Below are 72,089 nucleotides of genomic sequence, written 5' to 3'. Positions count from 1 at the left end.
TTCTGCCACACTCTCTATTCCCAGACCACTTCCCTTTAAACAGCTGAAATTTAAAAATAAGCCCAGGATTCTGATGGGCCTCCATCCCATTATGCCAACTGGGCCAGCTGTATGAGCAGCTCTAGAAAACCTAATCCAGTAGAACCTGACATCTTCCCTGGCCCCAGGGACAGACTCAGAGAGTGCTTCAGGGCTCCCACTGGATTTGAACACACACACACACACCTTCCTGCGGGGTTCATAATGGTGTCTGGTTGTTGGACCCTGGCCTACTGTTCTTCCTCTAGCCTGAGGACAATGCTGCCATATGCAGAAGAGCAGGGCTGCCAGGACCAGAGAAAGGAGCAAGGGCCGTAATCACACCCAACCCTCAAGCCAGGCCCTGGCTTTGTATGTTACCCAGCACAAACATCCCCAGGGACTGTAAGTCTCAAAAGGCAGTCCAACAAAAACAAAAAGTGTCCATCTGATTTCCCAAATGACACCTGGCTTCCCTGCTGATGGAGATCATAACTGGACACAAGGGGCCACTTCTGCTCATCTCACTGATACCGCTAGTTATTAGTGAAGAGTTCTGCTCCCTCACATGTTGAAGTTTGCACATTAGAGAAGCACACTAAAGGAAGGGGACCAGAGCTGGTATCCTGGTATCCCAAGAAACAAGGTGTTCTGCTTTTTAAAATATGTCCTAGGCTTCCTTTGTTCTCTTGCTCCCTTCCTCTTTTCTCTTTCCTTTCTGTGTATGTGACTAGGCCCAGTAATAGACCCAGGGATGCTCAGTGGGATGGCAAAAAAGATGGAAAACAGGTGGGCTGAAGGGGGAAGGGCAGAATGGAACAGCTCAAGGCACATTAATTAACAACCTTGTAACTCCTTATCGACAGAGGCAGTTCCTGGGACAGGTTACTTTAGCAACAGTTTGGAGCAGGAGCAGGTTATTCATAAGGGTGGAGGAAGGGCTCTGAAGGAATTAACATTTCAATCCCTGAGAGGATAGTCTTCAGCTTCTGGGCCTCACTCAAATTGGCCTCCTAGATCTGACCTGACTTGATTTACATATATATACTGACTGTCTAATTCTGGCCTCATCATTTGACTATAAAGATGATAAGGAGGGGGAGGGTGGAAGAGAAGATAAAACAGGAGGGTCACAGGTTCAAAGCCAGCCTCAACAATGTAGTGAGGCCCTGTCTCTAAATAAAATATAAAAAGGGCTGGGAATGTGGTTCAGTGTTTAAGGGCCCTGGGTTCAACCCTCAGGACCAGAAAAAAAAATGTGTGGAAGCTGACACCTGCTCACTGACACTAGACAAGTGCTCTGCCCCACCAGCCCAGGAAATGCTCCATTTTAAAAGATCAAATGCTGTAAGTGCTGAGAGCCATAGCCAAGTAGGAATTACGCATGGCAATTTCCTTGTCAGCCTACACAATGTTGCTTAGAGGGAGGACTCTCCATTGTGGAAATGGGCTTGCCTTGGACCCAGGTCATTTGCAGTGACATTGCATGAATGTTTGAGAGTTTTGGTTGAAAGGTGACCCTGCTCAAGGACCAGGATGGATCCGGGTTTAGGGTGGATCCTGCTGGGAATTGGGCGTATCCTGCTGCCTCAGGCGCCAGCTCCTTGAGTTCCCTGTTGAGTTCTCCCAGAATTCAGAGAGTATTTGGTATGCAGAGCTGGGTGGAGTGTGTGGATTTTCCCAGAACGTGCTTGTAGAGTGCCGGTGACAGTTCGAGAATAAAGAGATGCTGTTTGAATCTACAAGGTGTGTGGTGGCTCGGTTATTTTGTGCCCAGCCAGACTGCGGCAGTAAGGCATCATGGCGGACACCTATAATCCCAGAGGCTGGGGTTGTGGGGTAGGGTGGCACTGAGGCAGGAGGATCACAAGTTCAAAACCAGCTTCCACAAGGGCAAAGCACTAAGCAATTCAGTTGAGACCATGTCTTTAATTAAATACAAAATAGGGCTGGGGATGTGTCTCAGTGGTTGAGTACTGGATTTCAACCCCCAATACTAATCAATCAATCAATCAATAAAAGACATATATCAAACGCTAAATGTATGTTATAATAAACATATGCTAAAACTCAAAATAAAATAAAAATAATAAAAGTATGCTAAAACTCAAAAGGAAACATACCAGGGCATAGCACAGCAGGCTTTGCCAGCCCATTGTGTGGCAGGCCCTGGGGGCAGAGGGAGCAAAACTCAGGCACCAAATGCCACTGCCCAGGCTTCTACCCCACCTGGGGATATCCTCTCTAGACCTCCTGGACATCCTGGCCTGGGCCTTCACTGGAGCCCTCTAGGAGACCTCATGGGGGAGGAACCTTGTTATCTGGCCTTCACCCCAAAATAGATGGGGTCTCACCCACCCATGCCAGGGTCTGGGCTGAACCTAACCCACCCTTTTGCCCAGAGGCAAAACTGCTCCTCATTCAGAGAGCGCCCTACCATTCTGGCTCCAAGCAGCACACTCTCCCCCTCCCAGGATCCCTGATTCTCTGGTGACTCTGAACTTACTTCCTCCATTGTAGAAATATACATCCTCCAGAAAAACACAGAATAAAAAAGAAACGTCTGCCTGGACCTTGTTGTCTCCTCCAGGAACATCCCATAATACATGGCAGGAGTCGTGTCTGGGTCTCTGAGGACCTGGAGCAGGAAAGGATGGCCAACAACTCTCAAAGCCCACACTCTGCCTCAGCCCAGCCTGTTCAGAGACCCAAGGTCTCCCCCAATGCCTTCATCCACAGGGCCTCCAGGCCTAGGTACTTGGCAGAGCACCCCATGGCCTCTCTGGCCCCAGGAATTCTGGTGATTCCTACCCCAGTCCTGCAGCAGGTGGAACTACCTGAAGACTCTTCAAGTGGCTGAGAGGAGAGGCCTCCCTCAGCTGAGGAGCCAAATCCTGCAGCTTCCTGTTTCAGTTTCTATTCCGGTAAACAGAGTCACCACCAGGTATGAGGAAGTGAGGGCTGGGATCCCTATCAGGCTCTGGCTCTGGTGAGGGCCAGGCCATCCTGCCCTCTTTCCCTATCTGTAGTGATGGGCACCGCATGGAAGGCAGACCCTGGTAGTATAATGGATGACAAACCCAGTCCTGGATGTAGAACAGTTTTCACAGAATTAGTGCCTGGCAAAGGGAGAGTTCACACCCCTTTCTAGTTAGCTATCTTGGGTAAAACTGATTAACACAATAGACCCCTACCTTTTGCCTTTTGAATTGTAAATAACTACCCTTAGGAATCTAACTACTACCCTTACAAGTGTAAATGCCCCTGTGCAGGCCCAGGACCAAGGCTAAAGATTTGCCCTTTGATGCTTCTTGTCTGATTCCTGGGGCAGTAGGACTCCAGTATGAAAAGAATCAGCAGCATTTGGTAAAAAGCCCACTTGTCCCTGTTCTCAGGTAGATACCCTTCATTCTCATTCTTTTGGAAAGTGGGTTCCTGGACTGTTCTGACCCCTCACCAAAAATGAAAAGAGAGGCAGAGAGCAGTGGCCTTTCAGGGAGGTCTTGTAGCAGGATGAATGTAGGTTGCCACTTCCCAAAGGGTTAGGAAATAAATGAAGCCTCTCAGGCTGCTGTGTCTGCCCCACCTGCCCTTTACTGGCCACTCTCAGGGACCATCCTGTCTTGTCCCATAAATAATTTTAATTCCAGCCCCACAGCAAGCCTGTGAAGACAGGCTGGCACTGCTCTTCACTCCGACCAGTATTCATTTTCTCCCTCAAACCAGGACCAGCAAGACCTCAACCATAGTTCAACCTGCACTTGCATTCCAGAGGGTTCAAATCTTGTCTCTTCTTGCCACTAGCTGTGAGGCTGTGGGAAAGATATGTAACCTCTCTGTGCTTCACTCTCAGCATCTGTAGGACAGAGATTTATAATAATGTCAGTTTAGCACAATGTTGGGAACATCACTGTTTAGCAGCTTCGCTTTTTTTAAATCTCTGGGACTGCAAACCCTCCCCTCCCAAGGCCCCAGCTGGGGGATGTTCTCCCTGGTACTCAGGGGTAGGGAGCCCTGGCAGGTGGCTCTGCCATTCCACAACTCCATCTTCACAAGGCAAGGAATCTATGCCACTCAGGATCCACAAGTCCCAGATGCTCAGGGTGTCCTTGGGGCTAAAGCAAATCAGTGCTGCCCTCTGGGAGTACTGTGCTCCATAGACTCTAGGACAACAGGATAGGAGCAGGGAGGCACTTGCTCTATTATGGCCATCAGCAGGGAAGGCCCATCTGACAGCTGGTTTCCTCCTGTCCCTCCACTGTCAGCCTGGGCAGGCTGTGGGAACCACTCCCAGGGCATTGCAAACCCACAGAGCCCTCCCCCTCCAGCAGCCTCAGACACCTCCCTGGATATCCTCTGGGATGTCCAGGGCCCTGAAGCTCAGCCAGAGGCTTCTCATCATCAAAGGGGACTAAACTCCAGTTCCCTCAAAGAAAAGAGACTGGAAACTTTAAGCAGAACAGTTGACTACCGCAAAGAACCTCAAAAAACTGCTTAAGGAAAATACCCCCTGGAAAGAGTTCTGTGGGGAAGGGGCCATGCCCCCCCTGAGGCTGCAAGCTGGCCCTGCTCCCATCTGCTTGGAAGGCACAGATGCCCCAACATGCCACTTACCTCATTGCCCCTTGGGACTTGCCTGGTCCTGGTGCTGCAGGAGGCATCTCTTCACACTGGCTACAGAACTAGGAGGCTTCCTCGCAGAAGACTTGTCTCTGGCAGGGGGAATCCCCCAGCCCAGTGTCCCTTCCCCAACAGGTCTGAAAGGAGAAGCAAGAGTCCCCTTGGGCTGGGATTGTGGCTCAGTAGTAGAGTGCTCACCTAGCACAGGCGGGACCTGGATTAGATTCTCAGCACCACTTAAAAATAAAGGCATTGTGTTGGGTCCATCTACAAAAAAGATTTTCTCTCTCTCTCTCTCAAAAAAAAAAGACTCCCCAAGGCAGTAGCTCCAAACTGTGCCTCCTCCTGACATGTGAACACAGCCCCATTTCCATTTCATTTTGAGAGAAAGTGAGATTGCTATAGCTAGAAAGTTCTCTGGTCAATGGAAACCCTGCAGCAGTGTGTCTCCTGTGGCTGCTCATGGCCACTGCCCCATCCAAAGTCCCACTCTTCCCTGGATCCCCTTCCATCCTGAAGCCCCCCTCCTCTGTCTCTGCCATCACCCAGGAAGGCTAAGACTGTGGCTCAAACCACAAGCCAGGCCAGCTTCCAACACAACCACTGAGAACTTGGGGGAGGCTGGCAGGGGACTCAGGTGAACCTGCAGTCAGGGCCAAACCTTGGCCTAATACAGGTGACCAACTGGCAGCCTGCAGAGCTGCTTGGAAAACAAGCCTGGAGCTAGGTGCCACTTCCTGCCCAAGTGCCTTAGTATCTCACCTTGCTCCCTGAGAGAGGGGGCAAGACAGATTTCCCATAAGTAGCCCTAAGCATAGATGAGAGTTAGGTGAGTCTTACAGGGACAGCTTTACAGCATTAGAGAGGTGCTAGTGGCCATGGTCACCTCTGACTGAGCAGTATCTCCTGCAGAGGTCACCCTTTGCTGGGCAGCCCAACGCTAATAGGCTGGAGTCAGGGTTTCCAATAACTGGGGACAGTGCCATCTATGGAGGCCCACTCCTCTCCTTAACCAGGTGGCATCCAAATAGGGAAAGGGTCACAGCCATTGCAGGCCAAGCTGAAGATGGCAGGCCTTGGCTCTGGCCTAACCCGTGAATTCCAGGGCACACCCACCCATCCACCACCCTGTTCTGCTGGTCCTGCATCAAAAAAAATGCAGAAGCAGTGGCCACAGCAGTGGTCCCTCACCAGCTGAAGGTACCCACTGCATGCAGACTTCCCCTGCTGCAGCCCCTGACTCTTTCTCAAGGTCTGCACTGAAGGGCCAATTCTTCCAGGATGTGGAGGGTGCAGGTACAGACATGTGATTCCTAGGGTGCAGAGAAGAGGTAGAACAGGCAAGATGGGAGGAAGGAGGTCAGGTCACCAGCTCTGCCACACTGTTCACCTGCCCTTAACTGGGCAGCAGCCCTTGGAAAGATTGTGTAGGTGTAGAAAGTAAGGATCAGAGAGATGAGTTCACCCACTCATGGGATAAGCTGGAGACCCTGGCCTCAGGAACAACCCTGGCAGCCCTCCACCCACCACCCCAGACGTTCACTCTCTTGAAGTCCAAGGTGAAAGTGCAGTCATGCACAAGTACATGCTTGGAACAGCACCTGGTTGTGTACACTGTACCACTGTGCTGTCCCTGGCCTCAGCCACAAGCATCCCCCAGGGGTGACTGGTCCAAACTGAGATATTCTGGGCCTACAAACTTCACAAATTCACACTGGGTCTGCCATCCAACTACTTGGGAGGTTCAGGCAGGAGGATCCAAGGTTGAGGCCAGCCTCGGCAACTTAGCCAGACTTTGTCTCAAAATCTCAAAAAAATTAATACAAAGGGCTGGGATGTGGCTCAGTGCCCCTGGGTTCAATTCCTGGTACCACCCAAAAAATTCCCCCCTATAACAAAACAAAATGGATTTTAGGGCAAAGCAATTTAATGCATAATCCGTGACCTGTTCAACAGAGAACTCACTGAGGACATTATAAAAATGATACAGACATTAAAAACCATTTATTCTAACCCTATCATCAAAGTAATTCATAGCAAATGACACATAAAAATGCAGGTCATAGAGCACCATGAATGGAGCATGTGAATCCAGGAGTGTGCCCACACACTGACAGATGTGTGTATCCCAGGGAGCAGGAAGTTTTGGGGTGGTCACCAGAGTGGATGGGAACTGGAGTAGTGGTTTCCTACATTTTTTTAAAACCATAGGTGTTTAATATTTTTACAAAAATGCCAAAGCTATTACTTCAATTAAAAAACAAAACAAAACAAAAACAGAATTCTTTTGAAACAGACTTGAAATCATTTGGCTCTCCTTGGTGTTCTCCCCAGCCACAGCATGGATGCCGCATCAAGATCTGACATCTCTGAGACTACTCCCTGGCTGGAGCTTAGCATACACCTGGGCAGGTGCTGGGTACAGCACACCTCACCCACCCAGCTGTGAAAGCCTGTTCCTTTCTCTGTCATTTGGTCTGTCAATCTGGTAGGCTCTTGCCAAGGCATGCCCAGGGAACAGGAATAAATTTTTTCCAGTTTTCCCAAGGAACACTAGAATCCCACCTGGGCCTCCCATGGGCTCCCTCTTCTTCTGGGGTCACTTTGCAGTCCATTCTCTGCTCCATTGGGCCAGTATGTCTATAAGACAGCTTCTGGTATCAAATCACAGTGACAGGGACCTTCTGGGAGTACTTTAAATGCCAGACACCCAGTGAGGGCCTGATCAAGCCCTTAGCAGGACTCTCTTTTGTTCTGGGATGTGGTCTTTACAGCTTTTGTAGGGCTCAGTCCTTGGGTCTTGCTGCAGTTATTTCTTGGCCAAAGATACAGGTTTTTCAAGCTCTAAAAAAGCAGAAGTAAGGGTGGTTCACTTTATAGAATTAAGGCTATTGCCTACTCCCTAACTTTGTGTCAGACGTTGATCCCAAAGAGACTTCAAAGTGTGATAGAAAAGAGGATCAGCAAACTAGCTAAGTCAAATGCTGCACCCCCCTGCCTCCTCCAGGACAGAGAAGTACTGGAACACCTTTAGATCAGCAGCTAGTAGGGCACAGAGCACTGGTAGCTGGGGACAGAAAAACTCTAGTCTAGGGCAATGGCCCTCTTTACACTTTGGGTGGACAGCCAGGCTGGACAAGCCTGAGTGTCTGGAGAGGTCATTTCACCTCCACATAGGTAGGTCAAGGAAGGGCAGCCTATCCAGGGGGCTGCTGCCAGGGGAGGAATCTCTACATGAACAGTCTCCAAAGAGCACCAGGAGGAGTGTTCTGCAAACATGACCCAGAATGTTACAGCTACAAGCAAGGGTCTGGATCCAGATGTCCTCAGCACTGAGCACAACCTGACTGCAGAAGTGTATCAGTACTGACAGCACAGGAAGTGGCCCCTAGAGGACAGGCAGAAGGTGAAGGTCAGGCAGTCTGTAAAGAACCCATGTCAGAGGCTGGGGGTCAGGCCATGCCTACCATGAAGACCAGGGCAGTGCCCTGCCTGTGAAAGTCCTACAGGAGGTCTCTGAGCCCCAGCATCATGGTTGCAGATATGGATGTACTTTAAGACAGCTCAGCACCATGGGGATCCTGGGGGGCAGGCCACTCTGTCACAGTCAGTGAGGATGTCAGGGTGGCAGGGCCCACATGTCCCTGGCTACCAGGGAGAGCCATGCTTGGGGTACTATGGTCCTTGTTGAAGTATAGTCAGTGTGGTACAGAGCTTGTAGCCCATTGGGGACCCTCTGTGTGTCAGCCTCTTTAATGTACAAGCAGGCGACCATCTCCCTGATGGCTTGGGCTTGGCCTCTGGTCCTAAAAGCCAGGGTAGAGCAATAGAGGGCCATGGAACAGAGGGAAGCAGGGGCTCATAGTGACCTTAGCACACCCACATACCTTCCTAGGCCTGTTCAATATTGCCTCCAACAGGGCTTCCATGGCAGGGAAGCACAGACCACTGGCCAAATGCAGACAGGAACGGGGGCCCTCTGACAACTGGGAAGGCAGAAGGAAGAGTTTCAGTCCTGGAGGCAGGTTGGACAGAGCCTCTGCCAGGCCTGGCCTGTCCCAAGCTGGAAGCCCAAGTCAAGTCAAGTGAGCTGGAGGAACAGCAGGGGTGCTGGCAGGAAGCCAGACACTGTGGAGACTGCTGCAGTGCACAACAAACTTTAGCTCTGACCAAAGCCACCCCGTGAACTCAGACAGACATCAGGACAGCTGGGCCAAGGAGTCCCACTATTGAGTGCCCATTCTGGCCGGCACCTGGCTCTTGGGCCTGACTATGGAGTGCAGGAGGATGAGTGATAATACCAGAGTCCCAGCCTGGACACTGTACTAGAACTCCCAGAAGCACAGCAGGAACATGATGCAGAGCTGTAGCAAGTCCAGCCCTGAAAGAGAACTCTGCTGAGAGTCAACCCTGCTCCCAGACACTGCACTACCACCTGAGCCCTATGCACCCTACATTCAGCAGGATGGCCTTCTGGTCCTCACATGTGAAGTAATGGTGGTCATGGACACAAAGCAGCCCCAGAGGCCTCCGTTCTGAAGCCTCAGGGGCAGCTGCCACAGACCGCAGCTGGTACACAGGTGTTAGACAGAGGTTCAGGCAGGACTCTCCTGCGTCTTCCCTCAAGGGACCTTGGAGAGAGGGGAGCAGCAGAACTGTCAAGGGGACATCAAGAAACCAAGGAGATGGGTGTGTGGGGATCAAAAACACCCAGACTTGCAAATACCCTTCTCTGAGGAGGTGTTCTGAGGGCAAACTTCAGTCCCAGAGTCTCCCCAACATATGAGTCTCTGAAATGTCCACCTCCTTGAGCCTCAGCTTCCCTCAGAAGAGACTAATATTGCACACAGGCATGTCAATGTGTTCCAAGGCTTCTCTAAAGATGAAATGTGCATGAAAGTCCTGGGACATGATAAAATAATCACTACTTTCATTTGGTGACTCCCTGGGGCCATGTGAAGGAAGCAACACAAACTACATAAGTTCTTATACTTCTTTAGGAAGCAAAACAAAATGGATTTGGGGGGATGAGTGGTTAAAGGTGCCCTCAGGGTTTCCAGACAAAGTGATACAGTGTTTTCAGCTTTGGGACCAGCACAAAATTTTTTCTTTTAGCACTTGGGGATTGCACCCTAGGGTCTCATGCAGCCTTGGCAAGGGCTCTCCCACTGAGCTGCACCCCTGCCCTTTCTATTTTGAGAGAGGAACCTGCTAAATTTTCCTGGCTGCTCTCCTACTTGCCATCCTCCTGCCTGAGCCTCCCAAGTGATTGGGATGACAGATATGGCCACCATCATCTGGCTCTTAATGTGCCAGAGTGTCCTGAAGATCTTGGTATCAAACAGGAGGGCCACAGCCATAATGATGACAGTGGCCAGTGCAGCGTTGGAAATGTGGTAGAAGAGTGAGGTCAGGTAATCTAGTGACAGCAGCTCCATCACACCTCGGGAGATCAGGCATCACTCAGGGACCAGGGTCATGGCTGCACCAGGAGGTTGGGAAACAAGCTCTGACAATCTGAACCCATGGGGCCACAGGGAGACAGAGCCATGCACAGCAGCAGACTATGTGCCTGCTAAGCAGGACACCCCTTCAACTGTGGGCTGCCTCACTCCTCCCCATGTTCAATTCAGGGACATAGGAAAATACGGGGGTTCACCAGTCACAAGCCCCCCTGCTGGCATGCCACTTACTGGTCATTCATGGCTGTGCTGCAAGTCAAGAGAGATCTGTTGATCCCTGGAATCCCTGATGAAGGGGAGGCCTCCCTCTGGAAGAGACTGATGTTCCCAAGGTACCTGTGCTGGGGGAGGAAGTGAGACCACTGAGGCCCATTGAAAGCTGCGCTTAAACCACCTGGCTTTCTCTACCAAGTACACACTAGAAAGCCTGAGTGCTCTTGGGGCAAGGTGGGGAGGGGTTGCTTTGTCTTCTACTCCACGCAGGTGCTGGCTGGGCACTGCTTCCCTCAACTTGGCCACTACTCAAGGACAGCCTGTGGGGTCTGGGCTTGGCCCCAAGGCCAACTCCTCAGGGAAGAGCCTCAGTCCTCCTGCATCCACTTTGGGGAATTAAATTAGGCATCACCATGCACAGAGAATCTGCATTTGCTTTGAACTTTCCAGCACTAAGCACAGGGCAGGGAACTCAGATGCCATCCTAAGGGGTAGGCATGAGTCTTATCTCTACCACACTGCAGACTTAGTCACAACTGACCACAGGTAATCAGGAGGCCAGGTAGACTGTGACCCGGAAGAATGAGAAAGGAGTCCAATGTGGGCAAAACATTCAGCTAGGGGAAAGGGGTCCTTTTGCTGGGCCCTCCCTGAAGGAACAGAGAAGGAAGGACATGGTCATTTACTGCCCAAAGCTGCTGATGACTGAGTAGAAGGAGACAAGGGAGCCCAACACACTGGTGAGGCCCGGGGAAAAAGAAGCTTGCAGAAGTGGGAGATGGAAGAGCAAGGCCAGGGAGATACAGGCAGTGACCTGGGCCTGCATCTGACTTCCTGCCTTGGGAAGAAAAATGCAAGTCACTGTCTTCCTGTAGCTTGCCCAGATGATTCCAACTTTTTGCAGGGGAGGAACTAGGGATGGATTCCAGAGCCTCATGCATGCCAGGTAAGGATTCTACCACCAAGCCAGCCCCTGCCCCAGTTATAGCTTTATAAAGTAATTATAGACCCTGCTTGCCATGGGGCTAAATCACCTCCAGAAGGGTGAGGCCAAGGGACACAGTGCCTGGATATGGCTGCTGCCATTCATAGGGCTCCACTAATGTCCTATCAATCCCTCTTCTGCTCTGCTGCTATGGCCCACCAAAGTGAGGGACAAGCTATCTCCCCCAGGTGGCTCTGACTGACCACATGAGACAGCACAGGCCCAGCCTCACTGGGGCTAAGAAGCAAGCATCAGCTCATGTTAGGCCCAAGCATCCCTGCCAACATCCACCCCACCCAGGGCCTTCACAACCACCACAGTCTCCCCTACTCTAAAACCCATGATGCCGAGTACAGCTTCAAGGCCTTCTCTTAGACAGCTCAGGTCTGGCCACTTAGCATCAGGCCCTCCAGGGTACATGGTACAGTGTGTATCCTTAAGAGTGAGGGTCCTAGTTGTCAGAAGCCTTGGCAGAAGTCATGCCCTGACCACCCTCACTCTTAGTTTCTCATCCAGAGCAGAACTTGGTTGCTGCTGATGGGATAGTTCCTCCAAGCTCTGGCTTCCTGTGGGACCTGTGCCAGCCTCTCCCTGTGTACCAGATGGGAACTGTTGGCCTATTTCAGATCAGGAAGCACACATCCCTCCTCAAAACCCTGAGCTTTGTGACCTCCCCTTGTCAGTGCTTTCTGGGCTGCAGCCAGGAACTCTTGTCCCACTGGGAAGGTATTGGGCTACTAGTTATTTGCTGCTGCTGCTGGGGATTGAATGTGTTGTTTATGAGTGATGGATCTGAACAGATTAGAAACCAGTTGGGAGGTCTGTTCGCTGGTGCCTGGGTGGGGGCGTCTGTGGGTTTCCTCTCTCTCAGTACAATACTTTCATTTTACTAATGAACATCAAGAAGCACGTACCATGTATTGAAGAAGAGCTAGAGCCCTGGTTTGAATAATCACAGTGCTTTTGCTGGAACCCAAGTAGCTTTAGTCAGTACAGCAGGGAGACATCAGCATAGTGTTTCAAATCCGAATGTCATATTTGAATCTTGAACTAGTGGGAATGAAGACATGGGCTACAGTCACTCCTACCTCTGCCAGAGGTTTCCTACAGCTTCTAGAGCACAACACAGTGATAGAATTCATTTTCCCCCTTTTTGCTTTCTATGAGACAACACTGACTATTGGCTTTTATTTTATGTACATTTTACAATAAAACCCCAATTATGATATACTTTGAAACAGCTCAAGAGAAAAATATTTAATATTAATTTGATAGTATTTAAGATGGTTGCATTCAGTGAGTATCCAAAATATTCCTTTCCTTTATACAATTGTCATTTTATTTGACCTTCATTTTCTAGCCCACCCGAGACTTTTTAATAATTGTTTTCTTATTCAAAATAAGTATTATCTGCTCACATATCAAAAGATATTTTATAAAGTAAAATCAGAATAAAGACATTTCAAAGCAAAACCTTTCCCATAGGTAGAAAGCTTACTAGTTTCCAGAGTCATAAGTAATGTTAATATGAGTATGTAATTAATTGGATTACCACTGTTTTCTGTAGTAACCTGAGCCTCAGCATTCTCAGCCCCCAAAATAGGAAGAGGGAAAGATTAACACAAGGCAGAGAGCAGCTACATGAGCAAGGAGAGATGTGTAGAGGAATCACTCAGCTTGACATGCTTCTTGATTACACTTAATGATTATCCCCCAGTCTCTTTACATGAAGAAATTGTATGTCTCTAGTAGGTCATAAAGTTTTCTTTTTTAAATTTTTAAATTAGTTAATTTTTTCATTTTCCACATTTTATTGGTGTATTAAAATCATACAAAATGGTGGGATTTGTTGTCTCCTACCCATACATGTACAAAATATAACAATATAAATGGGTCAATATCCCTTCCCAACCTTTCCCCCTGTACCTCCCTTCTCCTACCTGCTGGTCCCTTTCTGCTACTAATTTTCCTTTAATTTTCATTAAAGGAAAAGACATACCAGCCTTTCAACTGCCTTTTCAATTTTTCTCTCTAGCTTCCAAATATGAGAAAAACATATGAAAAACTTCTGAGATTGGTTTATTTCATTTACCATAATGGTTCCATCCATTTTTCCTGCAATTTCATTTTTCTTTATCCATTAATCTATTGAAGTATTCCTATTATGGTTGCATACTTTGGTTGTACCATAAATATGCTATGTATGTATGCATGTACAGCAGTATGATGAATTATGATCCTTTAGGATAAATACAGAGGAGTAGTATAGCTGAATCATATGTTGGTTCCATGCCTAGTCTTTTGAGGACCCTCCGTACTGATTTCCATTCTAGTTGTCCTAATTTATAGTCCCTAAAACAGTGAAAATGTGTTCCATTTTTTTCCACATCCTCTCCAGAATTTCTTATTGTTTGTATTTTTTGGTTTAATAAACATAAAATCATTGATTTTATTGATATTAAGGAATAACATGACATAATAAAGTCATCAAATACAATGTTACATTAACATTTAAATACAATAGAATGGGCTGGGAATATAGCCCAGTTGGTAGAGTGCTTGCCTTGCATGCACAAGGCCCTGGGATGCACAAGCCCTAGGTTCGATCCCATGCACTACACACACACACACTCTCTCACACACACACACACACACACACACACATTGCTAAATGAGATATTTTTCAATGAAAAAAACTCTGAATTTCATTCCTGTGTTCATAAACCCTTGTTAATATTTTCTCCTTGAGACAACCAACAAACTTTGGTATGATACAGTAAGTTGATGTAATTAGTTTCAATTTATGAACAAATTCTTTCAAGAAGTCAGCCATTCAGTGAGATTCATTTAATAAGATTAACAACATTTACTGCATTTTTACATACTTCCATGCGATTCTGTGAAATTTTTCTGAATGCTAAAGCTTCATAATGTAAAGAACAATGATTCCACTAATGCGAAAACTTCATGATGTATAGAACAATGATTCCACATGGCACCATTAGTAATAACTTGCAACAAATTTTTAATTACTCTGCTATATTTTTCAGTTATGCTTTCTATTCCATGTCTTGTAATTCTCATACACTTTTTTCCAGTTTTATTTATGTTGACTAACAATGCACTTTAACAATCCTGTAAAAATATCTAATTCACTTAAATGAGAGAGTAAATTTAAAAAACACAAAAGTAAAATCCTCCATGAAATCATCCTGCCATTCATGTCTGATTAAACTAAAAGCTGCATCAACTGTGCAGCTTCGAATATCAGTGCTTACATCCAGCTGGACTGCAAAATCTACACTAGATCACAACTGCATAACAAGTGTTGATTTTAAATATTTTCCAATAGTATGAATTTGAAGAGATATTGTGTTGTCTCTAGGTATAGTTTTTAATTTATTGGCTGACTTATCATTAAATATTGTACATACCATATTCAGACATGCTGCAAGGATACTCTTTTTTAGCAGCTGTGTGAGCCATTTTCTCTTTTGCCACATGATATGCAACTAAATATGATAAGAGTAAGGCTTTCTTACTAACAGCAGCAGGACAAAGAAGAAATTGTGTTGATAACTTTATATCAAGAGGCTTATCAATAAGTTCAGCATGCTGTGTTTGCAAATGCCTCTTTAATTTGAAGGCTTTAATCTTTCATTTGTAGGAAAATTATTACAAATAACTCATTGAGGCCTATCATTTGCAAAAAAAAATTTCACATTTGATAAAACCATATTTTAAGTGATCTTCATTATAATGTCTTGTACTTTTTTTCTTTTTGGAATGTGGCTCAAATGAAGTTGAATTTGGAAGATCACAGTCAATATTTTGCTCAATGGCATCAAGGTTCACACTTCCAGATGAAGAACATACTTTCTTGTATTTCATTATTCCTCTTTCTTTTAATAAAGATATGATCGATTTTTAACAGCAATTTATTCTAGTTTGATAAAAATTTCATAATTGCTAGTGATTCAGAAACAATAACAACAACAATATCAAAAAGCTAACAAAAGGAAAAAATACATGTCCTAGATAATAACAGCTTTTCAAAAAATGTCCTCAAAGTCTAAAAATGAATCTCAGATTTTACATCCAGTTGAAAGTCATGGTAATATAAAGCCAGACTGCATATTAACCTTGCAGTCATGGACACCAAGTGACACCCATCAGCAAATGACTGAAAGCCAGTCCTTAGTCAATATACATGCTATCCGTCATATCCCTTCTACCAAATACCTTTCTTATATATTGAATTGGATCTCAATATTGCTAGAGATGTGCATAATTTAGGCAAAAGGTCTACACATATTTTATTTTCTTTAAATACCTTCAGTTACTCACAGAATTGATTTCATGACTCTTAACAGGTCACTGTGAAAAACATTGATTAAAAGATATTTTGTGATCTCTTCTGTGTTGGTGGTTGGTGGCTTGAGTGTCTATTTAATGATGAAAGAAACTACCTGATCTGCTAGAAGTTGTTGGCTGATACAGGAACTTCTTGAAATGGTAGAAATATGTCTTAGATTTTCATCCCTGAAACTTTTTGATAGAAAGAGTTCTTGAGAATGCCAGTTATGGTCATATCTGGTGAGGCTTCAATGAGGTTTTCCATGGCTAGCTCAACTGTAAGTTTGGAGCTGATAAAAACTTTCTATGGACATTTCAGGAATGTATTCTTGACCTTGAGCCACCACAACCCGGCCTGGCCCAGTGCCACAGACTTCACATTTCATCCATGAGTGCCAGCTTAGTGAGCCTCCCATTCATTATTGTTTGTATTCTTGATGACTGCCACTCCAACAGGTGTGAGATGAAATCTCAGTGAGTTTTGGTTTGCATTTCCCTAATTGCTAATTATATTGAGCATTTTCAGACATTTTTTGGCCATTTGTATTTCTTCTTTTGAGAAGTGTCTGTTTGATTCATTTGCTTATTATTAATTGGATTATTTGTTTTTCTGTTAAGTTTGTTGAGCTTTTTATATATTCTAGATATTAATCTTGGGTCAGAAGAGTACTTAGAAAAGATTTTTCTCCCATTTTGTGGGTTATCTCTTCACATTCCTAATTGCTTCCTTTGCTGTGCAGAAGCTTTTTAATTTGATGTCATCCAACTTATTAACACTTAGCAGTATTTCCTGAGGTTTAGTGATCCAATACATTCAATGCCTGTACCTAAAAGCTTGGATATTGACCCTAAACTTTTCTTCTAGAAGTTTCATAGTGTCTGGTTGAAATCCAAGGTTTTTGATCCAGATTGAGTTGATTTCTTTGCAGGGTCAGAGATAAGGGTCTAGTTTCTTTCTTTTACTTACAAAGAGTTGTCCCAGCTGAATCTGTGAAAACGGTTGTATTTCTCCAATATATGTTTTCAGCACCATTGTTGAGGATTGGATGACTGTATCTGTATGGATCTGTCTGTCCTTCATTTTATACTATTGTTCTGTGTGTCTATTTTTAGGCCAGAACCAGTGCCTGTTTCACTCATGATCTGCTAGGTACACATGGTGGGTGCTTGCTGGGGCAATATGACAATGCTTGGTGTGATCTCTCTGCTCCCACAACAGCACCTGTAGTGTGGCTGCATCAAGATAGCTCCTGCATTGGTTCACAATGGGCAGTTGAAAGAAACAGAGCCCTTTTTAAACACCAGTTCATGGTGCAGCCTCTGGATCATCTAAGTTCAGGTTGCTTTTCTGATGTCAGGTTTTTTCATACCAAATCTGTCCACTGTGTTCCTCTCTCTGTTCTCTCTCCTTCTGTGGTGAACCAGTGCTTCTACCACTGCCACCACTAGCTGGTCTCCAATGTACTCTTTCTTCTTTGTTCAATTTACCGAATTTCTGACTCTCTAAGACACTGTCCAATATTCTAATTTACTGAAATTCCTATTTTATCCACCTCACTGAGCAGCAGTACTCTTGCTGCTTGAATTCTGAGCCATGGAGCAACTAGGAAATCAATCTTCCTGTAATTCACCATCTTGAATCAATCTCTCTCTCTCTGTCTCTCTCTCTCTCTCTCTCCTAGCACCAAACACAAACTAAGCATGTGTCCTACCTCTGAGCTTTTTCCTCAGCTTAATCAAAGTTTTCTAATCTGATTAAAGGTATACAATAATTTTGACATGTTGGTGCTTTATAACTAGCCTAATCAAAGCTTAATTAAAGAAACCATGAAATGTTATACAACCCAGAACACATTAAAGAAGAGTATATGTTTGAGGTTAAAACCAACATGCACTTTTATTCAGACCCAATGATAATATGTGTGGTACCATCTCATTTGAAGCCTGTAAATTCAAGAAGACGGATAACTTTCCTAAAACTAGAATAGACTATTATAAGGATAATCCTCGAGTTTGTCCAATAGTAGATTATGTCACAGTTTCTCATTGTCTTTCTCTGTGTTGATACCTGAGAAATGACAGATTTTTCAAGGCTATATTAGGCCCATTTTAGATTACTGATATTAATTCTTCACTAACTGAGAGACTCTATTAAGCATGTTGACAGTAATTGAAAATTTTGATTTAAGCCTTTGTATTGCCTCATAGTTTCCATCTGGCCTGGGGGAAGGCCACCTGGGCCTAGTGAAAATCAAGGTCGCTCCATGCTATTTCAGTGGCTTTATAATATACCAGTGAATGTGAGTTGTTGTCAGGTGTCCTTTCCATCTGTATCATATAGCTGTTTATAGCTCTTTTTCCTTACCACAGAAGCAATGAGCAGAAATAGACCCTCTTTTGAGCTGGACTTTAACCAACTGGGTGCTAATGCTGCACAGGAATTATTACCTACATCTTGCTGTCAACGGTTCCACTCAATATAAACCAAAGATGCTTATTTCCCCAAACTGGTAACTGTGTTTTGGAAAAACATAGCAATTATCTTGGGCTTTGTCCTCTTTGAATTTGCTCTGCTTTCAGGCCCATGGAAACTGCATTACAGCAAGATTTACCAATTCTTTCATATTTTCACTAGGTAGGCACCCATAGGGCAGCTACTACATGTGAAAAATAGCTCTGGTGTGTACAGAGCTAAGCTCAGTTAGTACAACATATGAATTGAGCCAGATGCAGTGGGGGTGGTGCACATTTATAATCCCAGTGTTTAGGGAGGTTGAGGCTAGGGGATCACAAGTTCAAGGTCAGCCTCAGCAATGTAGCTAGATTCTCAACTTAGCAGAACATGGTCTCAAAATGAAAAGTAAAAAGGGATAAAAAGAACAGAGGATGCAGCTTAAGAGTCAACTGAAATGGATCAATCCCATATATATGTTTATTTTTATATGTAAATTTATACTGTAAAGGTGAAATTTTTAAGCTGATTCTAAGCCCAGAGCCTGAGTAAAAATGTAAAAGATCAGACATTGTGAAGTTTCTAAACTGCAAGGCTTGGGTTGTAAAGTAAGAGACCATTGATATGTTAAATTCCTCGGCTACCCCGGAGTCTTTGATCTCTGTAGCTGTTAGGACAATACCGGAGCTGCCCCAGTAAACATTCTCACTGACTCCTCTGGTGGTCTGATAACTTGGGACTTTGAGTCGCCTGGCACTAGGCACCACGGGCCCAGAACCAATCAGTTTAAGTATTCCCCCCCACTTAAGTGTAACCAATCACCCCCGTCCAATCTGTTCCCGCCAGTAAATGTGCTAATCTTGACTCAGAGTTGTTGTTCAATTTTCCCGCGTCTCCTGTTGATTTGTTCTGATGTATGCAAAGCCCCCTGCCCTCTCCAAAAGGTGTACTTAAGCTCAGCTTAACCTCTGCTCTGGGACCTGGGCTGCTCTTCCTTTTTGTGCAAGCCGGCCTGGGGACTCAGCGCGCTGAACCGGATCCTAATAAACTCCCTCTTGCACATTGCATAAAGTTAGTCTCTTGGTGGTCTCTTCCTCCGACGCTTCACCGGACCCTTACAACTTCACACACACTTCACACACACCACATATGTACACTCACACCATTCTTTGAATGCTATTGAAGTGTTTTGTGGCTCATTATATGGTCAGTGTATGGACATGTGTCCCTATGTTCTGAGGCTTCAGATCATGGTTCCTGTGCCATGTGGGGTGGCCATGGGGAAACTGGGGTCTGGAGGAAGGCCTCACGCTCCCCTGGGGCTTATCCTCCTGGGCCCTGTTGACCACCCACCACCCACCCCAGCTGCCCCTGGTGATACAGAGGGATCAGGGCCCAGCCCTCTCACTGCCCATCAGCTTAGGCCATACTTGGGAGCCCACAGGTTAGCAGCCATACCACACAACTCAGCATCCTCAGGCTCTAGAGCTGTGGGCTTCCTCCACCCCTCAACCACACAGCCTTTTCTTCTGCTGGCCCAGATGCCAAGGGCTTCAGCCCATGCAAGTTACATGGTATCCTCCATTTTCTCTAGTGAGATGGACTCCAGCTGCTGCTTCCTGGAATGCAGAACAGGGAGGGGGCTATTAATCTTGGGGTGGGGCTCCAGGGTGGGGCTCAGAGACCCTCCTCTCTGAACTCTCCCTCTAGTCCTGACTGTGCCTAGCGACCTGCCCTGAAGCCCAGGAGTAGCTTGGGGTGGTCTGGGCAGGTGGGGGCTCCATGCCCTTAGGAGAACTTGCTCTGGGGGCCTGGCACAGGGAGAAAAGGGAAGAAAGGTGGGGAGTCCAGGAGGGAACTGAGGGGACCCTGGAAGCTAGAACACTACAGGCCCAGGCTGGTCATGGCCACCAGCTGTGTAGGGGACATGGACAGCACCTCAGTGTGCAGCCTAGGTTCAGCAGGCTGTGAACCCTTGGGAGTCCCAGAAGGGGAGCAGGCATTGGGGAAAACCTTTTCTATTCTTGGGGCCCAATAATCTAGAATCTCTGCTGACTGTATTGGGGCATTCACCAGCATCAGAAATAAGAGGAGACAATATAGAAAGAAAAAATGGATTTAATCTCAATTTGGCCAAAATGGAGGAAGAAGCTAATCTGCCTCCACCCTACCATAGAGGCACTACTGTCTTCAGGAATGAAGCCAGGAACACCAGGGAGAAGCTGATCTGCCTCTGCTGTCCCACAGAAGCAGTGCCATCTACGGGAATGAAGCTGGGAGATGCAAATGTGTAGATCCAAGGGACCCTGCTAGTCATTGTGGGGAGATCCATCCAGCCCTGAATTCTCCTAGGCCAGGACTTTGGCCTGGCCAAAGCTCCCATCCTGTTCATGGGACAGTTGCCTTCAGGGAACTGGGATGTTGGCAGGAAATGACAGGGACTGAGAAAAAAAGAAATTTGGAGCTTCTTTGAAATTTTCTGATTTTATTTGTGCCCCATCACATTTCCCTGTATTGTCCATCCTGTAGTCTTGAGGGATGTGGGGCTCTTTATTGAGAAATTGGTGGTGAGATCCCCTTAAGGGCACCGAGAGCCTGAGGGTAAAAAGAGCCAAGTGCAAAGATTCCCACTGGCTTGACCTCATGGAGGACTTGGGAACCCTCTTCCTAAGCCTTGGCAATGTCCACTTTGGGTAGGGTTAGCATGTGCCCATCTTCATTATGACAATCCCCCCCATCTCTGAATAACTTTTTCTGAAGACATCATTGATTGTCCCACCAAGTGGTCTGGGCCCATGTCACTGGGATGGTCTTGTCCCATCTTTTGGTCTGATCTGGTCCCTCATCAGAGGGAAAGTGACAGATTAATAAGAGTCAATATCAAAAGATCCTTTTTTAGGCAAGTTTGAGAAAGAAAACAGACTTAGAAAGAGTGGTTCCCAGGCTAAGCTTTTACCAGAAGTCCTGAAGCACCTGCCTGGGGTCCTCCAGGTGCAGCACCAAGTGGGCTTGCAGTGGAGGTGTGGCCCTGGTCAGCATCTGCCCTCCTGCCCAGCTCCAGACTCCAGGTTCCCTGGCTGCAGTCACTGTCCTGTGCAAGTTCCCAGGGCCCCCTTTCAAAGCATGGGACTCTACTTCTCTCCAGGACTCTGTGAGTATCTACCATGAAGTCACTGGATACACCTCTAAGGATGTGGACTTCACAGCACATGCTTAGACTGACCTCCCATCTCATTCCCCATCCTCCCAAACCTGTGTGCATGGAGAACTTTGGTATCTGAGCCCCCTACACTTCCCTCATTCACCATTGGGGTACATACACCTGAGTGTATTCCCAAAACCCAGACCCTTTCTTCAGTGGTACAGACAGGAGCTCCACATATCCTCTGTCTCATCCTCAAAAATGTGGGTCCTGCACATCTATCTGGGAGTCCATCTGTGATCGGGGGCAGGTTCCCAGAGGACCCAGTAGTGAAGTCAGTGTGACATCATCACAGTGACAAGGTGACCCTGGCTGTTAACTCACACTCAGGGTGGTTGGGAAAACATTCTATGTGCAATTAAGTCCTTTCTTCATTTTGTTACAAAACAGCACACAGTGCTGTGGAAACCTTGGAGAACGTGGAGAAGATCAGAGCAGGAGGAAGCGATGGCCTGCATGGAGGAGCACTCCAGACCTTTACCTCTGAACCACGGTGGTGTCTGAGTTCTGTGAGCAGGGAAATGGAAGCCATCAGAATCAGGGTAGTGTTGCACATTTGGCTGCCACAGCTGATCTGGAAGGCACTTGGTAGGTGCCTCCACTCCACCTGACAAGGGCTGGACGTGGCCATTGCCTTCTCTCCACTTGGCAGGTATGAGCAAGGCCATCATAAAAGAGAGTTGGGGACATCTGTGGTCTGGGTTTTCCAAAGAGCCAATGCTCCCTTTGCATCTGGGAGATGGCATATATTTTTATTTACCTTTCACTACAACCACTTCTTCCGTGCAGGGGCACAAGTGCCTCTCAGGTCAGTGTCATTCCTCCAGCCACATGGGCCAGGTCCTTTTTTCTAGTTCTGGGATGGACTTGTCCCATCTTTTGGTCTGTCCCTTTCATCTATAAACTGGACCCATCATCTCAGGCCTGGTAAGGAGCAAAATCTGCAGTCACATTCCCAGCCAAAGACAAAAACTACCCCAGCGCCCATGGGCTAAAGACTTAGGAGGCTCCTAGAACCTGCCAGAAGTTCACTCCAGATGAGACCTCAGAACTCACCCTGCAGTATGTACCACCCTGAGTGTGGTCACTGGGTTTAAACATCCATATAGCCTGGTGCATGGCCACACCTGCAATGCTAGCTACCAGGAGGCTGAGGCAAGAGGAACGTACATTTGATGCCAGCCTGGATGACTTCCTAAGATCCTGTGTTTAAAAAAAAAATTCTGGAAGAGAACCCCTGGGACCCACACCTAGTACCACAAATCAACAAATACATATATATTCTTTAAACATTCACACACTGATGTAACAAGAGCCAGCATCAGGGCCCAGATGATTCCAGACCTGCCTCTGGAGGAAGCGAGTACACAGCACCACCACACCTGGCCCTGCTGCCTGTCACAGTTATCAGCTGAGCTTGGCTTGGGTGTGTATAGGAAGGGGTTGCCCTGGTCATTATCGTGGAATTTGGCCTTGTCTTCACTTGCCTCAGCTCAGCCCTGGGCTTAGTCTGGGCTTTGGTTTTAGTCTTGAACTGACCCTTGGCCCTGCACCTTACTCTGTTCTATATACACAGGCTCCTGTGTGCTTCTAGATTTAACTTAAATCTAGATATGTCCAAGTATCTGAAAGAGCCCACCAACCCGTGGGTGTCCTTTGGGGACAATTGTTTGGTAGATCACACCTGTCATCTCACTGGAACACCCAGACAGAACAGCCTTAAAGGCAACATGACAGGAGCCAGCCCCTCCTTGACCAGCTCCTGTCTGCAACTTTCCCTGGAGGGTGATGTTAGTACCACACAGAGGATGGGCTTGGAGGCAGATGGGCCTGGGTTATGGAACTTGCTCTGCTTCTTGCTGCTTGGAAAAGTCACATCAAGTCCCTGAGATTCTTTTGTCATTTGGAAACTGGGGAAATCACTGCTCCCTTAGACTGGAGGCAGATGGTCAAGACATCAAGTATGTTGAGCATCCTGCTAGACTCAAGAAAAAAGAAGGTGCTGTCACTACATGAAAGTTGTGCCCTCCACAGTTTTACCAGCAGGATGGAACCAGGAGCTCCTCCTGCCTTCACACCCTCAAGTCAGCACCCTCACTGGGAGCCTCCTCCCCAGCAGCCTGCAGTTACTGTCCCCACACCCCCTACTTGCTCTGTGCTCACATTCTCTCCCTCTTCCTCCCAACTTCCACTACCCAGCTTTCCTTGTAGCCTCCAGAACACCCATAAGCAGGCTCAGTCCCATTGCTTGGGCTGGGTGATTGTGCAGAGGCCAGTCCATCTCCCAGCTCAGGGAGGGCCCAGTCTGGCCAGGAGGGTGATGGTGCCAGCTCTGTGGCCATCCCTGCTTGAGGTTGGCACACAGGCCTGGCCAGGGCACTGCTAGAGATGAAGTTTTGCCAAAGAATGCTTCAGGGCTTCTGGGAGAAAGCCTCAGGGAGTGGCAGGCAGCAGTTCAGGGCTCTGGAGGCACAGGGCAAGTGTCAGAGCTGAGCCCTATGTGGGAAGGAATACTGTCCAGCTTCTAGCAGACAAAGAGATGTTCACCAAAGACCCAGGTAATGAATGCACACAGTATTCCATGAACACATACCTATGGACAAGTGCACACAACCCCATGGTCAAAACTTCAGAAGCAGAAATGTGCAGAGCCAGGGGTACCTTGGCCTAAGTCCATCTAACAGGCAGGTCCGTTCCTACTCCCTTGGCCTTCTCTGCAGCTGCACCATGGTCCTGCCCACTTTGTCCAGCTTCACTGCTTCTTCACCTTCACTCTTTATCACCCAAGTGTTTGCCTCACCCTTTCAAGTGCTTTACAATTTCTAGAAGTGGCCAAGTGAGCAGAGTTTCTTCTGATTGCTTCATCTGCATTATTGAGCCTAAGGCATGTGAGCTTGAGGCTGGGATGTGTGCTGGTTCAGTTACCAACTTGCTTCCCAAATGCTTCCTACTGGCTTGTTGGGGTTGTACCGTATTTGAAAACTTCCATTTCAAGTCATCTCATTGGCACTTGATATTTTTATTTTAATAAAGGTCACTGATCAGGAGGTTGAATTCTGACTTCCAGTCTTATGTTTCTGAGTGCTTGGTCCTAATGCCTCTCAGGGGGTGCATGAATTTGCCCAGCCTCTTAACTCTTGGTAGATTGTTTTTCTCCTGAAAGCCCCTGTTGATTGCTTTGAATGAATGTAGATATGATTTCCTTAAACTCTGACTTCAGGTTTAGAGAGGCAGTGCAGAGCCCAAGCCGAGCTCTGACCACTGTTTAGGTTCTTCAACAGAGATACAGTGCAGGAGGCTCCAGAAGTGAGATGTGGAGGGACCTGAGGGACAGGAGGAGCCTGGGGATGTAGTGCAGCCCTGGATGCTGGAGGGGAGCAATGGAGGCAGTGAGGTTGCAGGAGCCTCAGCAGTTGCCTCCAGAAGTGAGGTAACTTGACCTCTAAACTTTCTTGCATTGTCTCACAAACGAGTTTTTGAGGGACACCATATATCTAAATCATAACATAGCGTATCATATTTATTCTTTTGTGTATGTTGAATCATCCTTGAACCTATGGGATATATCCCACTTGATCCATGGTGATAATCTTCATAGTGTGCTGTTGGATTTGATCTTCTAGTATTTAGTTGAGGAGTTTTGCCTCTATGTTTATCTAGAATATTGAGCTGAGTTTTTCTTTCTTTTCCTTCTCTCTCTCTCTCTCTCTCTCTCTCTCTGGTATTTTTTCCAGTTTGGGGGTCAAGGTAATGCTGGCCTCATAAAATATTTTTGGAAGAATTCTTTCCTCTTAATTTTTGGGAATAACATAAGGAATTGTTAAATGTTTTATGAAACTTGACAAAGAAGTCATGGGGCCTGAGCTTTTTTCTTTGATGGAAGGGTTTTTATTACAAATTCAAATTTGCTACTTGTTATTGGTCTCTTCAGGTTTTTATTTCTCCACGATTCAATAATAGTAAGATGTATTTTTGCCCCCCCTTTTTTTAGTTCATCAGAAGTTTGCCTTTTTTTTTTCTTTTTTCTGGTACTAGGGATTGCACACAGGGGCACTCAACCACTGAGCCACATCCCCTCCTTTTAAAAATTTTATCTAGAGACAAGATGTCGCTAAGTTGCTTAGGGCTTCATTAAGTTGCTGAGGCTGGCTTTGAACTCCTGATACTTCTGCCTTAGCCTGCCCAGCCATGGGGATTACAGCATGCACCATATGCCTGGTTAAGTGTGTCTCAGTATAACAGCTTTTGAAGACGAGTTTTGATATAATAAAAACAATCGATTTAATATTCTACAATTTAGAACATCTGACTAGCATGCATAAGACCCTGGTTTTGGAGAGCTCGTGCCACTCCTGTAGGTCCACGCCAGGACTCCACGCCCCCTGAGGCCATGCTGGCAGGGGTCAGGCCCTCGCTCTCTCAAGGCTGGCGCTAGCTCATCTCTGTATTTTAGCTCCAGCTCCTCTCTCCTCGCCGGCTGGCTGTCTCAGGCCACGGTGATGCTTTTGCTCCGCCCGCCATGCGCTGTGAGCTGTGGCAGTGAGGGCGGCCTATCTTCTTTGCTGGCCTGAAGGAGGGAGAAGAGCAAGTGGGGCGTGTCGTCCGTCCCACGCTGCAGCCAGTGGCCTGGAGCCACCACGGCACCGTCGCCGGAGCCCAGGAGACCTGTATGGATGGGCATGGCTTGATAGCAGCGCCTTCCTGCACCGCTGCCTGCACCAGAGTTGTACAGCAAGGTGCCCCTCCCAACCCCCTCCACCCCGCTTTGCCCACCGCCGCTGGCCCTGCTGCTACTGCTGCTGCTCAGCCTCGGACTTCTCCACGCAGGTGACTATCAACAGCCATCCTAATGTTGAATCCAGAAATGTACCACGGACTTCGTATCCCTTGGAAAGCCTACCTTGGCAACCTGGTGTATCATTCTGCTGTTAGGGCTCAGTGACCTCCTGCCCTGGAGGAACTGTTCCAAGGATGGACCCACATCCTCTACCAACTTTGAAGTGACCTGTGACCCTTGTAATTATCACAGCCACACAGAACCCAGAGAACATAGGGGAGGGGACCATAACCCTCCAGTTACTTTTTTTTTTTTTGTGGCTTGTTTGGGGATCTTTACCTTAGAACTTTGAAGGATCACTTCCAAACTTACAAAGTGGAAAGGAACTGGACACTCATAGATAATAATTAGCTTTCAGTTCAAGTGACAAATGTGCCTGCGGTCCCTGGATCCAGTGCCACTGCTACAAATAAGGTAAATGTGCTTTCTTTTTTTTCCCCTCTTTCCACTCATAACTTCCAAATGTTTGATTCTTCGGACAACTTTCAAAATGTGGTATAAAATGGTTATTCTAAAGGAAAGTTTTTAAAATTTTTTAATGTTTTCTTGAAATGCAATTAACAAGAGTTGATAAAGGATTTAGTAAGGAACTTGCTCTGGAATATAAAGTGTGGGTCTAAATTTAAATAGACAATGATATGAAAAATAAATAGTAAACTGTGAAATGGTGTTCTCCTGGAAGAAAATGCAGGCCAATTTAATGAAAAAAGTGTGTGTGTAGGTGTGTGTGTGTGTGTGTGTGTGTGTGTGTGTGTGTGTTTCAGGCCAATTTAATGAAAAAAAATATATATATATATTTTGGTGATGTCTTTTGAGTGCATGTGTGTGTAATTCTTCTTGAAGAATTCCATAGCAGTTTTATCAGATGACTGAAGTGGGCATTTAGAGTAAAGAAAACTGTGAAGCTTGAGGCAGTGACCCATAAGGAAATACATTTTTTAAAAATATCTTCAGTTGTAGATGGACACAATATCTTTATTTTATTTATTTATTTTTATGTGATGCTGAGGATCAAACCCAGTGCCTCACACCTGCTTGGCAAGTGCTCTACCACTGAGCCTCAGCCCCAGCCCCAGCCCCATGGAAACACATTTTATTGGTGATTTGGAAGCTATAGTAAAATGTAATAGCTATCAGCCAAACTTCCCAATGGCAAACCCATAATGGTATTTGTTCCTAACCTTTTGGTGACCAAGGAAGTTACAAATTGTATATTGCATAAAGGGATATATAATCACCATGTAATTTCGGGCCTTGGGTTAACAGTTTAAGTCAGAGCTAAGGGAAAAACTGGCAAAATTAAGTTAAGCTTACCCTTCCTACTGTCCAGTGTCTATAGCCCATGTTTATTTATTTTTAAAGCCCAACAGCAACTTCCAGGCACCAGTGTCTTCTTACAAATAGGTAGAGAGGAGCTATCAATAGGGTTTCCAAAAGTCAAAAGGGTTTCTACTAAAAGAGCATCCCAAGTAAACCACTTCCTTCCCTATTATCCTAACCACAAAACCATACATATGGCTTTGTATTTAAAGCAAGACCATCTCATTTGCTTTAACTTCCTTTATTTATTATATCTATTCATAAGCTGCTTCAGATTAAAATACAATTGGTGAGCATCAAGCTTTTGAGATACTTATGACTATCTTTTGATTTTGGGACACCTTCCCTTGCCTCTAAACATATGTGGTATATTTTTAAAACAAATTTTAATTATTTGACTTGGCATTTTATGGAGGCAATTTTATAACACCTGCATAGATATCTGCATAACCCAGGGATTTGTATCACATTGAGTTAATTCTAGCTCCTTACCTCTTTAGGAAAAATTTAATAGCACCCATCACCACCATGCTCCCAACTAGTCTTTATGTCAGATTACCTCGTAGCCAGCTTTTCCTTACCCTAAAATTGATCATGAAAACATAATTGATATTTATAATTCCTTCTTCTACACCTATTCCATGTTTCCTTTATTATCACTTTAGCTAGATTCATCCTTCATTCCTAGGGAATCTGAATCCTCATTATATTTCCCTTTATTGGGTTACTATAATGGTTTCCCATTAACATTTACTTATGACACCCGCCACCAATCTCCTGGATATCATAATGGTCTCTTCTTTCTCATGATGTAGAAAAATGCAAATTTCCATTATTAATTGGTGTTGAATTGCCTCTGGCAATATAGTAACCCACTTGTTTATTGTTCAGTGACATAAAGAACTGCCAACTGGTAGATCTGGTAGAATCATTCCTTCCTTGGGAATTGTATCATATACTTCTTGTGTGCCACTTGAAATTCTCTCATCCATTATCTTTTACATCAGACATGGCTGAAGTAAGCAGTTCTGCACAGATTTCAACCACCAGCCTAGTGTATGTAGTTAGCCTGACAGCATTACCTCAGACATGTTCCACGTGCTTCTGGTGTCCGGCCATTGGGTCTCTCTGATTCCATGGAGGGAATATCATGGAAAACCAGCTCAACTCTCACACTTGCAGAACTAGTAAGTACAGGGAGTTAATGCCAATGAGTCAGTTCTTACAGGTGCTGAATGATTATGAATCTATGCCTCAGTCATCACAGAGCCAAGTTATTAAGTAGAGTAGTATATCTTGTTCCCTATTTAATATCCCTCTATTCCTTACTTTGCACAATCATATACAATTCTCAAATTACTTGCAAATAAGATTTTGTCTCAGCCTCTGCTTTTTTAAAAAATTATTTACATCACAGGCTATGACAGAAAGTAAGATCTCTAATCTTCAAATCAACAAAGCCCAACACTGTGGTTGTGAGAAGCAAAACTTCTGTGTTATTTGGCTTAATAATGAGAGATGTCCTGCTACCATCCCTTTGATTACCAGACCTGTGAATAATGTCTATGGCAAAAAGAGCACCAAAATGGATTTCTGGTTCAAATATATATCATATTCTATAAGAGACTACAGTGACTTTTTTGTTATTCTGTTTAGTACTTTGTTTCCAGCATTTGAAAAAAAAAATGCTTGACATAGAGTAGATTCTCAATAAATATTTGAAGCAGTGCTTTCTTTATGGCACACATCTAAACTCAAATTGTCACCAGCTGGCCAGGCTGGCAAGATGAGCTGGGTTCAAAGGAGCTGGCTGTATCAATAACTAAGAAAATGGTGAAGAAACCTATAGCACATGAACATGAATTTCTAAGATCAAAGGCAGGAGGGCTCAGTGACCCTAAAGGTCAGCTCCATGCTGGGCAGTGCTGGAAAGAGCAAGAGAGCGAGCACACCTGAAACTCCACTATTTATTGGGGAGAAGACATTCAATAGAATATTCCACCCAAATAAGGCAAGGGGTAGGGTTTCAAAAGGTGGAGTCTTGCTTGGTGATGTTTTGTGGTCAGCAGATTGATTGACATCTTGGCAAGTCACACCCATCTCAGTTGCTGTGTGAGATCACAGGCTGAGAGAAAGGAAAGGCACATTTTTGTCACACAAAGCCAGACCAGTCTTCTCATACATTCAAATGTGCATAACACACACACAGCCCGTGGATGGCTCGTGACACCAAATGATACAGAGAAGATAAGCATAGGCTCTGCACCAGATGACAGACAAATACATGAAGTGTTTCATATTTTTCTGAAGAGACAAACGTGTCATTAAAATATAAAAAATAGGATTGGGTTTTAAGTAATAAAATAGAGAAGCATTTTGGAATGAAAAATGGCAGGCAGGTTAGTATGGCTAAGGATTGTGACTAGTAAAAGAACCTAAATACCTTGCACTAGAGTTCATACCTTCTTACCAGTTCTTAAAACATTTTAGAAGCTATCACTAGTCCATATCGCTTCATCTGTCTATTATCCCATAGACCAAGGAGAGAGACCAATTGGGATATGACTGCAGTAGCCTGTCTGAAAAGCAGAAAGAGGATGGGAAAGAAGGAAGGAAAGTAACATAAAATAAATTAGAAGGAACAGAATTGAATGAAATAAACTGATATCAAGTAAAAGGAACACAGGATGTGTTACCTGCCATGTCTGTTGAACTGCGATTGAAGCTATGTAAGGTTAGATGCCTCCATAAAAATAATTGACTTTTATAGCTTAAAACTATATTAAGCAACCATCTTTCAAATCCTTGATTTAACTGTTTCCTAGTATTTTATACACAAGAGGAACAGAATAAAATGTTGTTATTTAAATTAAAAAAGACTGATGAAGTAATTAAGTGAACCACATAGACCAGCAGTTCCAGAACAGCACTTAATAATAATACTGAAGAGGAATGGTACTGATAGTGAGAATGCCTTTAGTGATACCCGCTTAAGTGAGACACTGGCTTTTGGGCTACTTCAGATATATTATTATCCCATGTTGAAGAAGCACCCATCTATTTCTATTATAGTGAGCATTTTTATCTGACATGGTCACTGAATTTAAGCAAATGCATCCTATCTTTGAAAAACTATCTCCACATTTTCAAAAGGACTTAAATATTTTAATTCAAGAAGTAAAATACAGAAAGACAATTGCTCCATAACTATACAAATAGTAAATTAAACAAGATAAGAAAATGTTTTAATTTATACTATTTAAATTTCATTCATTATTTTAGGATAATAACTCATCTCAACATCTACAATTTTAACAACCATCTGGGAAGTTTGTTTAGTTGCTGTTCAGAAACAGATGTTGGCCTGATAGAAACACATTTGAAAACATTCTTGTTCTGGTCATAGTTTCCACTATACCTATGAACAATGCCTCTAATCAGTCTCAGAAGTTCTCCTGTTTTTCAAAACATAAATATATTTTTAAAAAGTATTACTTCACCTAAATTTTATATTTTAACAAATATACACCAGAATCACTCCAACTCTAAAGTTTCCTCACTTGAGTCAGTGCCCCACTGCTGACAAAGACTATGACAGTCATATATGGATGCCCTGCACAGAGTAAAGACATGAACTTGGATAGGGCTTCTTACAAGACAACAAGATGCTGCTTCTTAAATAACTTAATAATTCCTAATGTAATGGCACAAAAATTATCCACTCTTCTTCAGACTATCAGAGTTCCACTTTCAGTACATGGCAGAACAGGTGGTTCACATCAACTAACTCCCAGCTAAGAAGTAGAATAGCTGGATAAAAAAAAAACTGTTTAAAATCCCCTGCATAGGCATCAGACATATCAAAGCAGTGAGGAGTTATATAAACCTCATCTGGGAGAGCATGGAAGTTCAAGATGAAGCCTGATTTGGGGGTGCATTCTCCCTTAAGATATCTGCCAACTACAGAAAGGTCATTTACAAGGAGTGAGCAGAGATTTTAACAGTCTTAGAGCTGGAAAAACAAAAAATGGAGTCTGATGACCTTAAAGAAAGAGATTCTAGCAAGCACTCCCGCCCCACCCCAGGTTTAGGGTTAGAACCAAAACAAAGCTACACATTTAAGGGGACTAGTTAATTAGAATAAAAGACCAGAAATCTCCAAATCCCCTCAAACATGAATAAAACTGAAGCATTCTGAAGTTGCTTTCATTAAAAGGTCACTAAAAGCACTTAAAATAGAGGGAAGGACTTATGATTTTTTAAAAGGACTACAATAAAATGAAGAATTTCCCTTCATCAAAAGCCACCAGTGAAAAAGCAGATCATGGAGTATGAGGAAAAATATCTGCAATAAATGTTAACAGAGAAATTGTACCTAGAAAAACTATCTTCAAAAAATTCCCATAAATCAATAAGAAAAATACATAATGCAATAGGAAAAAAAGCAAGAGACTGAAACAGACTTTGAAAAAGAAGATATCTAAATGGCCAGTAGGTATATGAAATGGTACTCAACAACACTTGTCGCCAGGCAGAGAAGTGAGATAACACTAAACTTATTGAGGGAAGCTACAATAAAAAGAAAATACTAAGTGTTGATAAGAATGCAGACGAACCATGACTATCCTGCACTCCTTGTTGGAGTGTGAACTGATACAATCCTTGGAAAATCCTTTGACAATAACCACTGTATTAGCTCTGTAATGTGACAGTTTTATTTCTACAGATAGACCAAACAGAAATGCATGCATATGCACAAGAAATATATACAAGAAAGTTCATATTCATTATGTTTATTATTCATAATGGCAAAAAACTCTTCAACTATCCCAAATGCCCATCAACAATAAAATGAAATTTTAAATTGTGGAATATTTGCACAACCAAATATCTACATAGCAGCATGAATGAATGAACAATAGCTACATGCAATTCATAGATGAATCCTACAAATATTGTTGAGTGATAACCATACATTTAAAAAAGGATATACCATATGATACTATTTATATAAAATTCAAAAGCAGGCATAACTAATTTATGACATTAAAAGTCAGAGTAGTAATTGCTTTTAGGTAAGAGGCAGTTAATGGGAAGAGGTTCAATGGGGCTTCAGAGGTGATGACAACATTTTGCTTCTTAACATGGGAAGTGTTCACTTTGGTGCTTTATTGAGGTATACGATTTGGGTTCGTGAACTTTTCTGTGTATGTTATACTTCAGTAACAAGGTTTTAAAAAATGCTTAAACTGGAAAAAATAAACATTCAAGATATTAAAATAATTAATATGACAATTACTACTTCTTGATCACCTACTGTGTGTCAGGCACTGTGTATTTGTTTTATCGTTTCATTTCCACAACAGCCTTTCAAAGCAGGAATTCACCTCCCCATTGCAGATTTTTAAAAACTGGAAGCTCAAATAGTTTGAGCAGCTTACTTATGTCATAAGGCTGGTAAATGATGAAGCACACTAAACATTGGAAACCAAGTATGATTTCAGAATTAAGGCCAATTTCAGAAAATAAAGTCAAGCCCTTTTACAAAACATGTAGGACTTCAAGGTCTCCAGCCTCCTTTAGGATCTATAGCCTTATTTTTTACCAAGCCTCTTGCTTATATCTCAGGCCACTCCTGCCATAACTTCAGAATCCCTATCCCCAACCCATTCACTTACTAACTTCACTAACTCTACACTCTGGTAATTATATACTACTTGCAGCTTCCTGAACAAGTCAGACTTTCTCATAGCTTTATGTCTTTGCATATGCTGCCCCCTCACCTTAAAATGCATCTTCCCTACCTCTTGCCCTACCAACACTTTGCCTGAGTTGGCTCTTATGGGTTCTTAAATATCAAAGGTAATATAAGTGATGATTTCCTTTGAAAGTCTTTCTCTGATCTGGCCCACCCTTCTTATCTGCATGTGTAGCACCCTACTTGTACCTCTGTCATACCACAGTGTAACATTTATGTATCTGTCTTTCTATATGAGATTAGAAATTCTAGGAGAGAAGGAGCCATTTACCACTTATATTTACCTTTCACTAAAAGGTCATTAAAAACACTTAAAATAGAGGGAAGAACTTATGATTTTTAAAAAGGACTACAATAAAATGAGGAATTTCATTTTACTGAATGAAATTCTTAATAAAATGAATTTCATTTTATTAAGAATTCACGGGTGTGTCCCTTGCACCCAGTGCAGTGCTTGGCACACAGGAGGCTCTCCAGATTAGTAAACAAATAAACAACTTTAATATCTGAACTAAAAGCAAACAAAATGTTTCAAATACTAAACAAATGGAATTTCTATTGCCATGAAATTATGGTCTGCATTTTTGTTTTGTTGCCATAGACTTTGCAAAGAATCCTTTTAGAATTTCATTAAACACACAAGACAGAATATTTTTCCCATCTCTCATAAGAAAACTCTTTGAATAATATGGTCCAGGTATAAGAGCTGAATCAAGAACAGCTAAACCACATTGAAATAAAGGGAAAAAAATAAATGTTGGAAATGCAAATAAATGTAACAAAGAAGCTGATATTTAAATAACTTCCCACATCAACCTCTTATAGTTCTGTTAACAGTGATAAAGAAGACAGTTTTTAAAAAAGAATTATATTTCTGAAACAATGTCGAAGAAAAAATTCAAGCCCTTTCTTATTTAGAAAGAGATTACATGTCAAGTTCATACAAATGACAATGGCGGGCCATCTGAAGATTTTTTCCATAGACTGTGTTCTCTAAAATAGTTAAATCCCCAGACAAGTCTACTGCATTATAATAGTAAGTATATTATTAATAATAACAAGCATGACAGCTTAACGGAAAAACATCGAATTATAATCAGAAGTCATGCATTCTAGTCCCAGTTCTTCAACTAACTAATATTTTGTAATTTCAAGAAAATTGGTTTTGAAATTTGTTTTTATCATATGTATTTAGGGTGTACAATAAGATATGCACATATATGGTATTGGAAAATGTGAAACAATTAGTACAGATAAGCAAATTAACATATCCATCAACTTCCATAATTACCTTTTTGTATATGGTAAGAGCACCTAAGATATACTCTCTGCAGTTTTTCAACATATAATACACTAATATTAACTACAGCCCTCCAGCAATATATTAATCAGATCTCTAGGCTTATTCATCCTACAACACTGAAAGTCTCCCCATTTCCTTCCCCTTGAGCAAATTATTCAACCTCTTTACCAAACTGTTTATCTATAAAATGCAAATCCTAATCCATGCTTATCTTCATAATTTTTTATCAAGTTACATTGCTTATTCTTTCAATAACTATCTACTTAGTACTGGTAGTAGGCATTTGATATTTTGAGGTCTACTTACATTTATCTTAATAAGATCCAGGTTTTCCTGTAGGAAATCTCTATTGGAAACCAGATCTATTCCATTCTTAGATTTGGATGAGCTTTCTTCCCACGCCTAGATCCAGGGGTGACCTATAAGTCACTTAAACCACTCAGCATATTCCATTCCCCAGATATACAGGTCAGGGTTTCAGTGATAGGGATGTTTCCAGTCAGAAATAACAATACACAAAAGTTCATTTGTTAATTTCTGGGAAAGAGCAACCAAAAGAAATTCATCTAAGAATGTGACAGTGTGGTGTAAGTCAAAATGGGTCAGGCAAGTCTGTGTTTCTTCTGAAAGCTTCTGGACACTGCATTCTTTGACTTCAGACTCCTTCCTCCATCTCAAAGCTGGCAGATAGTATCTTGTAATCTCTCCCTCTCTGATCTTCTGACTTTGACCTTCCTGCTTCCCTTGTAATTATGTCAGGCCCACCCAGAAAATCCAAGATCATCTTTCCTCTGAGATCCTTCATTTAACCATATGATCCAAGTCCCTTTCACCACATAAGCTAATATTCATAGGCTTTGGAAATTAGGACAGGCATCTTAGGGACCAACACTCTAACTACCTTAGGCAGTATCATTAAAACTACAATTCTTTGAAATACTTCAGGGAGCAGCAAAAATAAGACTTTCATTTCAGAGGAAAAGGACTAACAAGAGATGGAAGTTAAAGCAATGAAGAAACACCATGGCTAAATCTCAAAAACAATACTGGGTGAAAATGCAAGCTGTGAAGTTCAATAATACATAAATCAAAAAATAAATTACTGGAATCAAATGTACATTATAAAACTATAAAAATCATAGACATAAAAGATACTACAGTAGTTATCTCTAGAGAAGCAAATGTATGGGGGCTTCAAATTTACCTCTGACATGGGCATATAGATATGTATTAAATTCTCTGTACTTTTCCATGTGTTAGGTTATTTCATAATTTAAGTTAAGTAGTATTTATTTAATTAAAATAATGGAAAAATATGTTTTGGATCTCTACTTGTTTATCTCTTCATTTTAAGTAAGATCAAGCTCCAGGAACACTCCACAAAACTCACCCACTTTTAAATGTTAATTTAGAAAACAGATTAATTATAGTGTGGTTATTCTTATCAGTAAAGTATTCTTATTGTTCTTTCAGAGTATTTTATATGATTTAATTTATATTGGGATGAGCTTTGTCCCATTTAAACACTAGATTTACAATAAGGAGATTCAGATTCTACATTCATTTCTGCTAACTAGTTTTATAATTTTAATTAAGTCTATTTTAAGTACTTGCCCCATTTCCTCACACAACTCAAAGAGGATAGATTACCTGCAAATTTCTTTCCAGTTTTAACACTATAAATCAGAAGGATACTACCACAAATAAACAAATACTTAACTCACACAAATCAATGCCAAACCTAATCAAGAACTTAAGAAAATTCTAATAAACCATATTTTCCCTTTGCAAATTTTTCTTCTTCAAGATTCCTTACGTATTCCTATCAATATTAAAAACTTGTCCAAATACTATGACCCCCACATATTTTTGAAGTATTATACCTATCCAACATTTCAAAGAAGTAGTTTTCTGTGCATGTTCACAGCAAAATTTCATGCTTTCAGTAACTGCAGAAATTATTCTTAGAGAATCATTTTTTTCCTTAAACTATAACTGACATGAGGCTTCCTTTTGAAAAATAAAAACATAACATTAGACAAAATCTTCCTATTTCCTCTCATACTTTTACCTTCTATGTTACGATTCTAGGTCTTTATAAGTAAATGTGTAAGACATAGACATATAAAAAGAACTACTGAAAGTTTCAGTATAATTACTTACCCAAATTAAAACCATCAATAGTATACTATAATAGGATAAATCAGGATGCACACAGAGACAATCAAGATAATTATTTATATGGCATTTATCCACTCATTCATTAGTTCATTCTTTCAATAAGCATCATGTGCCAGATCCTGTGATAGATGTGTGAGTAAAACAATTCCTTTCTCTCATGAGTTCACGTGTGAGGTGGTGAACCAGACACATTCATTCATTCCAAAAGTATTTATTGGGTACCTACTGTGTGCTAAATATAGCTTCTAAGGAAGTAAAGTGAACAAAACCAAAAAGATATCAGCCTCCACTTATTTTATAACCTAAAAAGGGATTTACATAGTAAATAAAATATAATAGAACATTAGGAATTCACATATTTAAAAAAACAGCTAGGAGGACAAAAAAGAACAGAGATTATTATTTTAGGTGGGTGGTTAAGTGGGGACAGAGAGAATAGCAAGTATAAAGGCCCTTAGATAGAAATCTTTTTGGTGTTTTTGGAGATCAAACTAAGAATACAATGTAAGATACCAATTTTCAAGGGTGGGAGACAATTTTATTTGTCAGGATGAGTTTTGTGAAGGTCACCTGATAGGAGCCTTTTTTGAAAAAAGGTACACTTAACCCCTTCTCCACCTCCTAACCACAATTCTAATATGACTCCTGTTGAAGATTATATTATAGGGAGACACTGTTACTAAGGTGATTATGTCATATCATTCTTTTGTTCAAGGAAACATAAAGTTGAAAATCACTATAAGACATGGTATATTGGTCACATGCTATATTGGTCTCCAGAGAAAAAAGAAAAGTGGAATTTACCCTGATGACTTACTTAATAGACTGCTTTTTCAGACATATGGACAAAACAAACATGGGGTACTTAAGTACCCAAAGGCTAACATTAGAATGAAACTATTAACATTCCCAGGCTGAAAGAATAAGGGAAAGAAATAAAATTATCAAATCTTTGAAAGCCAGACTACTGGACAGACTATGTCATGTAGCTCCTTCTATCAGTACATTTAAATAGAGAGAAAAATGGGAAAACACAACCTCTCCACCCACCCTTTGATGTCCTCCCATGATTCCCATTGGGTGATCTTTAGCAGAAGCCAGCAAGTAAGGGATCCCAGGATGAGGCACAATGTAAATGATTCAGCCTTTTAGGGTATGAGAAGAAGATATGGAGAATCCATTGGGCCAGGGGTGAGACAGGGACAAATAACCAGCACACATACTATATAGAAGACATTTATTAAAACAAGTAGAAAACTGTGAATAAAGAGAATGTGAAGCTGAGGTACAGGTATAGAGAAGATATAAACCAAAGCAGGAATTAATTAGAGTGCATGCCATGTTTGGAGAACTGTGCAGAGTTTGGAATGACCAGCACATTGAAGAATTAGTGGAATGTGGAATATGAGGCTGGAAAGGTAGAATAGGACCAGATGATGAAGCAGAAATCAGTAAAAAATGGCCTGTACTCCAAATCTAACCTGCTGTATGTTTCTTTACACTTATTTATACTGGAACACTGCCATGCTCATTCATTTACACATTGTCTATGGCTGCTCCAAGTTAGAGTGGCCAGAGTTGAGTAGCATATTTGTGTAATTGCAACAGAGATAGTATGGCCCATAAAGCCACAAATACTTATTATTTGGCCCTTTACAGAAAAATGTTTCTGTTCTCTATTGGGGGAAAATATGTAAGAATGACATACAAAAAGTTGGATAATTTCTGAAAGTAAAGAATAAACTGTTATCCTAAATCAATAATCAATGAAACCTAGTATTCACTAGGAAACTCTAAAGCAGTTATGAAAAAAAGCAGCTACATGCTAAGAAAATATTTTAGAAACTAATATTCATCCCCTCCAGTGGAACTGGATATTTATGCTAATCAAGCAACATACCAGGGGACTGAATTCAAATATTCTTAACCTCTATAACTTTCTAAATATCCCTTTACTTCAATTTTCAAAATTATACATAAGTCACTCATTCATTAATATTTAAATGTTTACCTTCAGAATGTTTTCTTCTGGAATATCATCCAACATTTTGTTCTTAAATTAATTTTGTTGAAAATTGAGCTTAAATGCCTGTGATGCACTGTTTTGTCTGGGCATTTTGTTGTGGAGCCAGAAACTTTTGAGGAACGCAATTGTTTTGAGTACCTCAATTTTTCTGTGGAGTACCTTAATGGTTTCTGTGGTTGAGTCCCAAATTCACTGGAAAAGTATTTATTCCATCAGTTGTACTAGGTTTATTCTTTTACATTGAAGGATTTAGTCATTTTTATCCCAAGTTTTCAAGCTAGTATTTTTGTTGTCATCTCTGTAAATGTATTAGGAAGAAAGAAGGGGAAAAAGGTAAAACACTTATTTCTGTATACTTTTTTAAATTAAAGGACAATCATGAAAAATTTTATTTACATGGCAATTCCTGATTTACAAACTACTTTGTAACTAACTAGTTTGAAATTACAAACACATCCTCACAACAACCCTTCAATAAATTAGCTCTCTTTCCAGATGAGGATAAAGAACCTTAGTGTGCAAATAATGTACTCAAAGTCTTTTATCAAGTTACTAACAAGTTTAGAACTAAGAGAACACTATACCATATATTTGTAAACTATGCCAGCCTTCACATGATAGTGATTGTCTTCAAGTGGAAAGAGTTTGCTTAGTTCTTTATACATTTATATATCACTACAAAGTAAATTTTTGAAGTTAAACTATGGCTTATAAATCACAAGGAAAAATGAATATACACAGGATATATACCTTTTTGATAGATATTTTGTGCTTTTCCTGTGTAGCTAAAAAAGCCTACTCGTCAATCTGTTGTAGTATTTACTAACTACATTAACCTAAATGGAGTTGTAGCAACTGATCAGAGCATGTTGTTAATGAGGGTAAAATCAGAAGGGTGTTTTCTAAGTAGGCTAGTAGATTTCCAAAGGAAAAAAAACTAGTACAAGTCACAAATTCTTCCTGAATAATGTTCTTGAAAATATCACCAGTATTATTACAAGAGGGCAATCAATACAATCCATCTCTTGTTTAAGAAAATAATATAAGAAAAGGTCTAGATTTGCTAGTGACAGGAATAAATCTAGGTTTTATGTGACATAAAGCTTGTATAATTTGGAAAGTACAGGTGAATAAATTAAGTGCAAAATTAAATGTGAACAAGATAGAATTTTTTAAAAATCACAATTTAAAAAATTAAGTTATACTACAAACCTTACAATATCCAGGAAAAATATAGCAAGGTTTATTATTTATTAACTGTCTGATACACAGACTTTTTCCAACATTGATCGCCTCCTTTTCTATGACAACAATTTTGTTTCTTTATTTCAGTAGAGAGTACAGAAGTACAATTTTGTCTTTCCTCTCTCATGGCTATTCAAATTATTTTTATTAATTATAGTCTAGAAAGGTTTCTTTCAGCTTCACAATTACATAATAGTTCATCTAACATCAGCAACATTTTAACTCAGAAGGTATTCCTGGTCTGGGGACTATCCCTGGGAGAACTACAGTCCTTCCATCTTTGTAGTGTGGCCCACACAGAGATGCTGTCTCAGAAGCCAATCTAACTCAGCCATGTCCTCAACACCCAACCAGAAAACAATGCCCAAGTTGCAGGGGCTTCTAAGCAGGCAAGTAGCAGTGTCTTCCTTGAATCATTCTTTTTGGAGAAACTATAGGTCCAATAGTCAACAAAGCCCCCAAAGCAAGCTGTTGCTGAGTCCAGATGGATACGAATGTAGCGGATGACTCTAGGTTAAGATGACACTATAAGGTAAAAGTTGCTGCCTTCTTCTCTGGACTATGGATGGGGACATGACTTTGAAGGGGACAATGTAAATGAGGCCTTGATGAGTAAGCATCATTAATTTCAAGGGAAATTCTCCTCTGCTAATGAAAACTGTCATACTTTTTTTTATCATTTAATTCTTTAATTGGCATATTATAATTACACATAATAGTGGAATATACTTTGTGGCACATTATACAAGCACATAACATTATTTCATTCCCCAGTATCTCTATTTTCTTCCTTCCTCCCCCTGATCCCCTTTCTTTACTCGTCTCCTTTATAATTTCATGAGCTCCTTCTGCCTTTCGTTTTCCTTTTCTCTCTAGCTTCCATATGTGAGAGGAAACATATGGCCCTTTGATTTTTTGAGCCTGGCTTATTTTGCTTAACATAATCCTCCCAAGTTCCATTCATATTCATGTAAATGATATAATTTTATTCTTCTTTATGACTGAGTAAAATTCTACTCTGTATGTATCCCACATTTTCTTTATTCATTTGTCTGCTGACAGACACCTAGGCTAGTTCCATAACTTGGCTATTGTAAAGTATGCTGCTATTAACATGGGTATGCATGTAACACTATAGTATGCTGATTCTAGTTCTTTTGGATAAATACTGAGGAGTGGTAGAGTTGGATAATATGGTAGTTACATTCCCAGTCTTTTGAGGAAACTCCATGCTGATTTTCATAGTGATTGTACTAATCCTACCAACAGTGTATAAGTATTCCTTCCCCCCCATATCCTTGCCAGCATTTATTATTATTTGTGTTTTTGATGATTGATATTCTAAATAAACCTCCTATACTTTGAATAACCTACTGAACTATACTTAATCACTCACAGTTCACATCAATAGGAAAACAAAATCTCCTTGGAGTGCCATAAAACATCATGAAAAATCAATCAAAATTCATATATATGTATTTTAACATTTTCTAAAATTTATGCTATAAATTCTATAATGCACATTGTTCTAATATACTTTAAGAGAATATGTGTAACAAATTTAAAAAACTATGAAGACCCTACAAATTATTGGACCTAATTATTGGAGAAGTGAGGCTAGAAACACCTCAGAGGGAAGTTAGAACTTAGGTTCAAAGTCAAAAATCATCTAAGAGAAGAGAAGCTATTGGAGTGGAGAAGCACACTAATACAGAAGAAAAGACAACATGCAAATGTTAAGAGAAAAAAACTAAAATTTTCTTCTCCCTTCACCGAATGCCTGTAAGGACATGGAAACCTCTGGTTCACAAGTATTTAAGCTAAGGTTTAATTACAGCAGTTGCCAAGAAGCTTAAAGATCTCAATAGGTTATATATTACAAGAAATGCTAGAGTTCTTCAAGTTGCAAGAGAAAGATGCTAAAGAGCAACATGAGATTATATTTATGCAACTCATTGGCAAATGTACGTATGTATATAAAATTGTACTCATAGGTTTCCACATCTATAGATTCAACCAACCACAGCTCAAAAATATTTTGAAAAAAAAATAGTGTTTGTCCTGAACAAATACAGACTTTTTCCTTGTCATTGTTTCTTAAATAATATAGTATGACAACTACTTACACAGAATTTATGTTATATTAGCTATTGTATATAATCTAGAGATGATTTAAAAGTATAAGGAGAATGTCCATAGTTATATGTAAATACCATTTAGAAATTTCTTAAATGCCATTCTGTCTAAAACAGGAGGAAGAGATAAAGGAGGGGAGAAGGGCAATGAGGAGGAGAGGAAAAAGACAAGAATAGAAGACAAATTTTAAGTAGACTCACCTCCAACCACTTTGGCTTCTTGTAGTATTTGATTGAATTTATTCAGAGACAGAATCTTGGCTTCTTAGGAGATGAGAAACTGAAGGTGGTATTTGACTTTCAAGGAAATAGCTCCTATGAAATATAAATAATTTGTTTCAAATCAATAAATGTAAAATATACACAGAAAAATGGCATCAGACACACATTTACTGGCTTATATTTTTTCCACATACCTTATATTCATTTTTTTGTTGTTGTTAAAGGAGCCAACTCTGGATTTATAGCTTCCCAGGCCCAATCTCAAAAGAATAAGAACATAGACAAAAGTAAAGTAGGTAGCATTTTTCAAAATAACTATTTCATATTTATTTAACTTAGGAAATGTAAAAACTTGAAGATAAAGGCCTCTTCAATAGAACTTTACTGTTGAATTTGACATAGCCTGCCCTATTGATTTTTATAGATGTCTTTCTTCCTCTTTGTATTTAAGCAAATATAATAAATTCTAATACAGAATCTTATACTTTGTAACATAAAAATTCTAATATTGTATCTTATACTTTGTAACATAAATGCGGTCTACCCCAATTTTTTAATTCTATACTGCAGCAGGAAATACATTATAACCCATAACAGATACATACATAATGTGTATGAGAGAGATGAATAGAGGCAGACCAAAAGTGGGTAAGAGAACATAACAAAATTTCACCATCATATCTTATCCTTACTATGTAGGACACATACTGGTATTTTCAATTATACTCTGGTCTCTTCTATTTCTTTCTTTTTTTATAAAGATTGGTTATATACCTGCCCAACTAATGAGTCAAGACAAAAATTTGGAAGACACTGATGTAGTCCTTTCTTTTATCCAGTGTAAGAATCTTATTATATCTGTGACAAATAGTAATCCTAGTTAGAGCTTGAAGGGTTTAGTAATAGAGGAAAATGCACATTTCCTTATGAAGTAGTTCATACTTGTTATTTTTCAAGGTCAACATTCATGCTACTTATAAAAAATATTTTAAGTGGCGGTAAACTTTTTAATTTTTTCTATATTTATATTGGTGCATTATAGTTGTACACAATGGCGGGATGTGTTGTTACATATTCATAGTACATACAATCTAACAATATAATTTAACCAATATCACACCCTAGTCCTTGCCCTTTCCCTGCCCTCCTTTTCCTCCATGTTCCCTTTCCTCTTCTCTACTGATCTCCCTTTGATTTTTATAAGATTCTACGGGCTGGGGATGTGGCTCAAGTGGTAGCGCGCTCGCCTGGCGTGCGTGCGGCCCGGGTTCAATTCTCAGCACCACGTATAAACAAAGATATTGTGTCTGCTGATAACTAAAAAATAAATATTAAAAAAAATTCTCTCTCTCTCTTCCCCTCTCTCTCTCTCTCTCTCCCCTCTCTCACTCTCTCTTTAAAAAAAAAGATTCTACCCCCCACCATGCATACACTTTATTTTCCTTTTTCCTCTTTAGCTTCCACATGAGAGAAGACATATGACCCTTGACATTTTGAGTTTGGCTTATTTGGCTTAAAATAATGCTCCAAAGTTCCATTCATTTTCCTACAAATGGCATAATTTCTTTTTTATTTATGGCTGAATAAAACTCCATTGTGTATATACATCACATTTTCTTTATCCATTCATCCAGTAATGGAACCTAGGTGGGTTCCATAGTTTGGCTATTGGAACCGTGCTTCTATAAACATGGTTATGCATATTTCACTACAGTATGGTAACTGTAATTCTTCAGGATGAATACTAAGAAATGGCATAGCTCAGTCATATGATGGTTCCATTCCCAGTAGGAGTGGTGGAGAATTTTTTTAAATGGTAAGTGATGACCAGATAAATGCTGACTTATGCCTACCCATTTAAATTTCTAATTTTATATCCTGAAAATGGGAATAATAGAAACTTTATACCTCAAATTCCTCTAACATGAAAGAAAAAATAATATTAGAACTATATTAATGTCCCTGTGAATAAACTAAAATAAATTAACAGTATGAGTATTGCTATATATAAAGATCTTTAAAAATTGTAGTTGTGTAATATTCTATTAATAATTTTAAGTAGCTTCCAAACTTAAATATATACAGCTATCATGAACCAAATATACTTCCAAATATCTGCCTGCCCGTGTCTTCATCCAAAGGGAAGTACAAAGTCAGCAAACACATCTCCCAATACTCACAACAATAGCTAATTGGTTCAGAAGTGAGAGGCCTACACATAAAGCTAAGTCAGGATTTTAGTGGTCTCACATAAATGACAAAAAGAACCAAAGCCTCCCTTTCCCTAGGATTTAATAAAGAGATACAGATGGTAGTCAGCCAATGACCTTTGAAAGCTAGAACTACAAGATTATGTAGCTGCGTGCATGCCTGTAATCCTAGAAGCTTGGGAGACTGAGGCAGGAGGATCGTGAGTTAAAAGACAGCCTCAGCAAAAATGTGGCACTAAGCAACTCAGTGAGACCCTGTCTATAAATAAAATACAAAATAGGGCTGAGGATGTGGGTCAATGGATGAGTGCCCCTTAATTCACTCCCAGTACCCCCCACCCACCAAAAAAGATTATGTAAACTTTTAGCAATGGCAACTTAGCTCATGTGGAAGTTGAAGCTATAAAGGAAGCAAACTGGATGGGAGTGCCTTAGTCTATTTTGGTTGCTATAACAAAATACCTTTACTGGATACTGGAAATAATAGAAGTTTACTTTTTAATACTTATGGAGGTTGGGATGTCTTATTAAATCACCCATAGATTAGGTATCTGACAAAAGCTCACTCTCTACTTCACAGATGGCACCTCTTACATGACAGAAGAAGCAAAAAACTCCCTCAGATACATGCACAGTGCATGTCATAAATCCCATCCTTGAGGGCAGAACCTTCATGACTTAATCACCTCCGACAGGTGATTAAACTACTATCACATTGTTGGTTAAGTTTCAACATGTGAATTTTCAGGGCATGAAGAAAGTAAAGAATCAGCAAATGAAGAAAGGCAAAAAATTCCATAAAAAGAGAAAGAAGAAATTAGAACAAAGCACCAGAAATTTCTGGGTTTCTACTCTACCTAAAGTCTATTTTTTTCCACATTTTTCCTGTGTTCCATGCATACATATCCTTGTTCCTAAGCAACTTGAGTTCCTCCATTCTTTACTACCAAATGTATAGATCACAAAATATATATCTGTTTGAAAAAGAAAAAAAAACTTTGCAATGTATGTTACTACTTCATTAGAACAAATCTAAGATATTCCATTTTAATGCTAAGTAGCCCTTGTAGAGAAAAATTCAAACTCTTGTATCAGTCAAGAAATCTCTGCATTTGTATAGTAAAAGAAGATTAAAAAAAACTTTCTATTCTCATTATAAAGAAAATTTCCAGTTTTCTACAATCCCAGTTCTTGTTTACTGAAATGTTTCATCTTATTCGTTTTCTTACCTGTTGGCATCAGAGGGAAATCATAACTATCAGAAGCGATTCTGATACCTGGATCATTTTTAAGTGGATTAGATGTTAAGGGCTAACTATGCCTCTTCTTCTGATTGAACAAAGGTACAGGCAAACAGCCTACACTGAATATAACAATAAATTAGTCCATAACAGAAAAGCAATCAGATCTACTTATATATAATGCACAAATTTAATTTCTACTTCTACATTTTAATGTACTTATTATAGATATATTTCTAGACCCTTGAATTGGTTTTCATATTCTTTTTAAAATCCTAAATAGCTTCCTTTGTCTCTCTGAAAAGTACTTTTTTGTTCGACCTTAACATTGCTTTCCTCCTGTTTGGAATTAATTCCCATTTCTTCTCTCATCCCACTTTTTGTTTTCCTTATTTCTCTCATGTGCTTATTTACTACCATTTCAACTGTAGAGAATCCATGATGTATAACAGAGATGAGGAAAAATAAAAATTTCAACCATGCTTTTCAAAACTCCAACCACTATCTGGATACTACCAGGACATCTTTTAGGGTCATGGTTCTCCAAGTTTAGTTTGACTTAAATTTAATCTAGAATTTTGCTTAACATGCAAGTTCTAATAACATAAACCCATTCTTATAAAATTTTAATTCAACAGATATAGTTTGGAGCCCAAACTCTATGATTTCAACAAGCACCCTCAGTGTCTGTAATAATATTTCTTATGGGTAATTTTAAGAATGCCTTAGAGAGAAACAATATCTAATCCAAATGAGAAAAAAAATCTCTACATCCTCTAGACAGCAGAACTAGGATCTCAAGTCAGGCCAGAATTCATAATGTATAGACTTTAAAACCCATAAGGAAACTCAGAGGAAAAGAGGTCCAAAAAGTTTATTTCTTCAAAGAGAATCACTGGAAGAACTCAGATAGGACCCAAGCTTCTTAAACTTAGGTTCAGATCTCTAGCCACTATTGTCTAGCTGCACTACAGGAGAATTCTGAGTCTAAAAACTCTCTGATGAAATATTAAATTATGTGAACTCTTGAGTCAGACTACTGCATAATAATTATGTATTTGAATCACAACTTCAAAGTAAAAACATGGGCGATTTCTTTAAATTCTTTGTGCCAACATGACACAAACTGAGAGGCAGAGTAACATAATTATTAAGCTTTAGAGCCAGATTCCTAGGTTTACATCCTGGCTCTACCATTTAATAGATTTCTTGTTTAACCACTTTGTGTCTTAGTTTCTTATAGGAAAAACAAGGACAATAATAACAACTATCTTAAAGAGTTGGTGGAAGAATTAAATGAATTTTGTTAATGTCTGGAAATGTTCACCATAAATAATTGTTATTATCTTCATTGTGGATCATACTCATCCCCTGGTTCTCACCATTCTTGCCCTATACCTATATTACCTAATAAGTTAGGAAAACAGAAATGATAGCTGTTAGGAAACATATGTACATCTGGAAATATTTTTACCAAATCAATCATGAATATAATTAAAAATAGATCCATTGTTTTCATCTTAAAAAGCATAGAATAACTCAAGCTCCTAAGATCTGCAGAAGAACACCAGAGTGAATGTAAATTTTTATTTTACTCCCACTCTGCCACTAAATACTTTTGGTTGAGTAAGTTTTATTTTACCCCCTTGACCTAAAAAGAAAAGAAGTAAGACTCAATGTTTCATCTTTATTAAAGTTCCTTCCAAAATGTTTCACCTACAAACTACACAAGCTTTATATGGAATATACAAATAAAGAGGCTTCAAAAAGAAACTTGTTCCATACCTGCTGTACTTCAAGTTGAATTTTCATTTAAGTTTCTCTTCATTTGCTTTTATATCAGTCTATTAAGGTTCCTTTTGCATTCTAAATTCACAAAGTGAAGTTGGTTAAACAAACCTTCCAAGAAATAACTTTGTAACTCATATTGTATCAACAACAAAATAAATTCCCAGCTTACTAATTATGGAAATTATATTTGAAAACTACACTGAAACCTGATACTGTAAACATTTTAGAGAGTCAGCTTTGCTTCTGAGTTTTTACAACAAATCATATTTTTCCAGCACTGTTCAAATTAAGCTGATTGGGGTGAATATAACCTTGCTTTCTAATATGTGCATATTTTTACATTGTCTATAAAATTTATTTCAGAATCAAGGGAACACCATAATTCTGAGTCAGATCTATAAAGAGGGAAATGGACTACAGCATTGGCAAACTCACAAGTAGGAAATATGCAGTACTGAACTAGCCATATGAGAACATGGTCTGTGTCCTACTTCATGACACTATGCAAATCACCTGCCTTGGACATTAGTTTGAGACTACCAAAGACTAAATCCTCACTTCATAGTGAAAACAAATACAATGATAAATTTCCATTCAGTTTTCACAATTTCATCAAATGAAATAAAGGGTTTTTTTTCTCTTTTACAACATATTTGCTGTGTGATTTTTTCCACCTATAGCCTCCTAAAATATTTCAATCAAATCCAACAAATACTTGCCTACTGCATGGGTGAAAAGAAAAGATACAAACTTAATTAAGATCATTTCCAAATTCTGTACCCAATAATACATATGGACATAAACAGAAATAAGGAATGATGCAAATCAGATTTAGGTAAATATTGACTTCCAAATATTATTGTAAAACTCAAACTTGAGAAACATGAGGTGAGGGACTGCCCCTGCTTTGTTTCTCTACCTTGACTTGAAACTAGATATAGTAAGTCCTTTTGAAAATGTTTTTGGTTCTATTCTAGGAACCAAAACAGAGGTTGTGACACTTTTTCTCAAAATAGAAATACCAGTGCAACTTATATCCTAAACATATCTTAAAAGGGCCATTACATCTTTCACTATCTTATGATCAAAAGAAACAAATTTTTAAAGTGAAAAATCCTCCCCTGGATCCCCTACCTCGCAGAACTCCTACTTCCAGTTGGACCTGAGTGCCTTAGTGACGCGGTTGTGTGGCACAGGTGTGCAAAAAGTTTGTTCAACTTGCCAACACTGCTCGTCCCCAAAGACTGATGCCAGATGGGCATGTTTGGGTCTCCCCGTGTGGGGGAGGAGGCACTGTGCCCATCAGGGTCTATGGTCTTTAGGTTCCCCAAACCTCCCTGACCCACCCAGGGCCCTGCGGCATTTTGTCATTAGGGTAAATGCACGGGCTTTCCCTTCTTGACCCCGACCAATACATGACACAAAACCAGAACCTTCAAATTCCTCCACCTTGTTCAACCTTCCACAGGACACCTCAGTCAAGGACTGCTGGCCTTCACAATTCTGAAGAAGAGAAACCCACGCAGGCGCACTTGGCCTCGCAGCTGACTGCGCAGGCGCATATGCCACCTGCGCGTTGGTGCGGGCGCATTTGGCGTTCTGGCCTCTGAGAACCGCTGGAAGGACAACTTTAAAGCACTTCTCCTGCATTGTCACACTGTAAGGAGATGGCCCTACCTCTTCAGCCCTTTGCCCAGACAGTGAAGGTGCTTGTTCTGGTCACTGGAGAGGCAAAGACAGATGTTCCATCCAGTCATCCTGTGTCCCAGATGCATGAGAAAATTGCGACTCCCTCTTTCCTGCACCCCTGGTCATCTCTTAACTTCTAGACTTCAATTTTTAAGATGCTGGTGGCAACCTGGACTGTGTCTAAAAGAGGATGACTCCCAAGACCACAAAACCAAAGCATAAGTGTCTTGCTTGGTCTGGTTGCATTTCTGAGTCAGGTCTATCTGTTGGGATGAGAGTTCCCAGGATGTTGGTGGGTGAATTGAGTCCTGTATGTGGGTGACAACCATGCGAGGCAGAGAGCAGTCAGTAAGGCAGAGCCAGTGCTGCTAGAGCAAAAGAGCCCATGAGCCACGGAGATACTCAACAAAGGAAGCAGAATGGTGCAGCACCTCCAAGCTCTTGAGCTCCAGCTCCAGGCTTTCTGCCTGGGAATACTGGGTTCTTGGGCCTGTAATTTTGGATAACATATCCACTCTGTACCTGCATTTCCCTCCTCAGTAAAATGGCACTATCAGTATTTGCTTAATTTCCCCAAAAATACTAGAGAAAATGAACCATCCTACCTAACACAAGTGCTCAGTAAATGTGAGGCCTTATTTCATAATAGCAGCTGACATTTGTTGGGTACTTACTATAGGCCAAGTACAATAATTTTAGACCTGAATTCAAAGACCATGTTCTTTTTTTTTTTTTTTAACTATCTTCACTATTCAAAGGCTGAGATAAGTAAAAGGAAGAGGTAGAGAGAGCTTGAGAAATGAGGGAAGGTTGTTAATAAAAGTCTAAGACTATGGGAAAGTAAAACATATTCTTAGTTTCTTGGAAAATTAGGTCAAGTAAGAATGTTTGGAGATAAGATTAGAGATAGATTGACACCAAAAAATAGTAGGCCTTGTAAGCCAGGATAAGGAATAAGTTTTGAGGGAAGAGATTCATCTTTTTAACTTGAAAAGAAGATTTCAAACAACAAAATGTCTGAAAAGACTAGTTATTCATCGTAGTTACAGTTAGGAGATTTACCCAAAACATGAGCATCAAGGAAGCTGATTTTGATCTGATATATACATATATACATACACACATGTATAACACCCACTCCCTCAAAAAAGAAAAAGGTTTCTCATTAAAACAGCAACATTAAGCCCAGGAGGAACAATATCCTGTGCTATATATGTAAGGAATTTAGACATGAGCAATATGGATTATCTTTTCTAGCAATTTTGGTTTTTTGGGTTTGTTTGTTTGTTTATTTGTTTTGGTACCATGGATTGAACTCAGGGGTGCTTAACCACTGAACCATATCCCCTGCCCTCTTTTGTATTTTATTTTGAGACAGGGTCTCACTGAGTAGCTTAGGGCCTCACTAAATTGCTGAGGCAGGCTTTGAACTGGCAATCTCCTACTTCAGCATCCAGAACTGCTGGGATTACACATGTGTACCACCATGCCTAGCTTTTTATAGCAGTTTATAAACTTATCTGTTTCATATCTGTCTCATTCTAGTTATCATTCATTTATTTCCATGTGAAAAGTTAATCAGAATGGGTGACAGCAACAGGAAGACACTAAAGTAGTAAGAATAGTTTGATAGCATGACTCCTGGACAGCCACATTATGTATGAGACACTTCATAGTATTGAAAAGAAAACCCTCCTTATCCCCCAATCATACCAATTAGGAAACAAACTCACCTTAAATTTGTCTCCTACAAAATTTCTAATATTGATCTGTCAGATAGACATAACCATGAAGTAAAAATTTGCTGTCCTTTGTTTTAAATTACATTATTTTATTAACAAATCAGTCACCTCCATTGGCACTAAACATTTGTAGTACTGGAAGTTATGATACACCTACTTCAAAACATTAAATATTCAACTTAATATGGAGATAGTGAGAATTAGGAAAGGTTTCATTTTATTTTCTCACTTCTCTAAGCTCTCAAAAAAAGAACTAATAAAATGCATAGTTTTTCCAAGGATCCAAACTCAAGTGTGCTTTGGGAAACAGGGAGTTAAAAATATTTTGGAGTTTAAGTTGGTATAAGAGTATGAAAAGCCTCTCTTGTTCTAGTTCTAAGGAAATGCTCTCCTTTTTCTAACAAAACTTTCTGCAGAAGACAAACTGTACATAATAAACAAGATAAGTATAAGAAAGAATTACTATAGTTCATTAACTTTCAAGTAAGTTATTCATTTGGACATGTAACAGAAACTTTATGAATGTGAAGTATGTTTCAAAATGCTGATCTGTTAAAATTCCATAAAACAAGCCTCAAAATGCAAATCATTTGTGCCAGCTATAGTCTCATGGAATTCATAGTCTAGATATATACACTTCTAAACTATGGTCTAGAAATGATGATAACCAAATGCTGTAAAAGAATAAGGAGGTAGGAGAAGGGTGGTCAGACAAGGCTTCTTTCAAAAGTGAAATTCCTCTCCAAGTGCAATGGGTGGGAACTATTATGTCTTTTGCAAAAGGAGACAGAAATTAGAGCCATCCCATGGCCACAGCCATCAACGAAAAACCAAGAATTAATGTCCTTGCAGATGACCATGTTATTGCCACCTCCCTGTGGTCCCGACCAACTAAGTTAGAGCAAGAGAGAACCTGGTTCTCTGGGGCACTGCTGCCACCATTCCCTGACTCTCCTCAGAATTGAGGTATCTGTCCACACCCCCTGCTTGGACTGATCCATGATGACAGAGTGAGGGAGGAAGAAAGGGGAGACTCAGGAGGTTTATGTATGGAAAAGACAAAGAGAAAGATAGGGCAGAGCAACTGCCGGGTTTCTGCTCTCTTGACTAAAAGGCTCAGGGGTCACTCCAGTTAAACTGGGCTAACTGGGCTGTACGAAATAACCACTGGGGTCGCTGTGACAGGTCCTCTGACCTTAAGGGTCAGCAGAAAAAGAGAGAGCGAGAGCACGTGCTGACCCCTTTTATTGAGGAGAAGTTATTTAAATGAGGCAAGGGGTCAGGTTTCAGGCAGATGAGTCTATCTTCATGATGTCCACTGTTAGCATGTTGACTGATACCTGGGTAGGCCACACCCAAGGACACAGTAAGAGAAGGGGACACACACAAGGCACTTCCATGGAAGATTCTATCCTAAACAGGGCAAGGGATTATATTATAAAGGAACAAGTGAGCGTAGCTTCACTATGGGGCTGTAGCAAGACACACTCATGCATGAGACACTGACCCTCGCACCCAAGAAGGGTGGGGGAAAGCTCTGCCACATTTCTGCGACTGAGTGCCTCAGCGCCCAGCCAGGGAGTGTGACTCAGTCACGTGTAAGGTTGGTGTCCCACAAGCAACAATTCCAAAAAGTTAAGATGATTGGACCCCATGTGTCCCACACATTCTCAGACCTGAGATGAGAGGTTACCTAGCATGGGGCTTTCAGCCCTGACTGCAGGCTAGCTAGAAAGCTTTTTAAAAATAAAAATGCCAGCACTCCACTCTGAGATAAACTGATCTTACTGCCCTAGGTGGTTATGGCTGAAAACCACTGATCCAATTCAAATCCCCATTGAATGACCCTAATAATCATCTGGACTTTCAACTGAATAAATCATCCTGCCCCAAATACACACCAGTGGGGAAAACCCTGCTTTGTGTTTTAATGGGATCCTGGTAGAAATCAGAGCAAGGCACCTTCAGTGGTGTTTCAAAGGAGAGGTAAAGACTCAGGGAGAGAAAGGAAGAAAGCCTTGTAGGCAACAACAAAACCCAGCACAGGAGACTCAGGCCAAGATGATGATGGCACAACATTTAATACCCTTGAGGAGAAGAAAAGCAATCCTGGGGGACTGAGAATTGACATTGAGATCAGCAGCTAACATGTTCAGAGGAAGGTCCCAAAAGTCTGGAAAAAATAATTTGGAGTTGATAGACAGTAAGAAATGACTCAGTGTTCTACAAGAAGGGATCGATTGGTTAGTTATCTCAGTAAATATTTTTGAATGACTACTAAGCCTGTTCTGGGTCCTGAGATTCAAAATAGGCAGAGTCCTCATGGAACTTCCATATTAACTGAATAAGGAATACATAAAACAGGTCATTTCAAACTGCAATAAGTACAAGTACTATGAATGAAATAAACAATAATGTAGCAGTGGACAACAAAGGGGTCCAATTAGATGGGGTAGTCGGGAAGAGTCATCTCTGAAATAGTGACACTAAAACAGGAACCTGGAAGATAAGAAGCCAGAGATGGAAAACAAGTGCAAAGGGCCTGGGGCTGGAGATAACTTGGAGGGTTTGATGAATAGCAGGAAGAGCACTGTCAGTGGAATGTAAGCTGAGCAGAGAGGATGCTGGCCCTGGAGCCAGAGACACTGGCAGGGACAGACTGTCTGTCTAGACTCTAAGAGTGATGGTCCTTAATTGGGGTTACTTATCAGAATTACCTAGGGGATTTTCTCCCCAAATGCATGGAACCCATCACAAACTACTAAACTACTACAGTGCTTCTCAAACTCAGGCCATGTAAGAACCAGCTGAGGAGCTTTTCAAAAGTCCAGGTTCCCCGGTCCCAACCCCAGAGGTTCTGATTTAATTTACAAGGTGGACACAGGGAATCAAATGACTTCACCAGGTGATTTCATAGGACTCAGGTCTGGGGAGCACTGCACTACCCGGGAACCTCTGCAGATGCGACCAACCAATGGGCGTGGAAGTTCCTTCAGTGATTCAGGGCATATCTCTGCCTCAAAAGCACTTGTTCAGAGCAGCATTCTCAACCAGGCCACCCTGTAAAAATCACCTGGGACTTACAGATAGGAAGGAAGGAAGGAAAAGAAAGGAAGGGAGGGAAAGAAAAGAGAAGAGTGAACTATAAAAATGAGAAGCATGAGGGACTGGAGGAAGTGGGTGATAGCATAGATGTTTTTATTACATAGTTATAGGGCATAGACTGTATGCTATGTATATGTCAGAATTCACAACTGCACACAAAAATTAATGAATTTTACTCTATATAAATTTTTCAAATAAAATTTTAGTAAAAATGTATTTGTTAAAAATAAAGCCACTTTTTAATTCTGATTTGCTATATCTAAGATGGGGCCAGCCCCTGTACCCATGTAAATATATGGTAAAATCTCAAGTGATTCTCAATTATGGATAGTATTGAGAAAATCACTGAGATGCAGTACTTTATGTATTTCAGTATTCTACACGTAAACCTCTGAGAATTTGTTAACATGAAGATGTTGATTTAAAAAGTCTGCAGAGGGGAACAAAATTCTGCTTTTCTAACAAACTCTTGCATGATGTTGATGCTGCTGGAAAATATTAGAAATGCAGAATCACAGGTCCTCACCCCTGACCATTAGCATCAAAATCTGCATTTTAGCAAAATCCCCAGATGATTTCTAAGCACAGCCAAGTTAGAGAAGAACTGTTCTAGACTTTCTATGATCTGTCAACATTGGTGCTTGAAGGATCAAAGGGCCAAATCCCTGGGGCAGGACCTGTCAGATAACACAGTTGTTAACATAATGTGGGTACACACCTGCAGTACATCTACCTTTTCTTAGACTTTTCCCAAAACCATTCACCAATCCTCATCAGAATAAAGTCTCTCTGTGTGCAAATACAATGTGACTCATTTTTATGTCCCCAACAGTAGAATGTCTTGCACACAGAAGGCTCTGAAAAAATATTTCCTAAATTTTGCTATACAGAATTTCACTTCAGATGGCATAAAGTAGAATATGCGCTTAGGTGGATATGAAATTTATTTTTCCTTTTAATACTATAATTCTCTTTGGCCACATTCAAGATAAACTTGGTGTCAGAGCAAACTCTAATTATACATGTCAACTGTAAGAATTAACAGGGAAACTCTTAAAACTGCTGCCCAAGAGAGTTACATGGTTCCAGTGGAGTCAGGTCTCTCGCATGCCTCTCAGGACACCCTTCAAGTATCACTTTTTAAAGAACAGAAAGGTATTTGTTAATTATCTGGAGTTGGACACAAGAATTTTGTAATTTATTATTTTAACTGTCTCCGAGAGGATTAAGACTGGAAACCATTGCACCCTGGGGACCCCACGTTTGTGACTCTTGATGGAAAGACTATCCTGTTGGGCAGAGACTGTACCATGTACTCTGTGTTTGTGAACGAAGCTGCTTATTATGAAAAGAAAGGTTTTGCAAAGACAACAAAACTCATTCTCAATGCAAAAAGTACTCGCTCCTCTTTCCACTGGAAATCAGTGCTAGCTCACTTTTTGTGGGGAATCTTGAAAACAGACCAGTCAGTACACTTCTCAAGAACAGAGTTGTGCCTTATTTAAGTTTATGTTCACAGCACCTGACCCCATCCCCCAAGCAGGAGGCACCCACACCAGAGTCTTAAAGAAAAGAATAAATTAATGAATGTCTTTTAAAGATATATTTTATGTATATAGTTTCTTCAAAGAAGTGTTCTTCCTATTTCTGCATAGGTTTTTATACATTCACATTTTGATAGTTTAACATTCCTAAAAACAGCCTTCACTTTCAAAGTAAAAAATATAGATACTATATGCAAAGTTATTAACTTGAACGTGGCATGAAATGTATGTTTCAAGTAATGTTTAAGTGCCACTAGACAATAATAGGGCAGACAATTTTTAAAATTTTTTATAATTGAGTTAATGACACTATATTAAGTATTCAGTTCATAAACTAGCAATAACTATGATATCCATAGTAGATTTTTAGCTGCTCTTCTTTAGAAAACATGTTAAAAGAGAAATGAGGGCTGATTATAAAGGTGACAAATACATCTAGAAACACAGATGTCTTGCGCTTGCCTTGAAATGCTTCCTGTCCTTCTCAATATGGACAATTGGGAACAGGTGCATTCCTCGCATCTTCCACTTCTCATTTTGGCTGAACACTCACTCTTGTTCCTAGCTAAAATGTGAGGAGATCTTTGGACTCCAGAAGTTGCCAGCCTAGGTGGTAAAGACCCATAAAGGAGGGCAGTGGACACTGTGGAAATGTGACCCTAACCCATGGAAATGTGTCTGTGGTTTGCAAACATATTCTTTCAAGAAATTATTGAAAGTATAACAAAGAAAAAAAAGAAATTCTCCCATTTTTTAACGCTGAAATCCCTCACCTCCCATGATTCTTGTCCTGGAAGGACCTCTGGCAAAACACTGCCTCCCTCCCTTCCCACCCCAGCCTCAGGGTCCTCCCCTCTCCTCTTTTAGGCCACACCAGCCAAGTAAGGAACATTTTTATCCTATGATTTGAACTCCAAGGAAACATGTTTATGGCTTCAAATGTTTTACCAAAAATGCTAACATTATCTGGAACTTATATAGATACATAAACATTTTCATTCTTCCAGAGCTAACTCCACTAAGCCAATTTCATTCCATATTTATTGTTTTATAGAGAACAACTAAATGATTTCTAAATTTTTCACTAGAAAAATCAGTGTGTACAAAAATTCCTTCTGAATGTTATAGTAAAAATGTGTCAGTTGACTTTATGTATTTGTGGGGGGGAGTAACTGGAGACTAATCAGGGGCACTCAACCACTTGCCCACATCCCCAGCCCTATTTATTTTATTTAGAGACAGGGTCTTGCTGAATTGCTTAGCGCCTCACTGTTACTGAGGTTGGCTTTGAAACTACGATTCTTCTGCCTCACCATCCTCAGCTGCTGGGATCACAGGCATGTGCCACTGCACCAAGCTCAATCAACTTTAGCATGTACATTTTACCAAGTGTCCTTCTCCTACTGTAAATGTTCAAATAAATGTTTTATTTGAGTCCAAATCCTCAGGGTCATTTTTTCCAGTCATAAATTTTGGCAAGAAAACTTTATCCTTTCATCGAGTTTTAGTTATTTATAAAAGTTCTAATGTGCCATTTAGGTCATTGTGGTTTCAGTTTTGGAGATTAATTATTTCTATTGAGCCTAATATTTCCTGACTCAATTGTTATCATCTTCCGTGTTTCTAATTAGATGTGATTTTTTCCTTAATCTAGAACACATGGCTATGTAGTGTTAGTCATTTTTCAGTTTTATTTTTATTATTTCTGATAATCTGCCAACTCTGTTTTCTCATGTATAAAGTAGGAGTGCTTATAATAATAATGCTTCTTCCAGGGGTTACTGTGAGAATTAAGCAAGTTAATGTATGCCAGCACTTAGCTCAGTGCCCAGCATTTAGTTCAAACATAGCACAAAAGTCCCTTTGTGAGCTGCTCCCTCCCCCGCCACCTCTCTAGACTCCATTCCCATTCTCTCTGTTCCAAGGCCTTTGTGTTGTTTTATTCCTGAACACCTCCATCCAAACTGATTCTTCCCCCTAAAATTTTCTCCCAACTTCATGCATATCCCTCCCACACACATACACACCCACCCCAGGCCTTGCTCTAGCTAATTCCTGTGTTTCCTTCCAAATGCAACTCAACTCTCACTTTAGGTATGAAGCCTTTTTCTCTATATAACTTAGTTGACCCATTTGCCCATCCTTCCATCTATGCCATGTCAAGGACATTAACAGTGTCTTTTTCAGGGTCTGCAATCTATTAAATGCCTAATAAACGTTAGTTGAATAAATGAGTGTGCCCAAATGCCCTTCTCTACCTTAACATCTCCACATTCCACCAATCTCCCTCCTTCTTTTTTCCTTCTTTCTCAGTCACTTCCTCGGTCTTCTCACCACCTCTCTTGAGTGAAACTCACTCCATTCTACACGCTTCAGACTGTTACTATATCTCAAAGAACAGCAGGAGGAAAATAGTAGTAATAAAACACACTTTTAAGCCTGCAACCTCAACAGATTAAACAGGAAAAAGTTCCCACTCAGTAATTCCCCTGTGAGAGACATTTTGGTGGCTTCTCCTTACCCTTGAAATGAAATGTCAAAGCCTCACCTTGATGGGACAAGCCCTACATGCTCTGGGCATGGCCACCCCTTCAGCATCATCTCTTGTCACTTGGCTCCTTGCTCCAGCAGTTGGGCTACATAGGGTTGATTCTCCAGACCTCAGATGCATCAAGCTCTCTACTACCTTGGGGTCCTTGCCTATGTGTTTTCACTTCTTGAAAGTCTGTCCCACCCTCTAATCCCTTGACTCAGATAACACTTGTCCTCAGTGTGATCCAGCCTAGGTTAGGCCCCTCTGTTATACAAACACACTAACTTTTATATCAGACTAACACATACCACAACTGCGAAAGTACTAATTTATGAAACTGGAGTAGAGGACAGTTTAATATTTGTTTACTTAAACTAAAAAAAGCTCTAAGGGAGCAGGGAGAGTGTCTTGTTCTTTGAAGTATCCGTAACTTTGAATACATTGCTTACGACCTAGAAGTCGATCAGTCTTGTTGGATACATGAGATTGATCTGATGAGTGTGAAGCCATCCCAGAGGGCTTTCTCCGAAGATCAGATTGACTCGGAGACCACAGTAGATGTGCCTGGAGACCACAGAGATGCCACTGGGACAGGAATGGTAACCTACATACAGTTACGCTCCAATAGGAAAAGCAAGTTGGAAGGGGCAGCGGGGAAACTCTGAGGACCGAGGTGACCAAGGCCATAGCACTGAGAGAGGAGCCTACAAGTCCTGGGTGCACCAGAGGAACTGGACCAGGGCACATTTGCAAGGCCTGCATTTGCATACACCATGCAGACACAGTCTGAAGGGAAGTGTCTGCTTAGGGACTCCCCAAACCTTTTACTATCTCTGTATTTTCACATATATTGCCATCAAGAGACATATAACTTATACAGAGACCTTCTTTATAACCCCCACCCCAACACAGACACACAAAGTCCAGTGCTGGGCAGATAGTAGTTCCTTAACACATCAGATCAATGATTTGGAGGCTCTCTATGGAGTATTTCACCCAGGGATGCCACATGAGGCTCCCTGGGTCACACAGTACACAATTCCAGGGAAGCAGGGCTGAACTCACATACGACATAAAGTGAATGGTCAGCCCAGGGTTTTACACCCTATCAAACTGAAAAACAGAATTGGTATTTCCTCTCTTGGCTGAGAAAAAGAACAGGGACTTGATCAAGTAATTTCAACCACCCTCAAAAAAACTGGCGTCTATAGAAGAATGCTATGATTGACATATAATTAATACGAAGTGAAAATTTAGAAAGAAAAATATTAGAGCCAAATTAGCTAAATATCATAAAACATTTTATGATATTTATTGTGACACAGGTTAGGTAAGGTCCTAAATATCATTTGAGTCCTAACCTAAATTTTATCAATTTAGGTTAGGCCCTAAATACCTTTTTTGGTCCTTTCGGTTAGGCCCTAAGGTTAATTTTAGAAAAGAGATCTGTTAAGTGGAGAAATAAATTTCACAATCATGAAATAGCATAAGAAATCTCAATGAAGTAGAGAGTGTCCCCTGACAGGATATTTTAATGCTGTGGGTATGAATACAGATAACTTTGTAGGTTTGGTGGTCAAAAGTTGAAGGTGTTTCCATCTGATGGCTTCTATTTTCACTACTAAGTAGGAGATTAAACTACTAAAAACTATAGGTTTTTAAAGAGAAATGGGGTCAAGAATGACAGCTTTGAAATAACTACTGGAAAATAGAACTGATGAAGGAACTAGAGTAACCACTGGGGTATTGTAAGGATTAAGTAAGACTCTGTAGGTAAAATGCATGGCATGTTATAGGCACTCAATGTTCACGTCCTTCCCTCTCCTTCCACCATTTTTAAGGAGAGAAATTTCTCTTTTATATTTGTCTCCTCTATCATTGGGCATATTGGATGTCTAATTTTTATTGAATTAGTTCTAAGTCCTCACACACAGCAGGTGAGATACATTTTTATAGAATTGCATTGTATCCCTTTCTTTTTGCAAAATGTTGCTGCATTGTCAGAGAAATGGCCTGGGACATTTAAAAAAAAAGTGGTCTTTCTTGATACCAGCCTAACTAAACTTCCTAGAACTTGGATCTTCAGCCCAGGAAAAATCATGACCTTTGCATCTCATGCCATTTACTCCAGGTCTCAATTTCCCCACCTATTAAACTGGGATATAATACTGAACCTATAAAACTATCTTATAAAGATACACAAATGAAAGAGCTATAGAGGATAGCCTATTATTTCAAAAGCTGAAAAAAAACTGCTGTGACCATTTTGGCAGTTCATTTTTCACAGTATCATGTGCCATAAAAATGTTCATGACCATTGACCCAGGTGTCCCATTCCCAGAAATATATCCTCCAAGAAGGGTTTCCACCCTTTTTCTACCAGCCTACCCAGAATGTTCCCATGAATGGCTTATTCCTAGATCCTGAGCTAAAACCTATTTATTCTAAGATGTGATTGAGTCCAACAGCATTTTTTTTTTTTTTTGCGGGGGGGAATACCAGGCATTGAAACCATGGATGCTTTACCACTGATCCACATCCCTATGCCTTTTTTATATTTTATTTAGAGACAGGGTCTCACTGAGTTGCTTAGGGCCTTGCTAAATTGCTGAGGCTGGCTTTGAACTCCCAATGCTCCCACCTCAGCCTCCTAAGCCACTGAGATTTCAGGTATGCATCACTGTGCTCGGAACAATAGCCTTTTCTTGGCCCCTCAATAAGACTTGCCTCAGTGAAGGAAGACATTCTGGGAATCATTTAAATCCAGAAAATAATTCACCAAATGCAGTATTTCACTTAATAAATTGGTCACACTTTCCACAAGATAAAGCAGTATGGGAAGAATCAGTTTGAAAATAATCATCTTTATGAAATAACTAATGAAAAGTTGTATTCCATTTGTATTCAATGTCAAAATGCATTCTACTTTCATGCATAACTAATTAGAACAAATTTTAAAAAGAATAAAAATGCTCACACATATGAGTTGGGCTGATGGGCAATAAAGATAGGTACACTAGCAGCTCTCTCATGCTCATTCTTCCATTGTCTCCTCATGAGAATCCTGTAAGTCAGATAAGAAGATTAGGTCCTTTGGTCTCCTGGTGGAGCCATGGGGTTGTAGCCATGCAAAATAAGCTGAGAGCCAGCAGGGCCACATGGGTAGAGCACTGCATGGGCATTTTGTGGCCTGAACCACTAACACCATCTGACTGTGAATCCTTTACTCGAGCTGCTTCCACAGTTCCTGAGTGGTTCAGATAGAATCCTGGACATGCATGCACATTGAAGTGTAGACAGTATGTGAAGGTCACATATCTTACAGTTTGCTGGCCCTGAACTGGGACCAATAATGTTTTTGCTCCAAAAACTGGCCTTCCTCATATCCATTTCTGTTAAGCAGTACTCCAGGATTTCTAGTCAGTCTTCACATTCACATACCAAGAATAAAATGTGGCCATAACCGGCAAAATAAATATTTATTATTAATCAAAAAGGCATTTCTTCAATGAGATTAAGATATGTTCACTCTTTCTATGATCCCTTTCTTGAACATAGCTTCACACACACATTAAAAAAACAAACTCTACCATGCGGCCAGCGCAATGGTTTCACTAATGAGGTTCTTGGCATAAATGTTAGCTAGCAGAGATCAAAATAAACACACAGACTCAGTTACCTTTTTCTATGACCAGATCCGAGACGGCTCCCCTCTCTGGTTCTCACCTCTAACCGCCCGGTAGGGCAGCAAGGATTACTCAGGGCTAGCAGGAGAGAGAGAGAGCGAGCACACCAGGGAGTAGCCTTTTATTGGGGAGCAAGAAATTCAGGGGAGAATTCCATCCAATGAAGGTTGAAGGGGGGGCCGCACTCCAAGGTCAGGATCAGTGATTGGGCCTCCGGGGTCAGTGGTCAGTTACACCCCCACATGGACAGGTTCTCTCAACAGGAGAGGGCCGGGAAAGCTCTGACACAGCCAGAGCGCCTCAGACCCTGATCGGGAGTCACCCAGTCACGTGTGAGAATGGCTCTCGACAACAAACCATTAAGAATATAACTATAAATTACAACTTACAAGGGTCAGCACCACTGATGAGAATGGGGTGACAATTCTCTGTTGGGAACCAAGATCACAGGAAAAAAAAAAAAAACAATTGATACAGACATCAAGTATGGCTTACAGGCCTGGTGGCCTGGATGACAGCCCATCCCCCTGGCCTCCACCCAGAACTGAGGATACAGTTCACTCAGCCTTGAGGAAGGAAAGGAATGTCAACAATACTGCATTTTTTTATTCTTTCTTTTTTTGGGGGGGGGGGCGGCAGGTGCATTTAAGAGCTGAATGGCTTCACAGTACACCCTGGCACACCTTATCCCACATTTATTAATATGTGGTACTAATAATTAAACTCAGTGCCTCAGGCATGCTAGGCAAGCGCTCCAATACGGAGCCACAACCCTAGCCTATTAGAGTCTTTTAATCTGTCTCTCTATCTCCTCTATCTCACTATAAGTTATTTGTCTGCTTAGGTTTTCTTTTTCCTCGTGATTCAGTTTTGACAGATCTTTCTTCTGCACCTACACATTCTTAGTCCTCAGAGCAACTTATCTAGAAATGTATCCACTTCTTCTAGGTTTTTTCAGTGTATTGGAGTAAAAGTTTTCAAAATAGTCCTTAATGATTTGCTGAATTTTTGTGATATCTGTGGTGATTTCTCCTCTTTCATCCCTAATTTTATAATCATGGCTTTTCTATGTTTTTCTCTTTGTTGTGTTTGCATAGGGGCTTATCAATCTTGTTAATCTTCCAAGAAAAAAATTGTTTTATTGATCCTCTATACTATTTGGGGACTGTGGTGAGACAACATATCATGGAGGAGACCAGGGCAGAGCCAACTTCACAACTCATGTCTGGGATGCAAGAGAGAAAAAAAGAAGAAACAGGGTGACTTGAATGAAACCTCCCACTAGGCCCGACCTCCTGAGTTCCACCACCTTGCAGAAGCACCATCTGGGGACTGGCCTTTAACACATGGGCCTGTGGGGCACTCTGTCCTCCAGGCAGTCCTGCTGGGATTCACTCCTCTTGCTGCATGAGACACACCTACACTAAACAATTATTCTTGTTTCTATGAAACCCAGATCCCACCAGTGCCCTTTCTGCTGAGGCAGGTCCTTGGCCTATGGGGTTGCCTGATCTTCACCCTGTGGGGAAAGCATGAGGGCTGCCACTTCAGGGGTGAGTTGAATGTAAAGGGCAGGAGAGACACCTGACATTTCCTGTTTCACTTGCCATCCCCATGGCTACCCCAGTGTCTGTCTCAGCTAGAACCTTCCCTGCCTCCTGGATGGCATGGCCTCCCCCAGCCTCTTCATCCATCTGGTCTAGGCCATAAGTGACTCCAGGCCTTGGAAACAGCAGAAAAGGCACAGAGCTCTCAGAGCAGATGGGGGGCAGAAGGGTGGCCCTCCAGGGTAGGGCTCAGAGGCCCTCCTCTCTGGAATCTCCCTTCAACCCTTACTGTGCCCCAGTGACCTTCCCAGGAGCAGCTGGGGTGGCCTGGGAAGGTGGGGCTCTGCCCTCAGGAGGACTTGCTGTGGGAGTCTGGCAGAGGAGGAGAAGGGAAGAAATGTGGGGAGTCCAGGAGGGGACTGAAGAGACCCTGGAAGCTCAGACACTGCAGGTCCAGGCTGCTCATAGCCACTGGATGTGCAGGGAACATGGACAGCACCTCAGTGAGGGGCCCAAGGTCAGTAGCCTGGGGACACTTGGGCATCCCAGCAGGGTCATAGGCACAAGAGGAGAACTTTTGTATTCCTGGGGCCCAAGAATCTGCAGTCCCTGCTGATTGACTGGGATATTGGCCAACATCAGAACCAGGAGAAGACAACGCAAAAAGAAAAAATGAATTTAATCACAATTTGGCCAAAACAGTGGAAGAAGCTGACCTGCATCTGCCTATCCCACAGAAACACTGCCACCTACAGGAAGGAAGCCTGGGGACACAGATGGGTAGGCCCTGGGGACACTCCCAAGGAGCATGGTCAGTTCCCTCCAGCCCTACTTTTCTTCCTGAGCCAGGGCTTTGGCCTGGCAAATGCTTCCATCCTGGTCAAGGAATGCTAGCCTGCAGGGAACTGGGACATGGCAGGAAATGGCAGGGACTGAGAAAAAAGTAACTAGGAGCTTTTCTTTGAAATTTTCTGATTTTAATTGGGTGGTGCACTGTCCTCCATCTTGTACATCCCACAGTCTTAAGGGATGTCGAGCTCCATGTCATCTGGCCCTTTATTGAAGGTTGATGCTGAGGATCCCCTCAAGGGCACCCAAACCTTGAGAGTGAAAAAGCCAACCTGCAAAGATGTCCACTGGCTCCACCTAGTGGAGGACATGGGAATCCTGCTCCAAAGCCTTGACAACACCTGGTTTGGGCCATCTTCATTTTGACAATTCCTGCATCTCTGAATACCCCAAAGAGACTGAGCACTGCTGGATGAGACACGATCAACAATATAGAACAGAAAAAAAATGATAAGAGCTAACTACAACAAGGTGGAAACACCATGGTTCCTGAGGAGGTCCCAGCTAGAAGCCTGGGCTCACCAAAAAACAACAGGCAAGAGGCACACACCTAAGAGCATCAGAAGACCAGGAGGCCTGCTGGGGACCCAACAAAACAGGCAGCTCACACACAGGACACTGAGGACACTGGGCACTGGCAGGCGAGGGGCGCTAACCCAAAGAACGCAGTGCAAAATGAATGCCAGGGACCATGGGGCCCTCCCAAGCAGGACCATGGGGAAAGGGAACAGGGCTGGGACCCCGGGGAGTTGGGGCAGGGGCCGCCAGGCGCCCACAAGCAGCACCCCGGAGCACACTGAGCACTGCAGGCTGAGGGGCACTCACCAGCAGGACCCAGAGCGCCCTGAGGAATGCAGGCCACCTGGGGTGCTCACGCACAGCCCGCCGGCCAGGCCCAGCACTGCCGAAGGGAGGGGTGCTCACTCCCAGGAAGGAAGGAAGCCTGAGCCCCCCGAGGGCCGGGGCGGCTCCCCTGCACACTCAGGGCCGCCTGGAGCACTGCTGGGTGAGGGGCGCTCACCCCCAGAACCCCGAGCAGCCTGAGCTGCACTGGGGGGCTGAGGGAGCTCACCCTCAGCAACCCTGGAGAATGAGTGCCAGTGGGCAAGGGGTGCTCACCCACAGGGCTCAGAGTCCTGGGCACCTTTTGCGGAGATGCCCTCAGCCCCAAGTCTCCCTTACCTGGGCCAGGGTGGGACAGTGGTGCCTTTTTCACGGGTCTCAGCAGGTCCTCCATGATGGTGGGGAGATGTCCTCTGCCAAATCTCCCCTGCTCCCGCCCAGGTGGGCGTGGTTCCGGATCCAAGGGTCCACAGGGTTCTTCCCTGGGGCCCAGAGAGCGCTGGCTGGCTCCTCCCAGGAGATCCTGACAAGCCTTGGAAATTGGCCCCACATCCACTTCTCCCAGGGACCTCCGCCATCCTGGGAAGGTTGGGGTCATTCACAGGAGCGCAGCCCCATGGGCCCAAAGGCCAGAAAATGGTGTGTCAGGTGGGATGGATCCGGGTCCTGGGTGCCCTTGGAGTTGACATCCCCTAACAGTATTCTTGGGGTCACAGGTTTTGAGCACAAGCCTGCCTGCAGGGCCTCACCAAAGGCCAAAAGCCAGGTGTTTGCCAGGAGCAACTCTCCACCTTGCTCCAAGTCTCCAGGGTGGCAGCCTCCACAGGGACTCTTCGCCCTTCCTGCCAAAGAGGGTGTCCCAGCCTGGGAGAGAAAGACCCCAGCCACACAGTTCACTCCCCAGGCGCCAAGTGGCCTTAGGGCTCAGAGGAGACTGGGCCCTGGCAGGCAAGGGGGAAGTCCCCCACAGGCCCAGAGGACATTGAGCCCTGGCAGGGGAGGGGCGCTCACCCGCAGGGCCCAGGGCAGACTGAGCACTGGCGAGGGAGGGGTACCACCCAAGGGCCCCAGAGGAGACCCACTGGGACACTGCTGGGTGAGGGGCGCTCACCCCTCAGGACCCAGAAGGGACTGAGCCAGAGGCACTCAGCCAGGGGATACAGAGGACACTGGGGACCAGAGGGCGAGGGGTGCTCACCCGCGGGCCCCAGAGGTCACTGGTCCCTGGTGCGCCTGGGGGGCTAACCCCAGAGGCCCGGGCACACCGAGGACCCGCGGGCGAGGGACGCTCACCCGCAGGCCCCAGAGGACAAGGAAGCCTGCTGGGCCCCCCCACAAGGCAGGCGGCTCACCCTCAGGACCCTGAGGACACTGGGCACTGGCGGGCGAGGGGCGCTCACCTGCAGGACGCAGTGCAGAATGAATGCCAGGGACCCAGGGGCCCACCCAACAGGACCCTGGGGAAAGGGAACAGGGCTGGGACCCTGGGGAGTTGGGGCGCTGCCGCCAGGCGCCCACCAGCAGCACTCCGGAGCACACTGAGCACTGCAGGCCGAGGGGCGCTCACCAGCAGGGCCCAGAGCGCCCTGGTGAATGCAGGCCACCTGGGGCGCTCACCCACAGCCCGCAGGCCAGGCCCAGCACTGCCGAAGGGAGGGATACTCACACCCAGGAAGGAAGGAAGCCAGAGACCCCCCTCCCCAGGGCCAAGGCACCTCCCCTCCACACTCAGGTTGCCCTGGGGACTGCAGGCCACCTGGGGCACTCACCCACAGCAGGCAGGCCAGGTCCAGCATTGCTGAAGGGAGGGGGTGCTCACCTTCAGGAACTAAGGAAGCCTGAGCCCCTGAGGGCCAGGGCGGCTCCCCTCCACACTCAGGGCTGTTGGAGCACTGCTGAGTGAGGGGTGCTCACCCTCAGGACGCCAGCTTGAGCACTGGGGTGCTCAGGGTGCTCACCATCAGGAACCCTGGTGAAATAGCGCTTTTGGAGAGGAGAGCTCCCTCACAGGGCTCAGAGTCCCAGACATGTTTTGCAGGGGATCCCTCAGCCCCATGTCTGTCTTACCTGGGCCAGTGTGGGTGAGGAGGAAATAGACCTTGTGATGGGGATGCACCCTCCATGTGTCCTAAGGATACTGAGCACTTCTTGGCAAAGTTCTCTTTCACTAATATCCTGGGGGCATTTATTTCTCCTGTGCATAGGGCACTCATTTGCAAGACCTTGAGCTGTCTGAGTACTGCTGGGGAAATTTCTTTGTCACCAGTTAATATCTTATTCCTCATGTGAATTCAGCACTCAGTGTTCTCAGATGTCTCCTGTTCTGATGTGACATTGGCCCTGATCTCTATGTTTCTTGGGTTCTTCTCTGTTCATGGAAACAGGGCACTGTGTCTTATGCCTCACTGTGACCTCTCCCCTGGTGGTCTGAGAAGTGTCTCCAGGTAGTCTGTTGGAGCTCTGCCCACCCTCTCTCCTTTGTATCCAGGATGTTATTGATGTCATAATGGGTGGGGGAGGGGCAGGCACAGCTCATTGGAGAGGTTGTCAGTACCCTCAAGACTGACTTTCCTCTAGTCTAACATTTCATTGGACCTAATGACCTCTGCCCTCATTGGTTCAAGTCAGAGACCTGAAGAGCCCTGGCCAAATTCAGTTTCTGATTCTTGTCCCTTGAATTGAATGATTCCATTGGGGGTGCTGTCCTGGGCATCAGGGGTTTGGGGTCACAGTGTAACTGTGGAGTTTGAGAGCCCCAGTTTCCCATCTAGTTCCTGCTGGTGCCAGGGGCATCTCTGCCTGCTGCTTTCTAAATAGGGACCCCATGCCTGGTCTCTAAACCTTGTTTCCTCTGTGCTCAGCCCTGGGAAGCCTGGGTCTCCCCTTTCTCTTCTCCCCTACTCCAGCCCTCCCCAGGCACATGCAGATTGCCATGTTGCACTGGGTCTTCTGACCCCGACAGGAGTCCCATAGGCTCCTGTGTGGTGCTCATTGAAGGGTGGGAAGAAAGTCCTACCACAGGCCCGGGATCTCTCATAGTCCTCAAGCTCCTCAGCTAGGGGCACTTGTGACCAGGCAGAACCTGCCTCTTCCCCACAGGCTAGCCCCAGTGTCCCCAGGTCTACAGAGCTGGGGCATGTCCTTATTACCAACTTGCACCCCTGCCACAGACTTCCCCAGGGGGCTGTGGTTTTAAAGGAGCCCTGAGGTGTCTGGGCCCCTGGGGATGAACAGGGACAGTGGTTTGGCTGCAGGACAGCAGCACCAGCTGGGAGTGAGCAGAGTTATGTGCCCTGAGTGCTGGACTGGCAGAGGCTAGAGGAAATGATGCCTGATGACAACAGTCCTGCTGAAAACTTAACTTGATATTCCTGGGACTCTGAAGAGAAGAGACAGATGCTCCCTTCAGGGTGCTAACAGGCCAGGGTCCTGACAGCTGTCAGTGAATTGTGACACACAGCGATCTCACAGTGAGGTAGCTTTGAAGAAATAAGGACCTGGAGAAAGGAGGGAAACAGGGAAGGAAAGAGGGACTGCAGCTCTGTACCTAAAAGATCGCCCTCACCTTCAGCCCCAGGCCTGTTTTCCTCCAGGCCTGGATTCTTTAAAAATCCTATAAGTCTTGGAGTCCTGAAAGGCCAGGTACTTAGTGCCTACAACTCTGTAGTCCCAGAGCAACTTCACCTAGGATGTACACGGCTGCCTCTGCCTCGCTTTTGTCCTTTTGTTCTTATGGGTTTAGGGGGTTTTAGTGATAAATTCACCCTTTGGTTTTGCACACTTAAATTATACATCTGTTTTGTTTCAAAGGAAGCTTTTGACTCTAGGGCCCTCTCTGCTCCTTTTCTGGTAAGCTCCTCTTATTCAAGGAGACTAAAATGCTCCTTACCTATCTTAAAGTTACATTGCTCAAAGGGGACTGTCCACCAATCCTCAAATTAACTAGCCTGCACCCTTGAATGTGAATCTGCTTTCCTGAATAAATTGCCTCTCTGAAAAGAAAGGAAGGAAGGAAGGAAGGAAGGAAGGAAGGAAGGAAATAAATTAACTGGGCATGGAAGACTTTGATAAAGACTTGCACATAGGATTATAAAGTGAAATCATATGACCAAGTGGCTTCAGCAGATCACAGCATGACTCAGATCTAACTGCCTGTGTATAGACTTGGTACTTACATACATGGTGCTTTGGCTCATGGCTAAAATCTTAACATAGCAGAATCTCTGACAAATGGGTTAATTTAGATTTTTTAGAGAAAATAAAGGTTTCTTCAAAACTTTAACATGTTTATTTAGTTTTGTTTTTGTTTGGGGCTGGGGTATCCTGCTTAAGGATTATTACTGTGATTTTAGGGTTTTAGGTTAAAGTATTGACTATGTATCTCAAATTTCATGAGTAGGTAATAAAGAAATAATTCAAAAAATGAATTTGGTGGCCGGTTGTTGTGGCAGACACCTATAGTCTCCGCAGCTCAGGAGGCTGAGGCAGGAGGATTGCAAGTTCGAAATCAGTTTCAGCAACTTAGTGAGGTGGTGAGCAACTCAGTGAGACCTTGTCTCTAAATGAAGTTCAAAATAGGCTGAGGGTGTGGTTCAGGGTTAATGCCCCCGAGTTCAATCTCCAGTACCATAAATAAATAAAGAAAGAAAGAAAGAAAGAAAGAAAGAAAGAAAGAAATAAAATTGGTAAGAATAAATGGGATAAATGTTTATAAATATATGCAATAGAAGTAAAACATCCAAGCAATTTACAAATTACTTAAAATATTAAGCCATCCTCTACTAAGTATGAATTAAGTACTCGGCTTCTTGAAGTCTGTTGAAAGGTACTGCATTTGGGTCTGTTCCACATGGTTCACAGATTCCTGGTACAGAAAAACACTGACATCATCAAGGATTATCTGATCTTCTAATAAGTTTGAGAATTTTTTTTTTTTTTTTTTTTTAGTGATAAAGTGCGATATTTATTTGGCCTACAAAAACTAAGCCATTAGAGATAATGATGCTATGTACATAAAAATGACTAAAAAGTAGTATGATTTAATATAATTCATACTGAAAACATACCCATAATAATACAAATAATAAATGACTGAAATCTGCCTCTGTAGATACCAAATTTTAAATTTGGAACCATACTATTACACTCTATGCAAAGAATTGAAACTAAAGACTGGTGGTTTAAAAGGAAAAAAAAAGTAATTCAGTAAACAACTTACCAAAAGAACATTTAAAATGAAAAAGATATTTTTAGTTTAACATGGTAATCCACAATTAATGACAGGATGAACTTTTCTTAATAAAACATCTATTCTTTCAGATGGATGTTTTATCAAATCTGCACAATGAATGGTCTTATATTTTTAAAATTTCTATGGAAATTAAGCTACTTTGAACTATTTCAGAGTGTAAAGTCAAGTAAACACAACCCCCTAGTGTTGTTCTTTACTACCATACACTCTCAAACAAACCTCCAAACTAGAAATCTAGTACAAATCATTTCAGACTGAGTAGTTTAAATATAACATTTCAATTATAGTTTGGAGTGTGGTTGATCATGTATTAGGGAAAAGTCCTTTACACAACCCACATTATTATTTGGTACCAGGAATTGAACCCAGGGGCACTTAACCACTGAGCCACATACCCACATCCCTTTTTTGAGACATGGTCTCACTAAGCTGCTTAGGGTCTAAGTTGTTTTGAACTTGCAATCTCTTGCCTCAGCCTCCAAAGTCCCTGGAATTATAGGCCAAGTATGTTCCAAGTATTACAAGAATGAAAAATAAGGAACGGGGAGTGGGGGGGGCAGTAATGTTTGTAAATTCTACCTTATTCATGCTACATCTCAGGTTTGAATTATGATGTGATTATTATCTATGTAGTGTCTTTAATACAAAACCAAAAGTATTATCTTAAAATGGAAATCAAGGTCATCAAGGACTTATCCAAGTAGTTCAATTAATTGATCTAAGTATTTTATGTTTTGTATTTATGTTAACAGTAATTACGTCCCTCTTCCAACAACTCACTTATTCTAACTTGCAAGGTTTCAGAATGATAAACTCTTTCTGTTCATTCTTAAGAAGTATTCTACAGACCCCAAATACACAAAAGAATGTAAGAAAAAAAATGAAAAATGAAAGAAATCTCTTGTTGTTCTTTGAACTCAAGCCACACTCAAGAGACAATTCTTCTATGTTTAGAAAGAAGAAAAAAGAGGCAATATCAAAACCTCTTAAAATGTAAAATAAATTAGATTAGTTTAGTTTTCTTTAATATCTTCTTTAATAAGACATTACAGCACACAACTGAGGCCACAGTGTGTAAATTAAACACGGGGATATCCATTTGAAGAGAATGGGAACAAGTTTAATCTTAACCCCGTTTCTTTTGGCAACTAATGTAAATACAGAATGGCAATTCTCTCAGTGTATTTTATCAAGTCTTTGAAGACACCATAACAGTTTTTAAATAAACTTTGCTGTTATCTGTTAAAGAATCTTCAAATTAAATAAACAAAGATATTTAAGACTTGGATTTTTTTTTCTTATAGCAGATTTAACTCAAAACACAAAAAGGGGATTGTACTAATAATCCCCATATTGAGAATCAATGTCTTATATAAGATCAATCCGACTATTTCCCTATCACTGAATACAGAGTTAAATATGGTGTCTTCAGCTGCTTATAAAAAAAGGGTTAAATACAAGAACAAAAAATTTTATTCTGAATTACAGTCAGTAAAACAAATAAAAAAAAAATTTAAACCAAAATTTGTGAATGGGTTTTAAATGATTTGTTACTAAAAATAAACACACATATGCTCAAAACACTTTCAAAAACTTATAAACTGTAATTTAACCAGAACTTCTACAATAAACACCACAAGAAATTAGGTAGAACTAATGTTCTGGCAATTGACATATTAGGAAACAACATTAAGTCTGAAACTTAGGAAATTAAATACAAGAA

General features: G+C 41.9%; 3 pseudogenes; 2 read left to right on the top strand and 1 right to left on the bottom strand.

Moving 5' to 3' along the window:
* Positions 1 to 20,244: 20,244 nt before the first annotated feature.
* LOC143389519 (uncharacterized) lies at positions 20,245 to 28,007 on the top strand (annotated as a pseudogene).
* A 1,688-nt stretch (positions 28,008 to 29,695) lies between these two features.
* Positions 29,696 to 29,769, top strand: LOC143389721 (U6 spliceosomal RNA; annotated as a pseudogene).
* A 955-nt stretch (positions 29,770 to 30,724) lies between these two features.
* LOC143389520 (spermatogenesis-associated protein 22-like) lies at positions 30,725 to 47,614 on the bottom strand (annotated as a pseudogene).
* Between the last annotated feature and the right edge of the window lie 24,475 nt (positions 47,615 to 72,089).

This window comes from Callospermophilus lateralis, unplaced genomic scaffold, assembly GCF_048772815.1.
Source record: "Callospermophilus lateralis isolate mCalLat2 unplaced genomic scaffold, mCalLat2.hap1 Scaffold_63, whole genome shotgun sequence".
Lineage (NCBI taxonomy): Eukaryota > Metazoa > Chordata > Mammalia > Rodentia > Sciuridae > Callospermophilus > Callospermophilus lateralis.
The sequence above is the reverse complement of the archived record's forward strand: the minus strand, read 5'-3'. Positions and strand labels throughout refer to the sequence as shown.